The following is a 72,089-nucleotide window of genomic DNA, read 5'->3' as shown; positions in this document are numbered from 1 at the left end:
CTCTATTTACGAGAGGACGAAATACATCCGTGTCACAGCCACACCCTCACAAGACAGAACAGGGTGCAGATACCTGGAATGTTTCACTCACAACACTTAAAGGTGTCTTGTAGCGTAAATGCAAGATGAATCAGGCCACCAAAGTACTATATGAAATAAATAATGTTTATTTTCATTCCTAGACCTAATGTATCTCATTAACATTTCTTCGTCACCAAATCCATAGGCAGCACACCCGTTAATGGTTTTGTCACATAACGTGTAATACCATACACGAGCAAGACATTGAAAGCAACATGTCATTAGATTTCCTTTGTTGCAGAAGCTTACTGATTTTTAGTGCACTGAATTTGTTACCAAGTATCTTAGTGATCGAATAAAAATGTATTCACAGACAAAAAGTATTTAAGGAAATGTTATTTTGAGTAGACAACTGCAAGTATGTCGTTTCTTAGGGCTCGGTACCTCATTCGGTAAAAACGGAGCTCTTATTGGATCGCTTCGTTGTCTGTCCGTTCGTTTGTGTATCTGACCGATTGTTAAAAGACCTTTTCCTCAGGAGTGAGCAGATATATCAAGTTGAAACTGATGGTACATACTAAAGTCTACGGTACGTTGGTATTGTAAAATATTGAAGCTTCCAAGGTCAGTGCTATCGAAAGATACCGCCATTTATGTCTCATTTTGATACACAAACATACACTCATCAAAACCTATAGGATGCTTTATAACACTACTGTCCGCTACTGCTATACCATAACCTTAAAGTTGGAGGCAGTTCGTACAATGAAATTACTTTTATTCAAGCAATTATGGTATAGAGCAAGAGAGCAGTGTTATCCTCTGAGAGAAATTTCGTTATGCTGACCGAGTTGTACCTAAAGGAGGTGGCTTATCGGAAGTGAAAGTCAAAATTACGTAAATATTTAAACAGTAACAAACAATATTTTACCTATCTACACTGTTCAGAGAATAAGGAAAACAGTCGCCAGCCTAATTAGTCAAGAGAATGATTGACATTCTTGTTCAAGAAAATAGATATGAGTAACTTTAACGGACAAACACAACCTATACTTTATCACCTGAGAGTGCAATGAACTCTGTCACTAGCTGATGTTGACGTTATAGGAGAACAAGGCTATCTGCATTAAGGACAACAGAAAATGACATACACTTTTGCCTTCAAAGTTGGTCAAACTGAGTGGTTTCAATAATATCAGTATTATAGTGCACTTTAGAATCATAAATTCCACATAGGTTCAATATTACTTTTTCAAACATATTCCCATCTGACATGAAATATGGATATGGTTCACAGCAAAATTAATTATTGTCCATAGATTAAGTCCCTCAATACTAAACACCTTTCTACTTAGAATGAAAATTAAATGGAATTCACTAACAGATAACTTCTCACTGTAATTTGAATTAAGAAGTTACTATTTTCATAGATAGTGGCCTTTCTATTAATCGTTATCTACCATGAGCACAATAGACAATCTGTTGACCCTGTTACACCACTAATATGCATTTGTAATACACAAGAGGAAGCCAATATTGTACAGGATTTCACTTGAATAACAAGAGTAATTGAAACTTTCTATAATTAAGTAACTTTGTGCATTTTAACTACTTTCAATGGAGAGGGGCCCTTAATCTTGACCACTGTAGCAGAGCGAACTAAACGTACTTTCAATACACTAAAGAAACAAGCATGAACATGTAACTTTCAACAGTATCAGTTCTCAACTTTTACTGCATTGAAACACAAAATTGAGATATTTGTAAGATCCTTTCAACAAACAATATTAAATTTAGCACACTCTATTGCCTTATTAATTTTAATATGCTTTCAATAAAGGACACTCGGCAATCACTTTAGTTCAAATGGAGAGGAACCTGAGAGGTGTTATGATAAGGAAAAAATTAAGGTAGGTACATAAATTCAGTTATAAATTACCTTATATTTGAGAACACTAACACATCCAATGAGCTGATCCATCACTGTACATTACAATAGTTTTTCTGTTTTATTACAGTGATTGCGCAATGTGGTGGCGCGTGCATGTTGGTAGGTGGATTTGCAGGTAGAATTGCTGGACTCTTGTCATTTCTTGGTGGCGATGATAGATACCAATTTCAGAATAGTTCCAATTCTTTATCCATCCATCCGAGGCATTGGAAAGCGTCAGGAAAAGCCTCTCTCGGAACCAGCTCAATACACAACCTTTACATGAGCAGTTGATAGTTTGGTAGCTCGTCCCTGACTGACTCTGGGTTCCAAGTTTATATCCATGCCAACCACATTTTGCGCGCACTACACAGTTACGTTCCCGAGGGGAACCACACCACCTTTTACATACAAAATAACTCAGAACCCTAAGTGAAGATCAGCAGTTTACATAACAGCAACCAAACATATTAAATAAAACAGAACATTTGGACATATTGGTAGTTGTACACAAAATTATTTAAATAAAATTATTTAATTTTAAAGATAACCAAAGAGATTATATGACAAAGACAAAACATATAATTTGCTCATATTGTATATATTACGGAGATTAAACTTCCTACACTCTAAAAGACATCAACGTTTTTACAAAGAAAGGAGTATACGATTTTGTGTGTATCGATTCAATCAAACACAGTTACAGAAGCTCAACGATGTAACATTAAATAAGACAAAAGGAAAAATAAATCAGTAGAGCATTAGAGCTATGGTGTTACAACTTCCGGTTGACCTAGAAACGTGAGACTTGGTCATAAGCAAGGTTTCACTCTACAGCAAAAGAGAAAAATCCGAAAACTGTTAGTCTGTAATTACATCAGACACAAAAAATTTTTTTGTCCACTGTTATCCGACTGTCTGTCCTTCTCTTAAGACTCCTTTTTTCAGCAATGCATTGACATAAAAAGTTGAAATTCATGTCTCATGCTAGTGTCCATGGTCCCTTGACAGTGAATGAAAAAAAAAGCTTTTAAGTGAATGCAGTCAAAAGATACGGCCTTTTACGTCACATATTTTGATGCTTGTAAACTCACTCATCAAAACATATATGGTGCTTCCCGCTTACCTAGAATCATGAAATCTGGCAAGCACCAAGATTCCACAGTTGAAATAAAGGGTAAAATCCGAAAACTGTCCGTCCCTGTGTTGAGACGTCTTTCCCTTAGGAAAGGATAGACGTATCAAGTTGAAATTTATGTAACACACGAACGTCGGTGATCCCTCGGAGTTGTAATAAATATAAGCTTCTGTATCAATGTAATCCAAAGATACGGCCATTTATATCACATATTTTGGTATCTTGCCTGGATCGATATCAATAAGAGGCAAAATTCGTCGAAATCCGTGACTCCCTAGATAGATGAACAGTCTATATATATAATTAAAGAGCCGGCCAGTATGGCCGAGTGGTTCTAAGCGCTTCAGTCCGGAACCGCGCGACCGCTACGGTCAGAGGATCGAATCCTGCCTCGGGCATGGATGTGTGTGATGTCCTTAGGTTAGTTAGGTTTAAGTAGTTTTAAGTTCTAGGGGACTGATGACCTTAGATGTTAAGTCCCATAGTGCCCAGAGCCATTATAATTAACGTTTCACTGAGCCCTCGGTGCGAGAGTCCTGCTCGCACTTACCCTGATTTTCACTCCTAGTGTATGTTACAAGTGCAAAATATTCCGTTATATTTTGTAGCAATTCGATGTTTTGTGTTTTGTAGTAATCCGATGTTTCACGTTTTAGAAAGAGGGAACACCGCATTGTCATGAAAATAAATACTGTTGTTACGTTGAAACGTTATATCACCGGAATGATACAACTCGTCGCGTAGAACAATAAAATATTGCACGCTGGACTTTTTGCATATAAATTTTGGTTTGCAAACAGTGCACTGTTCCTAAACACACTTCAGATTTTTGTTTAATAATGAAATATTGGCACTAGTAGTTTCAGTTCTGCTACCTTTTGGGACGGCCTTTAGCCCGGGATTTATATTAGACAAATGCACTGCAGTATGCTACAAAACTTTGCAGCCTACTTGCCGATGTATATTCATTTCAATACAACGGTTTTCAGCATAATACTCCAAAGTTGGTAAGCAGAATGTTTCCTATGTAACAGTCAAATTACTTTTCTTCGATGTTTTTATTTTGCAAAAAGAGAGAAGAGAGTTGACGCTGAGGTTAGGACACTGGAGTCGATTTCGAGAGAAGAGGTGTTCAAATCCTCGTAGAGCCAGCTAGAAAGACTTAAAACAGCGAACAGAAGTGTCCCAGATTTTAGACATCGATTGTTACAACTTTTGCTGTGACATAAATGTATGCGGCGAAGAGGCATAGACATAATACAATGAAAAGCCGTGTCATTTCTCTTAGTTGTTTCAGACAGCCGAGGGAAAATCATGAATAAATGGTTACTCTTTCATTTTCTGATTTTATATATTTCACAGAAACGAAACATTGCTGGAAAAGCTAAATGTTTCTTGATGAAAACATTACGGCTTCTTTTTCGATTCCCCCCCCACTCTCTCTTTCACACTCGTCTCTACCTGAGCGAGATGGCACATTGGTTAAGGGATTGCGGTCGTATTGATTTTACAATTCCTGTTATTTTTGTAGTTTCTTTCACCTCTGCATGAGGTAATTTTCCCAAAGAGCCCACAGAGCTTCCCCTATCAAACTTAGAATTTGAATCGTAGTGCTCTGTCTGTAACAACCTCGATACCGACGAGACATTAACATCTTATTTCCGTTCCTCAATTCCACATGGTCTCCGCGTAGATGTTCGTTTTCCACAGTAATTCCTACCGAGCGAGGTGGCGCAGTGGTTAGACACTGGACTCGCATTCGGGAGGACGACGGTTCAATCCCGCGTCCGGCCATCCTGATTTAGGTTTTCCGTGATTTCCCTAACTCGCTCCAGGCAAATGCCGGGATGGTTCCTTTCAAAGGGCACGGCCGACATCCTTCCCCATCCTTCCCTAATCTGATGAGACCGATGACCTCGCTGCCTGGTCTCCTTCCCCCAACAAACCAACTAACCACAGTAATTCCTCATCATTACTGTGGTTCTGTCCTGAAGACATTACGTTCAAAGTATAAATATAAAGGTCTGTGGTTTACTCATTAATCAATTCTAGAATTTTTTTAATTGTCACTTTTTTCGCTTCTGGTAATGATTTGTAGACGTAACAAATTCCAAGTCGCACCGTGATTCGGAGTCCACATTAAATTGTAGATTCAATTTCAAATTTTTTAGATGTTTATTTATTTATTACAACTGGATGAGTAAGGCAGTTCAGGCGCTTCAGTCTGGAACCGCGCGATCGCTACTGTCGCAGGTTCGAATCCTGCCTCGGGCATGGATGTGTGTGATGTCGTTAGGGTAGTTAGGTTTAAGTAGTTCTAAGTTCTAGGGGACTGATGACCTCCGATGTTAAGTTCAATAGTGCTCAGAGCCATTTGAACCATAAGGCAGTTCAGAGGTAGAAGGAAGGTACATGTATGCCATCTCCAATAGGTACATGCCGAACAAAGCACTGTGATACTCAAGCGAACCTTTCATCTTCTTGCCATTGCCAGTTTTACCAAAACAAACTCTTCGAAGACGCAGTTTAGCGCTTTTCACCTTCCCCCAAAACAGGCAAACAGAAAGCTGACCGTCACTTCAACTAACAGCAACCTTGAACATACACATAAACGAATTTAACTGGGTGTCGTGAAGGACAGATCACTGACATAGAAATATTATTGTGAGAAGATCTACCAAAAGGTGGCCGCCAGGGATAACATCTTGGAAAAACTAGCTAATTGTAAATCGGGAACCAGACCAACTGTACGAAGAACAAATGTCCAATAACTTTTCTTTTTCACGGCGAAATATGCATGCCCTGTTGATTCAGATCTGTACATGCCAAAAATGACAGTACAAACTTAAATGACACGTAAAGGTTAACAACGTGAACCCACGACTCTTGGGAAAGGATGCAAAGCGGCCGGATTCTCAGACTCTAAATCCGAAGAAATGAACATGAGCTTATTGAAAAAATAAACACACTTTCGATGAGAACCACCTCGTATGCGGTGATTTACGCTGACCTGACAGACTCAAATCCCGCAAGAGATTCCTTAGTATTGAGCTAAATGAGCCCCCCAAAGTACTACCCTGTCTCACAAGAGATGCCCACCAGCAATATATCAAGCTATAAGATTTGGAGAACGCTGAATCGCATCAGAACGGATGTAGCGCCAATCTAAACAAATCTGGTTAAATGGGGGTTCAGTGACGAAGCAGGCAACACATGCGACTGCCGTGGAGTCCAGGATAGGGAATATGTTCTACAATGTTCCAACTGCCCCAAGAGATGTATTTTTGATGATCGAAGTTTTATCAAGAAAGAAGTGCTGGACGTGGCCCGATATTGGGCCGAGAGACTTTAAACTAAATTTTCCGGACACGAGGAAGTAAAGTTTGTGCTTACTTCATATTATTTCCAAGTTTTTAAACTCTCCGCCTTTTCCACGGCCTTTATACGGACGTTTTTGCAACAACATCTACTTGAAAGATCTGAGACTCTCCAGTCTGTAAATGTGGTCTATGTATTTCAGTTTGACAAGATACTAAACTCACCTTCGTGACTCGCTTTATCCCGCTTTGATGTCTCCTTTTTCCATTCACTAAGGTTATTATCTGATGTAATTTTCTTTCGAAAATGAAAGTAACACAAGCAAAAATTATAGAAATGATAGATGTGATGAACTGCACAGAATTTGCATTAGAACTTCTGCGTCACCTCCGAAACAGGCGAAATAAGCTCTCGACGTTTTAAGAAATGTATTTCGAGTCTTTTTGCCAAAGAATTTGTAATGAATAAGGTAGCCTAACCGTTTTATACACTATCGCTAGCGCCCTGCGTTTTCTGCGCAGTGTCATTGATATTGCTGTTATTGTAGTAAATAAGCGCACCAGTTACAAACATGACAGCTCTGGTAGACGGACCATCCCTTAAGATGGTGTAGTGTACTGTCACTTGCAGATAAACGGCAGCTTTCAAGGATGCGTCCAGTTACAAGAATTCGTCCAGTTGTACAGCTCACTACGTTTCTCCAACCTATTTCTTATAATTCTTAAAAGTCACATTGAATTTTCTAATTATCGTAATTGTATGTGTAAGTGTTGCTGCCAAACTGAAGAAAAGTAGGAAGACATCCAGCGTAGCGCCTATCTATCCTCGCTCAGAGGAGGATGGGGCAAGATGTCAGCAGTGGCCTCTTAAAGGGGACATACAGCATTTTCTTTAAGTCATGTACAGTCTTGAACAATAAAACTGACCGCCGGCCGGCCGCCACAGAGACTAAGTCCGAGTCATTCACTTAAGGTGGCCAATAAAACTGACCGCCCCTGACAACTCTAAGTCCGGCAATCTGCACAATCTGGCAACACTGTAAGATGCGGAAGTGTCAGGAGGAAGTGTTATCTACTTCCGAGACGTTGTTGGACGATGTGAGGCCGTGGTCTAGTGGCAAGCGTCGTGCATTCTAATCTTATAGTCGCCTGTTCGCGTCCAACTGTATTTTTTTTTTTTTTTTTACCACAGTCGGTCTAAAGTTATGAGTCTGACTGAACATCGAAGATAATTCGCTTAACATTCTACCCACCAGCAATAACAAGTATTCCAGAAACAATTCCGCAGGACAGCTCGTGGCTGAGCCGCGATCATAACAGCTTACGCTCGAGAGTTTCCTCGCGCTGCAGCGGCTACCGGCCACCGGCCAGACGCCACCCGCCGCCTGAAATCCGGCGCCGCCCAGGTGAACGCGTCGCGACGCTATCAGCGTGTGTCTCAACTGTCATTTTCGAATTTGAAGTTCTAGTTATTATCTGGCAGTTAAGGAATGGATTTTGCAAACTTGAAAATCATGAACTACAGTTAAGCATTGTAAAATTGAGTCGCAAGTGGAAATAGGTGTAACATCTGCAACACAACGTTTACTTTTGGTATAACAGAGGGGTGAATGCAGAGGAGGCAGCTAGAAAGATTTGAATTGTGTGTGGAGCGAGTGCTTTTGGGAAAAATACGCCAGAAAAAGATAATCTTGTTTCAACAAAGATCGTTCTGGCATGAATGATTTTCCACATTAAGGAAGTCTCGATTACTGATATATGTGATAGATTACCATTTTACCATCATGCGACATTTGCATTCAACAGGCAAAGTTCAGAAGTCTGGTGTAGGAGTACTGCATGCTCTAATTCGAAACAACAAAAATCAACGGAGTGACTATTATTGAACGTCATCAGGTCGCTCACTGAGCATTCGTATGCAGTACTGTTACTGGTGACGTGTTATGATGCCTTTATCGTTAACTTCCTAAGAAGAAATGAAAGGCTGAGCCCCTCCAAAAGACATAAACTCGAGGAAAGAGTAGTGTGAATATAATATTTTACATCTGATAGCTCCAAAAGTGTGTTTTGGGCTACCAATTCTGCCCCAAGGGCTGTGTGCAACACAGCTGGAATTTGTTGCCAACAACTGAGACACCTTTCGGTCGCAGCGTAAGAAACTCGAGCAACATCACATGTGCTACTGCATGATAACGCACTTCTTGATTTGAGAAACAAAACTATCCAGGAGATTGAAATTAAAGACGTCTCTTAGGCACTTGTATTGATAGAGAAGTCCTCTCTCAAGCATTTGTCCCTCTCGTCATATATTCGTAAAGTTTTACCTTTCCCGCTCTTGATCGATCAACCGTCAACGCAATTTATTTCTAGACGAAAATACTCTTAAAACTACTCTGGTATAATGATATCGTGGGAACCAGTAGGTTTCTACTGGCGTAGAATTTGTAAACAACTTTAGCATTGTCAGATCGTTTTAGATATCGCGAAAGAAAATTCTTTTGCTGATTAATTTCTCTTTGATGATTACTGTTGCGTTTAATAAACTAATGGAAAATCCAATTAAAATATTCACTGTACTAATACAAATTAAATTCGGCTTACTACAGAAACATCACGACGGCAGACTATATTAATAAAGCATTAAGTATCTGTAAGACGATTGAGCCTATTTTAACGCGAATTAGTAGACATTACCAACTTTTGACTTCGAAAAGATCTGTATTTACTTCATTTCCTGTATCATTCGCAATTATTATGAAAATGTGGCATTTCACAGATAAAATTATGTATTCACAACAACAAAAAATATGTCGTCATTATGAATTTGGCAGTACCGTAAGGTTTTCGCTCTGACACTAAGGGTTACTGAAAGTAGCAAGGCGCATTTTGCTCGAGCGTTGTCTTACGATTCCCTTATTGCGTTTGTATCTGCCTGCTTGTAGCTCTGCTGCAAAAGAATTAAAAATCTGGCTTTCGCGAGTCTCGAAAGGCGAACGAAAACAGCTTGCATCTGGTAGCCAAACATGTTTCTTGGGAACAGGCTACTTCCTAAAGTGGGAAGACATTCTTTTGTGGTTGAATTGTTGGCAAATGTCAGTCAGACGTGTGCCGTTGGTCTAAGCGTTTCGGTATGTTGAATTTGTACCAATGATTTTTCTACAGGTTTTTTCTGTCCCAAATAGAGAGTTGAAGTCTCCCATTAGTATTTTCACGTCATCTTGGTGAATTTTGCTCATAGTATTTTCGAGTGTATATCTTTTATAGGGGCTCTGAATGAGCATAGTCATAAGTCGATTGTTGATGGATGGCCGGCCGCGGTGGCCTCGCGGTTCTAGGCGCGCAGTCCGGAACCGTGCGGCTGCTACGGTCGCAGGTTCGAATCCTGCCTCGGGCATGGCTGTGTGTGATGTCCTTAGGTTAGTTGGGTTTAAGTAGTGCTAAGTTCTAGGGGACTGATGACCACAGCAGTTGAGTCCCATAGTGCTCAGAGCCATTTGAACCATTTTTTTTGTTGATGGATGCGATTTCTTTGACAGAGTTGATGATAGATCTGTGTTCGAGAAATGCAGTGCCGAAGATTGGTACGCCTTTCGCTACCTTTTGTTGTATTTTGCTCTTGAAGATGGCATGGTTTCCGTAATGCAAATTTTATTTGTCAATTAATTGTGGTTCTTGAAGAGCAATGACGAGAATTTTTTGGCGGACGATTTCTTTCGTGAGATTATTGAGGTTTCTTGTTTGCATCAATGTATCGATATTTAGTTTTTAAATGAATGTTTTCTGCTTGTAGAGAAATTTACCAGAGATCTTCGATATTCTCTGCCGTGCTAACCTGGACTCCCCAGAGTGCGAAAATCCAACTGCCGCCTATCGGTGGCCAGGTTGTGTACCACCTGGGGTAAAGTTACCTTTGCTTGCATAGTTCATGTTTTCTTGTGTTTCGTTGGTTTGGCCTGGGTGATACCAGGACCGGACAGGATAAGAGGGTGTTGAAGCCTTTGGAAGCAAATATTTTCAGCCAAGCTCATTGAGCCAACAGACGGTGACCAGAGTAGCGGTGATTTTCACTCAGATGTGTCTGGATTTTGGGTTCAACGGATTGAGTAGCCGTTCAGGATTGTGTTAGTATTTGGTTCACCCCAAGTATTTGATTTTCTCGGTACCACCCATATGGGGGAGGGTTTCCCCTATTGGCCACACGGGATTTTTATTATTATTATTATGTCATCAGCAAATCTGATATGGAGTATCTTCCCTCCACTGAAATAGATGTGTATTGTTCGATTCAATATTTCCATCAGATAAATATGGGTTATAATTACGTTACATTGCTGCTAGTCGACATATTTCTCACGTTTTCTTAGACAGTTGCTAGCTGTTACTCCATCATAGGAATTTATGTGCGCAGCATTGTTGCAATACAGACGTTCAAATTATCCGATTTCTGTAATTTCATTTCGATACAAGATCGTCCTAATGGGATTCAGCCAGTCAGTCTTAATGTGGATATCCGACTACGACTCCCATCGTATGATAGACTGGGTGAACCACATTCTTAATCGGACTGTTGAATTCAGATCACTTATCTATGACAGGGAATGAATTCTTAAACACTGTGGAAAATAATAATCCAATGTGCTTATTACAAATACGTTATTTAAATACAAATATATGAACTAACGAGATAACAGTTTATTTACAGGAGCAGAGACCCATCCATCATAGCAGGGCAGTGCGAGATTGGTTTCAGGGCCAAGAGAGAATAAAGCTGTTGCCGTTTGTTCCACGATCGCCGAACATCAACCAGATAGAGAATATGTGGGCAGAGGCAACAAGGTCATTGCCATGTGTCCCTACAAATGCAAGCGACCTTTGGACGAATATAGAAAACGTATGGTGGGAAGTAAACCATCACGCTACACTGTCGACGACTTAATGAAATCAATTCCCCTACGCCCTCGAGAAATGTTACGTAATGATCGTGGGTGGGTTGGTTACTAAAAGTATACTCGTCCACAAAGCCCATGTGGACAATAATCTGATAATCGGTCAAGCTTTGCTTTGTCGCAGCTCTTTAGCATACATCAAGTCCATTTACTTTCAGTCCCCTCCCTACAATTCTTGCAATGCAAGGTAATTGAAAAATCTCATCCACTCGATGCCAACTGAGGAACTGACTGGTGCATGTGTTGTTCAACACACAGTAGTTGTCACCCTCACTGGAATCAATGACTGTTTGCGCGCGCGCGCGCGCGCGTGTGTGTGTGTGTGTGTGTGTGTGTGTGTGTGTGTGTGTGTGTGTTTTCGTGTTAACGCACAATCTGAATCAATACTATTAACATTAGAGAGACAACCAACAATAAATATTGCATCAAATATGACTTAAGTATTTTAATGCGATGGGAAGTTACAAACTGAATTTTTACCCATCCCACGTCCTGCGTATTACGTTAAGTAAGATGTATTAACTCCATAGAATCGTTAGCAGAGACAGTGCGCTCTTGTTGTCGAGGCTCGCGACAAGCGCAGCGATTAGCAGTGCCCAATGCCGCCGCGATTTGTTTATGTTGGCTGACCGTGGACACTGCAGCAGACGCTTCGCCATAAACAGAAAGAAATCACCTTGGCTCTGATTGCAGTGATCGGATATCACTGCCTGCGTGTTCTTATAGTAACCAACGTGAGACTCTACTCACAGGTGCCATGGAGCAATTGCAACGGGTATCATGTCATTAGTCATCAGAATATTACCCAGTGATGAAATGTCCACTCTATTTGAATCCGAAGAAAATAGGAACCTTCTCACAAAGGAATGTGAAGTGATATCAAAATTTATCCAACATACAAAAATTAATTGCAGGGCTTTCATTTATGCAGTAATACCACACAAGGAAATATTATGTCTTGGAAGCGTATATTTCATTTTCTCTTCTCATATTAACGCCCTTGTTTTAATATGAAGTGAGAAAATAAACACGAAAAACTAAAGTTCCTGAGAAGCATATAAGTCATTTCCTCTTCTCACATCACAACTTTTGTTTTAGTATGAAGTAAAAAAATAAACAGTTTAGAGTTCTGAAGCATAATATGACACCAGATTATAATCGTAGGCGCTATCGGAAACGCCAAAAGCAGGGTGCTGTCCATTCTTTTGTCCAACAGTCTGTTTCCTTTCATGTATTACTCCCGCTAGGAGATTCTTATTTAAGGACTTGTGGGCATCACGTTCTTCAGCAGAACAAGCCTTATGTTTTTGTGCTAATTACGGTATGGAAAAAATGCAACAAAGAAGAGTTCCGCTAGAGCAGTGAGGATATTTGCACATGTGTGTATTCAGCAACGACTGCCAGCTGCCACAACACTTCACAGAATTCTTGCTGCAGGCAACACAACTGTGCGTGCACTACAGACTTCATTCAGTGAGACGTCTGGAGATGGATGAAAACGTCAAATTAACGTCGCTTTCCGAGTCGTATTCAATCCAGAATGAAGTGTTATTAAGGTAGTTGAGCGTTCTAGCAATTACCCTTTTATGATTCCAATATGAGTATTTCGATAGCCAAACGAACCCGTTAGTGTGAAACTATCGGGAACTGCATTAATATCAAACTGCAAGAACTTGAGACAATACGTGGACTCTTCTCTTCGCTTGGTGACCTATTGCCGCTATTTAGCATTCTCTCCTTCCTAGTCGTAATGCAAATGGAACTTCAGAGGCGCTTTCCGCTATTCGTGACAAACATCAGCAACCTGTAATCACTGAGAGTCACAACTGCGTGATTATGATGGTTCAGGTTGTCAGTAGTTGTTGTGGTGTTATGCTGTCAAACTGTTTACAGTAACATTAATGGTGGCGCAAATAATTTAGCGCGGACTATCTACTTAAGTAAAGATAGTGTTGTGGCGTCGTCGCTTATCTTTATTTGGCCTCAGCTTGAGTAATCCGATTTAACGAACATAGTACTCCAATCGCGGGCTGCTAATACAGTATGACTGCAGAGATTATTCTTGGAGATGATAGTATAGACAAATTGTTGAAATAATGACATATAACATGCGTCCAATTTTTATTGAACATACAGATAGCTGGGTTCAACGCATTTTCGTTTCGTATGTTGGTCCTTACAGGACCCAGTTGTCTACACTTCCTTGAAAATGAGCTTCCAGCGTAATTGGAAGAGGTTCATTTGGCTACTAGGATATTACATTAATTCTGCAATGAAATGCTTAACAAATCTTACCCTCAGCTATGCAGCTGGAATGACTCATTACACAGGTACTCCATTTTGCACTTGGTTAAGTGATCAGTTCGCTGCTATCCTACTTGAATTGTTCGTAAATACTCGTATACCTCATAAATGGTTCAAATGGCTCTGAGCACTATGGGACTTAACTTCTGAGGTTATCAGTCCGCTAGAACTTAGAACTACTTAAACCTAACTAACCTAAGGACCTCAGACACATCCATGTCCGAGACAGGATTCGAACCTGCGACCGTAGCGGTCGCGCGGTTCCCAACTGTAGCGCCTGGAACCGCTCGGCCAACCCGGCCTGCATACTTGTATACTGACCATTCGTTATTTGACTAAATATGAACTACAATCTGATTCGCATATATATGACATCGGCTAGCGTTGGCACAAAGGTATGACTAAGGGTTGGATGACGTTGAAGTCCTGTTACATTGATGGCAGGACAAATGTTCGCAAATCACCTCTATTGCCTCAAAAAACAATTGCATCTTAAATATCGAAGGACCGAGGCCCACACTGTCACAGCGCGTTGAAATACAGCGACGACGGCAGATGAAAATTTGTGACCGACTGGGCTTCGAACCCAGACCTCCTGCTTACTAGACAGACGTTCTGATCACTGGACTATTTTTTTTTTTAATGTTTGAGAAGACTTTCAGCACCAGGTAGGTGGAGGAAAAGAGGGCAGGGGTCGAAGATCGGAGGCCTGGCCACAATGCCTCTCCCATACCTGGCACTGTTCAGCTGCATTATTCCCATGTATTCCATGTTTGCACACGTATATTCTTGTAAATTGTAGAACAAAACTGATGTAGTAATTTAGGTAAAATAAATTACAGATTACCGCCTCCAATGGCGTGCGTTCCTTGTAGAACATAACTTATAACAATGGAAAGGGTGACGGAAAAATACATAACAAACATTCATGCAGAAATGTATTCACATTTTAATTTGTTATGCACTGGATGCATATGAGGTCTGTAAGGAAGCCATATATTTTTCAACAAATAAAAGAAATTTCGGAGCCGGTGGGGTTTTGCCAAATTAGAACAGTTCTGATTTTAGATCCGACGTAAAAGAATATTCCAGGAATAAAAAAAGTGAAAGAACTGTATTCCTCTTCTAATGAATAAAACTGCCCACCTCTTTGTAGCCCACATAAAGCAATAGAGATAAAATTTAAAACCATTCCTTATATTTGTTATTCTTCTTCAGCTTAAAATGTTCTACTGCAATATAGAACATGTACTCTACTAAGTTTTGTTTGTTATGACGTAAAACTCAAACTGTCCCAGAAGCCACGAATAACTGTTATTCTTTGCGGACGGGTAACATTTCCAGTCGGGTTGTAAAGCTTCAGTTATCGGTATTTGACTTTCTGCGTTTCTATTGACAGTGCTAACTTCTTCGTAGTCCAGTTCCAAACATTCTGATTCTATTTTCACATGAGAAGATGTGCGCTACAGTTCTACAAGCCGTCATTTGTCGCCGCATGGAGATGGTCTCAATTTGATTTTACATAATCGTTCCGCTGTGGGTATGGTTTCGTTTACAAAGTCGCACCATACGGCACTTACTCTAGTTGGTATAATTTTATTGTTGATATTTTTCCAGACGTTCCTCCAGTTTTTTGTAGGTTAAGTTACCGGAATTGGTTTGTGAAGACGATGTCTGGTAATATAATCATAAACGGTTCTAGTGTTGATTTGTGCTGGTGGAAGTCTTATACAGCTCCAAACGCCATAGTACTTTCGGACGTAATCTAGGCTGGCGTGCTACATTAACAGGAGCGTTCCTATCCCCAGGATCTAACGAGAGGAACAGAAGTTTCGTGATGCCTGTCTTAGTGGCGTGTATTAGTTTAAAAGCACGTCTTTAATTCAAAGTCCTCCGTTTTGCCTCTGCAAAGTCGCCGTGTCGAAGGATACTTTGATGATATTTTGTTTCCACACATACCAAGAGGCTACAGCTTATATTTTTATGTGCAGTGACCTGCAGTATCGGTAAGACTGCTCCAACGCAATATATTTTTCTAAGTATGTATGTATTTATAATCTGAACTTTGTGCAGTCGGTCTAACGATCGCATGTCATGGTCCTTCAACAAGGTCCTGATGAGATTAAGTTTCCACTCCCAATTGTTCGTGGTCATGCGCTTGGGATTCGCCCTTAACTACAATCCGAGTTGGAGTCTCTCTTCGGTTACATCTAACCAGTGCGCACCTATTGCACTATTGTAAGAACCGAGATGCTGTATTTTGGTATTAAAATTTTGTAAATCCGGGTTCGAATCTGGTCAGCCACAAATTTTCATCTGTCGCTGTTGTTCTATTTTAATGCCCATGACAGCCTGGACATCTGTCCTTCAATCTTTAATTGATTAAGAAGTCTGTCTATTTCGATTCGTAATGCATGTTCTTTCGGAAATGTCCTAACAACACGCACACACACACATTTATATCATTTCGGAAAACGTTTGGCAACTCAGTGATAGTGCCAGACTGGAGATGCATCAACCTACTCATTTCACTAGATATAGTTGTAATTTTCTGAACAATTCCTGTTTAATAAGTGACAGCGACAGTGTCTCTCATCGTTTACTTTGTCGGAAACCTGCTTCTTTCTTCCCTAGGCTATACTTTAGCAATGAGTGATTGCTAACATTCTTGATACCTCCCTGGACGTGCTACTGCAACTGTAGCCAAAGATTCAAATCCCACTGGAAAAGTATGTTTCAAGTCAAATGGTTTTGCTCCTCCCCTACTGTCATTGAAAACGATCACAACGAAATTAAGTATAGGTATTCTATGAAACCCTTGAGTTCATACTGCGGTGCTGTGAAGATGAAAAAGTAGTTTTCACAATTATCAGATGACAGATGGAATTTGTCAGATTCCACTAATTATGATTGCATCATTGGTTCACAGGCGCTTTTCTGCCGCTTATTGTAACTGTTATTCGTATGTTAGAGCTGGAAGAATAGAAACATCAAATTTTCGCCATATGGAATGTTCGAATTCACCTTAAGTCTTCACGTTTCGAGCGAAGGCAGAATATCCGTCACGAAAGCTAACAATGCCTGTCTTCTGGTGGATGTGCCAATGACAGTGATCTCAATAACAATATTGTACAGCAAAGAGGAATTGCCAACTCAACCACTGGAGAAGCTCCAAAATTGTTAATCGCGTCTGGTGAATACGCTTTCAAGGTTTCGATCCGATTAAGACAGTAAAACACAAATAATTGTCGCAGTTATTAATATATGACATTTAGTTTGCATTCAGTGCATCGATGTATTACAAGTAATTGCACTCTAGCCTCTAAACCTAGTTACAGAAATGCGAATAAGACTCATGGGCATATAATGAGGATCTTGCAGCCCTTGCCACCCGCAACTTTGAGATGAAGCTATAGTCACTTCCGAGGCCACTCACAGAACACATCAGCTGGTATCCTTCCTGGTACTATAACTGAAACTTGGCAACAGCGCAGAATATGTTTGGTAACTCTGTGACCGACAAGTTACTTCCTTGATGGCACAGAACTATCCTGCTGAATTCACTTGATATTATCGCCGGCACAGTAGCTCAGCGTGTTCGGTCAGAGAGCCAGTTGGCCTCTGTAATAAAAAAACTGAGTGGACGGATCAACAAACGAAGTTGAACGGATGTCACTGTGACGTCCGCAGCGACCAACCACAACGATCGACAACGAAAAAAAAAAAAAAAAAAGTTAACGTGCTTGCCTGTCAGGTGCACGCTGCCTTTGTTCGCCTTTCGAGACTCGCTGAATGCAAGATTTTTAATTCTTTTGTAGCAGAACTACAAGCAGGCAGATACAAATTCAATGAGGGAATAGTAAGACAACGCTCTAGCAAAATTCGTTTTGCTACTTTTAGTAACCCTTAGTGTCAAAGCGAAAAACCTTACGGTACTGCCAAATTCATAATGCCACTTTTATTTTCTGCCGACATACTTTTTTGTTGTTGTGAATACATAATTTTATCTATGAACTGCCACATTTTCATAATACTTACGAAGCAAATCATGTGAGGTAACACTTCACCAACTTGTCGGGAAGGTGGAAAAAGCACTGCCCTTTCTGGATGCTCTCTGTATCTTCCTGGATGTCGAGGGGGTTCTAGTAATAAGACCTTCGAGTAAATGGTTAGAGATGAAGAACCTAGTGGTGAATGAACTCAAAGATGAGCTGAATGCGAGAGACTACTCTTGAAAAGAATAAGTAGATGATTTATTCACAGTAAGACTTAGAAAATTTGATAGTATTGTTAAACCTATGTGCACTGAACATTGTGAAAAAATATTTAAAGACAAGCCGCACGAAAATTGGTGTAGTATTATTTATGGCGAAGCATGTCCAGCACATATACTGAAAAATTATATTTCTCGATGAAACTTTAAGGAGGGCTGTAGTGTATCTAGAGGTAGCCCTGGATGGAAAACTATTATGAACACCTCATATAAAGAATATATTCCACTGCGAAAGATAATCTTACAAGCACTAGAAGCTGCTGTAGGGTAAACGGGGTTCTAAACCCAGTACGCACTGGATATACACCTCTGTAAAAATACCAATGATAATTTATTGTCTTATAATATGAACAAAGTCGAACAGGAGGTGGCTGCTAGGGAGTCTCGCAAAGTGCAGAGACTGGCCTTCTTTCACAAACAGACGGAATTAGCAGGACATCCACTCTTGGGATGGATATTAGGCTAGACATGCCCGCCTTACATCTGTGGCTTAAAATGGAGGCCGCAGCAGGGACATAAGGCTAAAAATTGTAAATAACTGGATATAGTTAGAATATACGGAATCCCAAATCAGTATGGCGATGGCTGGGGAAATGTCGACTAACTATACAATAACTTCTAGCTGTTTCAATAAACCTTGCCATGTAACAGTTGGCAGCAGGGAGCAGTGGAAGAACGAACCACTACACCGTTCAGGAGACATAATATAGTGGTATACTGACAGGTCGAAAACAGATGAAACCACCGGGTCTGGTGTGCTGCCTAGAATCTCTTTAGAGAAGATGGCCACAGTATTACATAATATCTTCTATCAGCATGTGCACGGAGGAGAATTAGAGTAGACCCTACAAAAATCGTAGCATCTACTTTTATTCAGACAGCCAAGCAGCTCTGAAATCTCAATCAGCCCCTGCGACCGAAGGTCGTTACAGAATGCCATGAAGCATGTTCTATCGGACATGTCCGAAAGAACAGACACCACCCATATATCCATATACAGAGTGTTTCAGGAGGAATATTAGACATTTTAGCAGGTGGTAGTACAGACGAATTGCATAAAAAATTCCATATAAATGCGTCCACTTTTAATTGTGTACAGAGATACAGCTGTTAGTACGTAACCCTAACAAACTCAAATCAAAGACAACGAGGACATTCAAAGTTGATTTTCAAAAATTCCCCCACCAACTTCAATGCACATTTGACTTCTCTTGATAACACCACGTGTAGGTCGTCTTTGCGTTCTTTTATGAGCTCTGCACTATTCATAATCCCAACGATCAAATCGGTTCTTGGGTTTACTTTTTCTTTGTAGACTTCGCCTTTAACCCTCCCCGCAGGCAAAAATCGAAAGAGATAAGGTCCGGGGACCTTGAAGACCAAGAAAAGTTCCCATATCCAATGATCCATCTTCCAGGAAATGTTAGGTTTGGATAATGTGTCACCTGGCGACTAGAATGTGCAGGAGCCCTGTCATCCTGGAGGAACATCCTAGTAGCCAAATGAACCTCTTCCAATTACGCTGGAAGCTCATTTTCAAGGAAGTGTAGACAACTGGGTCCTGTAAGGACCAACATACGAAACGAAAATGCGTTGAACCCAGCTATCTGTATGTTCAATAAAAATTGGACGCATGTTATATGTCATTATTTCAACAATTTGTCTATACTATCATCTCCAAGAATATTTACTATTCCTCCTGAAACATCCTGTACAATTATTTGGGTCTCCACGGGTCATCAAAAGTTTTCAGTGCTAGACGCACGAAATCGTCCGACCTTCGCGGGAATACAGTGTGGACGCAAGTCAGTGGAACAATGGCCGTGGGGTACCGCGCATGTGGTATGCGGCAAAAATGGGAATTCGCGTCTGACGAGGAGCGTGTGTAGATAGGTGCTGCAGAGAGGTTGACTGCTGTGTCATTATAGTATCCACCGTCGAAGGTTCGAATCCGGCATGGGTGTGTGTGTTGTCCATAGCGTAAGTTAGTTTAAGTTAGATTAAGTAATGTGTAAGCTTAGGGACCGATGACCTAAGCAGCTTGGTCTCATAAGTTCTTACCACAAATTTACAAAATTTTAATACCACAATACTGCATCTCGGTTCTCACAATAGTGCAATAGATGCGCACTGGTTAGATGTAACTGAAGAGAGTCTCCAACTCCGACTGTGGTTAAGGGCGAATCCCAAGCGCATGGCCACTAACAACTGGAAGCGGAATGTCATCCGAACCTTGTTGAAGGACCATGACAAGACCGGATCTTCGGCCCCTGCCCTCTTTGCCTCCGCCTACCTGGTGCTGATAGTCTTCTCAAACATTAAAAAAAAATACTCCAGTGATCAGAACGTCTGTCTAGTAAGCAGGAGGTCTGGGTTCGAAGCCCAGTCGGTCACAAATTTTCATCTGCCGTCGTTGCTGTATTTCAACGCGCTGTGACAGTGTGGGCCTCGGTCCTTCGATATTTAAGATGCAATTGTTTTTTGAGGCAATAGAGGTGATTTGCGAACATTTGTCCTGCCATCAATGTAACAGGACTTCAACGTCATCCAACCCTTAGTCATACCTTTGTGCCAACGCTAGCCGATGTCACATATATGCGAATCAGATTGTAGTTCATATTTAGTCAAATAACGAATGGTCAGTATACAAGTATGCAGGCCGGGTTGGCCGAGCGGTTCCAGGCGCTACAGTCGGGAACCACGCGACCGCTACGGTCGCAGGTTCGAATCCTGTCTCGGACATGGATGTGTCTGAGGTCCTTAGGTTAGTTAGGTTTAAGTAGTTCTAAGTTCTAGCGGACTGATAACCTCAGAAGTTAAGTCCCATAGTGCTCAGAGCCATTTGAACCATTTATGAGGTATACGAGTATTTACGAACAATTCAAATAGGATAGCAGCGAACTGATCACTTAACCAAGTGCAAAATGGTGTACCTGTGTAATGAGTCATTCCAGCTGCATAGCTGAGGGTAAGATTTGTTGAGCATTTCATTGCAGAATTAATGTAATATCCGCACGATAATCTCTGCAGTCATACTGTATTAGCAGCCCGCGATTGGAGTACTATGTTCGTTAAATCGGATTACTCAAGCTGAGGCCATTTGCATTACGACTAGGACGGAGAGAATGCTAAATAGCAGTAATAGGTCACCAAGCGAAGAGAAGAGTCCACGTATTGTCTCAAGTTCTTGCAGTTTGATATTAATGCAGTTCCCGATAGTTTCACACTAACGGGTTCTTTTGGCTATCGAAATACTCATATTGGAATCATAAAAGTGTAATTGCTAGAACGCTCAACTACCTTAATAACACTTCATTCTGGATTGAATACGACTCGGAAAGCGACGTTAATTTGACGTTTTCATCCATCTCCAGACGTCTCACTGAATGAAGTCTGTAGTGCACGCACAGTTGTGTTGCCTGCAGCAAGGATTCTGTGAAGTGTTGTGGCAGCTGGCAGTCGTTGCTGACTACACAAATGTGCAAATATCCTCACTGCTCTAGTGGAACTCTTCTTTGTTGCATTTTTTCCATACCGTTATTAGCACAACAACATATGGCTTGTTCTGCTGAAGAACGTGATGCCCACAAGTCCTTAAATAAGAATCTCCTAGCGGGAGTAATACATGAAAGGAAATAGACTGTTGGACAAAAGAATGGACAGCTCCCTGCTTTTAGCGTTTCCGATAGCGCCTACGATTATAATCTGGTGTCATATTATGCTTCAGAACTCTAAACTGTTTATTTTTTTACTTCATACTAAAACAAAAGTTGTGATATGAGAAGAGGAAATGACGTATATGCTTCTCAGGAACTTTAGTTTTTCGTGTTTATTTTCTCACTTCATATTAAAACAAGGGCGTTAATATGTGAAGAGAAAATGAAATATACGCTTCCAAGACATAATATTTCCTTGTGTGCTATTACTGCATAAATGAAAGCCCTGCAATTAATTTTTGTATGTTGGATAAATTTTGATATCACTTCACATTCCTTTGTGAGAAGGTTCCTATTTTCTTGGGATTCAAATAGAGTGGACATTTCATCACTGGGTAATATTCTGATGACTAATGACATGATACCCGTTGCAATTGCTCCATGGCACCTGTGAGTAGAGTCTCACGTTGGTTACTATAAGAACACGCAGGCAGTGATATCCGATCACTGCAGTCAGAGCCAAGGTGATTTCTTTCTGTTTATGGCGAAGCGTCTGCTGCAGTGTCCACGGTCAGCCAACATAAACAAATCGCGGCGGCATTGGGCACTGCTAATCGCTGCGCTTGTCGCGAGCCTCGACAACAAGAGCGCACTGTCTCTGCTAACGATTCTATGGAGTTAATACATCTTACTTAACGTAATACGCAGGACGTGGGATGGGTAAAAATTCAGTTTGTAACTTCCCATCGCATTAAAATACTTAAGTCATATTTGATGCAATATTTATTGTTGGTTGTCTCTCTAATGTTAATAGTATTGATTCAGATTGTGCGTTAACACGAAAACACACACACACACACACACACACACACACACACGCAAACAGTCATTGATTCCAGTGAGGGTGACAACTACTGTGTGTTGAACAACACATGCACCAGTCAGTTCCTCAGTTGGCATCGAGTGGATGAGATTTTTCAATTACCTTGCATTGCAAGAATTGTAGGGAGGGGACTGAAAGTAAATGGACTTGTTGTATGCTAAAGAGCTGCGACAAAGCAAAGCTTGACCGATTATCAGGTAATTGTCCACATGGGCTTTGTGGACGAGTATACTTTTAGTATCCAACCCACCCACGATCATTACGTAACATTTCTCGAGGGCGTAGGGGAATTGATTTCATTAAGTCGTCGACAGTGTAGCGTGATGGTTTACTTCCCACCATACGTTTTCTATATTCGTCCAAAGGTCGCTTGCATTTGTAGGGACACATGGCAATGGCCTTGTTACCTCTGCCCACATATTCTCTATCTGGTTGATGTTCGGCGATCGTGGACAAACGGCAACAGCTTTATTCTCTCTTGGCCCTGAAACCAATCTCGCACTGCCCTGCTATGATGGATGGGTCTCTGCTCCTGTAAATAAACTGTTATCTCGTTAGTTCATATATTTGTATTTAAATAACGTATTTGTAATAAGCACATTGGATTATTATTTTCCACAGTGTTTAAGAATTCATTCCCTGTCATAGATAAGTGATCTGAATTCAACAGTCCGATTAAGAATGTGGTTCACCCAGTCTATCATACGATGAGAGTCGTAGTCGGATATCCACATTAAGACTGACTGGCTGAATCCCATTAGGACGATCTTGTATCGAAATGAAATTACAGAAATCGGATAATTTGAACGTCTGTATTGCAACAATGCTGCGCACATAAATTCCTATGATGGAGTAACAGCTAGCAATTGTCTAAGAAAACGTGAGAAATATGTCGACTAGCAGCAATGTAACGTAATTATAACCCATATTTATCTGATGGAAATATTGAATCGAACAATACACATCTATTTCAGTGGAGGGAAGATACTCCATATCAGATTTGCTGATGACATAATAATAATAATAAAAATCCCGTGTGGCCAATAGGGGAAACCCTCCCCCATATGGGTGGTACCGAGAAAATCAAATACTTGGGGTGAACCAAATACTAACACAATCCTGAACGGCTACTCAATCCGTTGAACCCAAAATCCAGACACATCTGAGTGAAAATCACCGCTACTCTGGTCACCGTCTGTTGGCTCAATGAGCTTGGCTGAAAATATTTGCTTCCAAAGGCTTCAACACCCTCTGGTCCTGTCCGGTCCTGGTATCACCCAGGCCAAACCAATGAAACACAAGAAAACATGAACTATGCAAGCAAAGGTAACTTTACCCCAGGTGGTACACAACCTGGCCACCGATAGGCGGCAGTTGGATTTTCGCACTCTGGGGAGTCCAGGTTAGCACGGCAGAGAATATCGAAGATCTCTGGTAAATTTCTCTACAAGCAGAAAACATTCATTTAAAAACTAAATATCGATACATTGATGCAAACAAGAAACCTCAATAATCTCACGAAAGAAATCGTCCGCCAAAAAATTCTCGTCCTTGCTCTTCAAGAACCACGATTAATTGACAATTAAAATTTGCATTACGGAAACCATGCCATCTTCAAGAGCAAAATACAACAAAAGGTAGCGAAAGACGTACCAATCTTCGGCACTGCATTTCTCGAACACAGATCTATCATCAACTCTGTCAAAGAAATCGCATCCATCAACAAAAAAAATGGTTCAAATGGCTCTGAGCACTATGGGACTCAACTGCTGTGGTCATCAGTCCCCTAGAACTTAGCACTACTTAAACCCAACTAACCTAAGGACATCACACACAGCCATGCCCGAGGCAGGATTCGAACCTGCGACCGTAGCAGCCGCACGGTTCCGGACTGCGCGCCTAGAACCGCGAGGCCACCGCGGCCGGCCATCCATCAACAATCGACTTATGACTATGCTCATTCAGAGGCCCTATAAAAGATATACACTCGAAAATACTATGAGCAAAATTCACCAAGATGACGTGAAAATACTAATGAGAGACTTCAACTCTCTATTTGGGACAGAAAAAACCTGTAGAAAAATCATTGGTACAAATTCAACACACCGAAACGCTTAGACCAACGGCACACGTCTGACTGACATTTGCCAACAATTCAACCACAAAAGAATGTCTTCCCACTTTAGGAAGTAGCCTGTTCCCAAGAAACATGTTTGGCTACCAGATGCAAGCTGTTTTCGTTCGCCTTTCGAGACTCGCTGAAAGCCAGATTTTTAATTCTTTTGCAGCAGAGCTACAAGCAGGCAGATACAAACGCAATAAAGGAATCGTAAGACAACGCTCGAGCAAAATGCGCCTTGCTACTTTCAGTAACCTTTAGTGTCAGAGCGAAAACCTTACGGTACTGCCAAATTCATAATGATGACATATTTTTTGTTGTTGTGAATACATAATTTTATCTGTGAAATGCCACATTTTCATAATAATTGCGAATGATACAGGAAATGAAGTAAATACAGATCTTTTCGAAGTCAAAAGTCGGTAATGTCCTACTAATTCGTGTTAAAATAGGCTCAATCGTCTTACAGATACTTAATGCTTTATTAATATAGTCTGCCGTCGTGATGTTTCTGTAGTAAGCTGAATTTAATTTGTATTAGTACAGTGAATATTTTAATTGGATTTTCCATTAGTTTATTAAACGCAACAGTAATCATCAAAGAGAAATTAATCAGCAAAAGAATTTTCTTTCGCGATATCTAAAACGATCTGACAATGCTAAAGTTGTTTACAAATTCTACGCCAGTAGAAACCTACTGGTTCCCACGATATCATTATACCAGAGTAGTTTTAAGAGTATTTTCGTCTAGAAATAAATTGCGTTGACGGTTGATCGATCAAGAGCGGGAAAGGTAAAACTTTACGAATATATGACGAGAGGGACAAATGCTTGAGAGAGGACTTCTCTATCAATACAAGTGCCTAAGAGACGTCTTTAATTTCAATCTCCTGGATAGTTTTGTTTCTCAAATCAAGAAGTGCGTTATCATGCAGTAGCACATGTGATGTTGCTCGAGTTTCTTACGCTGCGACCGAAAGGTGTCTCAGTTGTTGGCAACAAATTCCAGCTGTGTTGCACACAGCCCTTGGGGCAGAATTGGTAGCCCAAAACACACTTTTGGAGCTATCAGATGTAAAATATTATGTTCACACTACTCTTTCCTCGAGTTTATGTCTTTTGGAGGGGCTCAGCCTTTCATTTCTTCTTAGGAAGTTAACGATAAAGGCATCATAACACGTCACCAGTAACAGTACTGCATACGAATGCTCAGTGAGCGACCTGATGACGTTCAATAATAGTCACTCCGTTGATTTTTGTTGTTTCGAATTAGAGCATGCAGTACTCCTACACCAGACTTCTGAACTTTGCCTGTTGAATGCAAATGTCGCATGATGGTAAAATGGTAATCTATCACATATATCAGTAGTCGAGACTTCCTTAATGTGGAAAATCATTCATGCCAGAACGATCTTCGTTGAAACAAGATTATCTTTTTCTGGCGTATTTTTCCCAAAAGCACTCGCCGGCCGCGGTGGTCTAGCGGTTCTAGGCGCGCAGTCCGGAACCGCGCGACTGCTACGGTCGCAGGTTCGAATCCTGCCTCGGGCATGGATGTGTGTGATGTCCTTAGGTTAGTTAGGTTTAAGTAGTTCTAAGTTCTAGGGGACTGATGACCACAGCTGTTAAGTCCCATAGTGCTCAGAACCATTTTTAACCAAAAGCACTCGCTCCACACACAATTCAAATCTTTCTAGCTGCCTCCTCTGCATTCACCCCTCTGTTATACCAAAAGTAAACGTTGTGTTGCAGATGTTACACCTATTTCCACTTGCGACTCAATTTTACAATGCTTAACTGTAGTTCATGATTTTCAAGTTTGCAAAATCCATTCCTTAACTGCCAGATAATAACTAGAACTTCAAATTCGAAAATGACAGTTGAGACACACGCTGATAGCGTCGCGACGCGTTCACCTGGGCGGCGCCGGATTTCAGGCGGCGGGTGGCGTCTGGCCGGTGGCCGGTAGCCGCTGCAGCGCGAGGAAACTCTCGAGCGTAAGCTGTTATGACCGCGGCTCAGCCACGAGCTGTCCTGCGGAATTGTTTCTGGAATACTTGTTATTGCTGGTGGGTAGAATGTTAAGCGAATTATCTTCGATGTTCAGTCAGACTCATAACTTTAGACCGACTGTAGTAAAAAAAAAAAATACAGTTGGACGCGAACAGGCGACTATAAGATTGGAATGCACGACGCTTGCCACTAGACCACGGGCTCACATCGTCCAACAACGTCTCGGAAGTAGATAACACTTCCTCCTGACACTTCCGCATCTTACAGTGTTGCCAGATTGTGCAGATTGCCGGACTTAGAGTTGTCAGGGGCGGTCAGTTTTATTGGCCACCTTAAGTGAATGACTCGGACTTAGTCTCTGTGGCGGCCGGCCGGCGGTCAGTTTTATTGTCTAAGACTGTACAAAAACACATAGTACCCACACTGCGATCATGGGACGTATAATTGATTCTATTGTAACAGTTGAGCCGCCTAGTGTAAGCCTAATTGAAGAATGTCGAGGGTTTCAATCTAGTGATACATTAGTCTCCTCAAACGAACTTCTCGACTCTTTCGTTGTTGCGTATCTCCATATGCTCACCAATGAATTGCAGCAGCAAAACTTTCCTTTTTAACAAGGAAATAAATGAACTCACGCTGTCCAATGGAAATATAGATCTCAGACACCTTGTAAATATAACCTGTGATCACATGATACGATAATGTAGTATAAGTATTGTTGTTGGAACTATAGTTAGAACAAAAGATTGCTCACAACTTTCAGTGTGGTTCATGTATAAATGGGCTCTGGTTAAATTTGAAACTATAATAATTGCAGTAGAAAACAAGGACTTTATTCATAATATATAATGTTTTCCGGAAATTTTTAGAGACCATCGTTCATTTTCTGTACTCCGTGTGACAAAAGAGTTGGCATAAGTTGTTGAAAAATTCAAGCCTATAGAAAACCGGATTTTTCATTTAGACAGCGGTACGATTATTCATATCCGTGAGAATAAATTATTCCAGCTTTTTGGTTTTTTCTGCAATCTGAAGGCTCTTTGGGGCCTTCCTTGTTTTATATATTTTGCAATTTGCACCTTTTATAGAGAAAATTAGTCTGAACATATGAATGCATCCCCGAAACAATTTTTAAACATTATTCCAACCCGGCCTATGAACAGCCACAGTTCGAATCTGCATACTTTTTATCTGTATGGAACTTTATCTTGTCTATCGCACAAACATGTCACTCATGTGAAAACCGATGCGAATATTAATAGTTTTTCTAATGTCTGCTAGTTTCTACCGATACTGTCCATGTGTGTGTATGCTAGCGTATATTACACTATTTGTAATTTGTCTGCATTCGACAGCTGAATTTGTCTGACTGATCTGTTTGTCACTGTGATCTGATCATACAGCTACACACACACACACACACACACACACACACACACACATACACACACAGAGCTGGCTATTAGACAAGGATGTGTGACAGATCCGGATCGAATCTGCACGCTAAGTTAACTACTCTTGGTCTGGTGAACCGGCCAGCTCGACAGTGGTTTTTAGGCCGTTTCTCACGGTCGTTTAGAATGATACCAGGCTCATCCCCATTCCACGACTCGGAAAGTGCAGCATACAGACATGACAAAGACACGTGGCGCGCACGGGTAATGACGACTCCGTTGACAAAAAAATGGCTTTGAGCACTATGGGACTTAACTTCTGAGGTCATCAGTCCCCTAGAATTTAGAACTACTTAAACCTAACTAACCTAAGGACATCACACACATCCATGCCCGAGGCAGGATTCGAACCTGCGACTGTAGCGGTCGCGCGGTTCCAGACTGTAGCGCCTAGAACCGCTCGGCCATCCCGGTGGCTACTCCGATGGCAGGAAGCGCACACAGGCACAAAGATGAAATAAATAATCATGAAAAATAAATAAAAGCGTACCTGGTGTCCATAGAACAATTGCTAAGAAGGTATGTTTATCAGTATCAGCTTTCTGATATTGTTTTAATCAGCAGTAACTTTCTATGTTGCCATTCTGACTGATGGTGTCATCTCATTTTGGTTTCTGTTTATCTGAAATCAGTGGCTGTCGTAAGTGCTATGCGGAGATCCAGAAATTACGGAAATGACTGAATTTTCTCATTTTGGAAGGAATGAGGGGCGATCTGATTAACTGTTAAAAAACCATTCAGTAGCCAAGACAGCATCAAATATTTTTTTTTATTTAAGTCAACCGGATTCAACAGACTACGCTGTTGTCTTCACGTCTTAAAATCTATTGTTGTAATACATGTGAGGTCAGTCTAAAATGGGTATGTTTTACAACAAAGGATTTTATGCCCTAAAGATGACAGCATAATCTGTTGAAACCGGTTGGCTTATATATATATATATATATATATATATATATATATATATATATATATATATATATAATGTGATCTTGGCTGTTGAATGATTTTTAACAATTACGGAAATGTTTTTCGTCGTGTTACGCTACAAATACTAGGTTTTACATCAACATCGTTCTACATCTACATTTCGAAGCCATCTTACGGTGTCTGATGGATGGTACCTCTGACACCTCTATAATTTTGTTCCTTTTCTGATTTATTCGCGAATGGTGCATGTAAAGAACGAATGTCACTAACCCACCACATCGCACCCCGGCAAGAAAAGGGACAAAAGTCAAGAAAAGGGCAATTTTTAGTTTTTGTCGCTGAAAAATATGTTTCGAGTGCCCCAAGATGCACGAAAAATGTCACATCTCTACGTCGCAATTTATTCACTTCAAGGCAGTTGTGTCAATGTTGTTTTATGGTACTTCATGACTCGCTACGGCAAGCACAGCGTCGCTTCAGCGTTACTACTGGCAAATGTGCATCGGTCATTCAAGAAGAGCAACACATTCAGAGTTGTGATACATTTCATGTATGGGGTATGTTGAATGTTATTTTTAATACCATTGATTATTACAATATCTGTGTTTATACAGTGACTCTACGCTAATGAGCTATGATTTGATGTACAAAGAAGCAATGGATTTGACGTTCAGGGAAAAGAGAAACAATAATGGACTAAAGGAAGTAGAGGCAGCAGACGGTAAAATGGTGAATGAACCCCAAGAAACAATGAGAAAATGTCTATACGCCGCAGACAGCCGACCAAGTGAAGAAGACCTTGGGTTAGAAGAAGAAGGTAAATTTGAGATGATGACAAAGGAAATGCAATACTAACTAGTGAGATTGAAGAATCTGTGAAGGAGATGAAAAATGGAAAGGCAATGGGAATTGATGAGATTCCTGCGGAACTGTTAAAGTTACTGGAGTAAGAAGGGAAAAGGGGTTTGATTGAATTGTGTAATCAAATATACATGACATGAAAATGGCCAAAGGGCTTTACAGAAAGTATCTTAATACCTATGGTAAAGAAAAAGAACAGCAAAAAGTGTGAGGAACATAGAACAGTGAGCCTGGTATCGCATGCAGCCAAAGTCTTGCTGCGGACGCTCAGCAGAAGGCTATATGGAAAGCTGAACTGCGTAATAGGAGATGAACAATTTGGTTTCAGGCGAGGAGTGGGAACTAGAGATGCAATTGGGCTACTGAGAGTGATAGGGGAGAGGTACATGGAGAAGAAAAGGAAGGTGTATGTTGTGTTCATTTATCTTGAGAAGGCTTTTGACTGTGTCAGATGGGACAAACTGATGGAAATCCTAGGAAAACATGGAGTTGACTAGAGGAATAGACGGCTAATAAGAAATTTATATTTGAACCAGAGAGCAAGCGTAAGAATAGGAGGTGTGATAAGGGAAGAAATTGAACTGGGAACAGGGGTAAGACAAGGTTGTTGTTTATCACCAACACTGTTCAATATATATCTGGAGGAAATTATTAGTAAAAATTTTGATGGAAGGAGAGGAGTTGGTATAGGGAGTGTATGAGATTTGCAGACAACATGGTTGTGATGGCAGAGATTGCAAGAGAGATGGAACAAATGTTAGATGGTGAAAACACAAAATTAGAAGAATATGGAATGAAGATTAACAAGAAGAAAACGAAAATCATGGTAAATGGAATAAAGCGGAGAAAATGCCCGTATCAAAATAGGGGGAGAGGAAATAGAGCAAGTGAATAACTTCAGTTACTTGGGAAGTGTAATAATGGATGATATGTATTGCTCAACAGAAATTAGGAAAGGACTTGCAATGGCAAAAGAAGGATTCAAGAGGAAACAGAAATTACTTTGTGGATCACTAAACAAAGATCTGAGGCAAAGACTTGCCAAATGTTACATCTGGAGCGTTGCACTATATGGTGCGGAGACCTGGACATTGAAGAAGGAAGATGAAAGAAGATTGGAGGCACTAGAGATGTGGATAAGGAGAAGAATGGAAAAAGTGAAATGGGAAGATCGAGTAAGGAATGACGAAGTATTAATAAGAATTGCAGAAGAAAGAAACATGCTGAAAGTCATCAGAAAGAGAAAACGGAACCGGACTGGACATTGTTCGAGGAGCGACTGTTTATTGAAGGAAAGAAAGAAGGAATGGTGGAGCGAAAAAATGGAAGAGGAAAAATAAGATATTAAATGCTGGACAATATCAAAGAAGGCAAATATTGAGAAACGAAAAGAATGGCTATGGACAGACAAAAATGGAAGAGGCTTAACCCATGACAAGACAGAATACCATACTACTACTACTGCTACTACGCTAAATTAAAATGTACTTCGGACAGGCATGCATGCATGCATGACTTTTTTGACTATTACAGCTGTTGTAAATATTACGGAATTTCGTGAGTTACGACGTACAATAAAAATGGAAATTTCTGCGGTAAAGAAAGTTCCTATCGATCCCTTTTCCCGGCAGAAAGTATTTCTACATTACGTAAGCCCACTTATGATCCTCTTCTGTCGCAAACTTTATTCCTTAAATTGTACCTAATTGATGCGCTCATTAAACTGTTTTAATTTTCATAAATTACACTTTTACATTACGTATTTTTCTAGTGTAACTACTTGTTTTTCATTTTTCATTTTTTATTTTAACTTAAGTACTAATTTTGCCTAATGGAGGTTCGAATGTCGTATTGTATTACAGTTAGTATAAAAGTACATTATGTGAGGTGGAAAAGTGGCAAAAGTATTACATGAGGACTTGTAACAAAAAAATGAAAACTTTTTAGAAAATCAAGAAAAGTGACACAATTTAAAGAATTAATTAATAATTACCTGGTAACAGGTCCATTGCATGAGTACAGAACTGCATGTCCACATTACTGTTGTATAGATTTTAACGATTTTTACTGCCAAAATTATTTGTTTGAAATTTAAAGCATTCTTACACTGTTCCAGTATAAGTTTTATAGTATTCTTAACGTCGATTTTTCTCAAATATTGCATTTTTGAATCGTGTCACTTGGTCACGTGGCGGGATGCGGTATGACCTCTAATTTCTCTAGTTTTCTCGGCGTACTCATTTCGCGAGAAGTAAGTCGCGGTCGTTTCACTAGAAGGATGTGCGAGGAATTTATGTTTTGTTCGACTCTTTGTAGCTCGTAAGCTCTGGGAAATTTAGCAGTGAACTTCTGCAAGATGCACAACGCCTTGGTGCGTGTGATACCGGAATTTGTTGACCATTTTACTAAACGAATCCACTGCGGAACACGCTGCTCCTCGATGGTTCTTCTCTCTCTCTTCTATTAATCTACCCCGGTATGAGACCCATACTGACGAGCAGTTATCAGGTATCAGTCTGTCGAGTGTTTTGTACGGCACTACTTTTACAGGTGAATTAAATATTCCTCAGATTCTTAAAATGAATTTCAGCCAGGGATCTCTTTTTTCTACAACTAGATTCTTGTACGCATTACACTTTAGAACGTTCCAGACGGTTACTCCTGGGTGTTTCACGGTTGTTAGTGTTTCAGTAGCGTAATCGAACCGTTATGGGTATTTCTGCGTGTTTGTGAGCAATACATTACATTCATTTACACTTAGGGTTAACTTCTAGTCGGCACAAATTGTTGATGTTCTGTAGTCTTCCCGCAGTTCGCTACATTCTACTGGTGCTGTAACCTTGCTAAGGACAGCAGTATCGTCCACCAACAGTTAACACGGAGCGTCCGACGCTACCCACTAGAATATTTATAAATACTGCGACACTTCAATGCTCCAGAAATCACTCCATAGGCAGCAGACTAATCTTTCATACTTATATACCGTCAAATAAAAATCATCACCGCCCAACCCATCCACATGTACCAGTTTTTGGGGAATTTAGTATTATTATCGAGAAAGCTGAGTTGTTAATAAAAATATCTGCAAGGAAAAATATTTGAGGTACGCGGGCGACTTTCCTGATATTACCGATGCATACGACAGCTTTGATTTATGACCGTTGAGAGAGCCCATGTATGCGGATAACAGCAGTGTGTAATGAATTCGATAGACACGTCACGCACCGCGTCACATTGGTCACCCGTTGCTGTTACTCAACTGTGTTTGGAAATTCTCCCGTGCTGACGTAGCATTGCGTCGGGGAACGAACGTGGGTGTGGCATTACGGAAACAATTGTGCAATAAACACGACAATCACTTATGAAACCAGCGACGGATCAATTCATGTTAGCATTCTTATGGAAACAGAATCAATACGCCAATACATTGCATAGTGAAACTTACATCGGTATTAAACAAGAAAGATGACAAAGAAACAATGTTGTGAAAAGCACAGAGTAATGAAATTGAACGTTACACTGCTGAATAAGCTTGTCCCGAAATTGCTTCATTCGGTGCAGAGTTTTTGCTAACCAAATTATACAGGGGCAGTGAACCGAGGCTACTTACCTCGTAAGGAGCAGTGTAATTAATTTTATAGTGTCACATTTAAACACTTTTCGAAGTTCATGCAAAAATTGTGCTACAAAAAACGGCGTGGGAGATTTTATATTCTTCAAGTTTTCCAGATTCTTCATTTTACAAAGACATGTTGAAATTGAAAATGTGATGCTTTAAACTACGTCTGTTCAATGAACGTCTGTATTGCATATAGTTGTTAACAGCTAAATCCTAAATCTGAGGATATGTTTTCTAGTTTGCTTTAGTTAGAAGTTCCGTCGGGCATAAGGAGACATGCTCAAATTTTTTCTTTGATTTTACTTAGGTTCGTTTCTTTAGAAACGCTGTAGTTGGTGGCCAGTGCGTTATTATCGAGAAACAAAATTAATTAATCGCACATATTCCTCTATTCAGTATTCGAAAATAAAGGACTTATCGGATCACTGTGGTGTTTGGTCGGTGGTTCAATATTTACTCTCGAATAGTGTGTCACATCGCGAATATAGTGTTTTCATTTTTCTGACTATGATGGTTTAAACCACAGTCGAAGCGTCCATTTTAAGGACAGTGCCTTGCTTTTGAGTAATTGTTTAAGGGGTTGTGAATAAAGAAAGTCGCCACATTAGTTTTTCAGTTTTCACCTCAGAAAACACAGACAGATTTATAAATACTGACAGGCATCAAGGAGTGTATCAATGATTAAAAAAATGTCTAAAACTTAAAGAAACTGAGCTATTTAAGAAAGAAGAACGGTACACTAATTTTTCAAAACTTTAAAAAAAGATCTGAAAAGACTGTTAGACGTCAAGGACTGTAAAAACGAATAAGAGTTTCTAATAATCACTTCCCCTTCAAAAAAGTTACGAGGGAAGTGGATTTTAAACTAGCAGTTTGCAAAAATTATCTGTTGAATGTATTAACATGTTAATACCAATAGATCGTCTAACATGACTGGTCCATATCGTTTCACAATTGTGTGTCAGTTCAACTACATTTATTTCTTATATGAAAGTGAACATTACAAACTCTTAGGAGGTAGTTGAAGATTCTCACATAACAAGCGGATTCCGGCACAATCCTTGTCTCTTGTCTGGTTGTGGAAGAAATATTACCTCAAGACATGAGTAAACGTCTTTGCTGGGCCGCAGGGTCCACTCGGGATAGTCCGCTTGCCGATTCCTGAAATGGCGTCTTCCTGCCACCAATTCGTATCCTAAGCCGTAGGAGCGCTAGGGGTGACTTATGCTCTCAAGTGGCTACTTCAGCTCTGACAAATCCGTTTTCAGCATGGATGTCAGCAAGAACACCGCCTTTTGGTTTCTCTTGCACCCTGAGAAAATTCGTACAATGTGGCTGTCTATCCACTACAGTGAATTTCCCCTCCTACTAGACACTGTATGTTCTATGTTCACCAATAGTAGAAGATCGTTCAGATTCCATACCGAAGTGGTAATAGCTAATTGCTTATTTGTGTGTCACGTCAGAGAAAGTTTAGCTGCGTTCCATTAAGGCACATTCACGTCACCACATTGGCAACAAGCATGTTGTTACCCCTCCAAATAGAGTTTGGGCTTTGTGTTCTGCTCATATCGAAGTACAGAGAATTTCATAAGCATTAGCTTCATGATTTTGTCCTGCGCTGACTGTGGAGTGTGAAAATACAAGTATCGCTTCTGTAAAACTGCAGGTAGCATGAGGTGCTAGTTATAATTCAGAGTTCCTTACACGCTCATTTAATTTGTTCATTATTGAAAACTTGAATGTGAAGTTATTAACGTTATTTCTCTTGTTAATTAGAAAATACGAGAGACCAGACGAGGAAATCTTACTGTTTCTTCTTTCAGTCTTCCTAACGATTTCAATTAAAGTCCCATATAATTAGCTTCAGTCTTTCATGTTAGTTTTCTGTGCTTTTGTTTTTAAGAATAACCTTGCAGTAGGATTTGACGTTGATATTTGAAATTCAATTACACTTCCATTCATGAAGCCAGTTTCCTACAACTTCCCCCACGGATTGGTGAGCCTTATTAACAAATATAACCAGGCGTTCTCTAAATTGATGTTTTCAGTGTGGTGGTTTTTGGATTGTACGCAGTGACAAATAATGAGCGCAATGACACATAATATGCAAATGTGGTGACGAGTGGTTAGCGTTCGCACGTTTTGTTCCAGAGTTCAAAATCAGTCACTAATGATAAATTAGTTTCAGTAGTTACCTGCTTTCTTTAGCTACAGAATATGGAATGGGGCAGTATGTTTCCATTTATGCCCCTTGTTGGTTCAGCTAAGCGAGTGCTAAGCTTCGTGGAATGGGGATTCTTCATTTCTGCTGACTTTGTCTATCAAGCATATGAAGACGCGAGAGGGATCTCACCTAGCATGATTGTTTTTTTTAACATATTTATCACATGACATTCATTCTAACGTTAGGGCTAAAGCACAGAGCGCATATGAAAAAGTAGTTAAATATTATACGAGCAATACATTAAGCAAATAACATTTCATTGACGCGTAGGACACGGCAAATGTAGGACGTTTCACATAAGTAAGTGGACCACGAGCGGTAATATAAAGATGACATTGTTAACCTCTTATGTAGTTATGTACATAATAGGTTAACAATGTCATCTTTATATTACCGCTCGTGGTCCACTTACTTATGTGAAACGTCCTACATTTGCCTTGTCCTACGCGTCAACGAAATGTTATTTGCTTAATGTATTGCTCGTATAATATTTAACTACATATTCGCTATTGGGAGGACCAATAGGCAAGGACAAAATCGCCTGCCGAGGTGGCGCAGCTAATTTTCATCTTTGTCCTTGCCCAATCAGAGTTTATCCTCTGTTTCTTATGACATCATCGTTGACGAGGCGTCTATCCCTAATCTTAATTCCTTCCTTAAACCATTTTCTGCCTTAACATTTTCGCCAAGCCTGCTATTTTAGCAGCAAGATACATAGAAGTGCTTCTGTAGTACCTGGGAAGTGTAGAAGAGAGGTACTGCCAAATTGGAAAGTACCAGAGCTCAAAGCGGTAAAAGAAAGCACTGATGCTCAAATCGCTATAGCCACTCAGAGCTGGCTAAAACCAGAGAAAAGTTCAGTCGAAATTCTTTGCGAAAAATATAACAGTGTTCTGAAAGGATATGCTAAACACAGTTGGCGGTGGCGTGTTTGCTGCTGTTAGAAGTAGTTTACATTGTCGCGAAATTGAAATAGGTAGTTCCTGTGAGTTAGTATAGGTAGAGGTCATTCTTGGCAACCGGAATAAAATAATAACTGGACCCTTTTACCGCCCCCCAATTCAGATAATACAACTGCTGAAAGGTTCAAAGAAAACTTGAGTTTAATTTCAAACATGTACCCGACTGATACAGTTGTTGGTGGTGACTTTAATTTACCCTCGTTATGTCGGCAAAAAGACTTATTTAAATACGGAGGTACGCACAAAAGTCATCCGAAATTGTGCTAATGCATTTTCTGAAAATTATTTCGAGCAGTTAGTTCACGAAGCCACGCGAATAGTAAAGGGTTGTGAAAACATGCTTGATCTCTTAGCAACTAACAAGCATCAAAACGGATACAGGGATTAGTGGACTAAGGGTTGTCGTAACGAGATTGAATACTGTAACTGCCAAATCCTCCAAAAATAAACGAATAATATATCTGCACACTACGTTGCAGAGTGAAAATCTCATTCTGAAAAATACATCTATTCAAAAAAGCAGATAAAAATTCACTTGACGCCTTCCTGAGAGACAATCTCCAAATTAACAATGTAAGTGTAGACCATGTGTGGCCTGAATTCAAAGAGATAGTATCGACAGCAATTGAGAGATTTATACCAAATAAATTAACAAACGACGGAGCTGATCGTCCTTGGTATACAAAACGGGTCACAACATTGTTGCATAACACAAAGAATAACACATACCAAATTTAAACGGACGCAAAACGGACTTCAATGCCAGATGCTTATAAGAGTCTCCACAACGAAACTTTGTCTCGAAACTTGGCAGAAAATCCAAAGGGATTCTGGTCGTATGTGAAGTAGGCTATCGGAAAGACACAATCAATGCCTTCTCTGCGCTATGGCAATGGAAATACTATCGAGTTACTAAACACAGTCTTCCGAAATTCCTTCACCTAAGGAAGACGAAGTAAATATTCCGAAATTCCTTCACCTAAGAAGACGAAGTAAATATTCCAGAATTCGAATCAAGAACGGCTGCCAACATGAGTAACGTAGAAGTAGGCATGCTCGGAGTAGTGAAGCAACTTAAATCACTTAACTAAAGCAAGTCTTCCGGCCCAGACTGTATACCAGTTAGATCTCTTTCAGAGTACAATAGCTCCGTACTTGACAATCATATACAACCGTTCACTCGACGAATGATCTGTACCCAAAGACTGGAAAGTTGCACAGGTCACACCAATACTCAAGAAAGGTAGTAGGAGTAATTCACTAAATTACAGGTCCGTATCATTAACGTCGATATGGATCAGGATTTTGGAGCATATATTTTGTTCGAACCTTATGAATTACCACGAAGGGAACGGTCTATTGGCACATAGTCAACGCGGATTTAGAAAACATCGTCCTTTTGAAACACAGCTAGCTCTTTACTCACTAGATGTGTTGAGTACTATTGACAAGTTATTTCAAATTGATTCCGTATTTCTGGATTTCCAGAAGGCTTTTGACACTGTGCCACACAAGTCCCTTGTAGCGAAATTGCGTGGTTATGGAATATCGTCTCAGTTATGTGACTGGATTCGTGATTTGCTGTCAGAGAGGTCACAGTTCGTAGTTACTGACGGAAAGTCATCGAGTAAAACAGATGTGATTTCTGGCGTTCCGTTAGGTAGTGTTATATGCCTTTTGATAAACAATTTGGGAGACAATCTGAGCAGCCGTCTTAGGTTGTTTGCAGATGATGCTGTTTTTTATCGATCGGTAAAGTCGTTAGAAGATTAAAACAAATTGCAAAACGATGTAGAAAAGATACCTGTATGGTACGAAAATTGGCAATTGACGCTAAATAACGATAAGTGCGAGGTCATTCACATGAGTGGTAAAAGGAATTCGTTAAATTTCGGATACACGATAAAACAGTGAGATCTAAAGACCGTAAACTCAACTAAATACCTAGGAATTACAATTACGAACAACTTAAATTGGAAGGAACACATAAAAATGTTGTGGGGAAGGCTAACCAAAGACTGTGTTTTATTGGAACGACACTTAGAAAATGTAACAGATCTACTAAAGAGACTCCCTACACTACGCTTTGCCCGTCCTCTTTTAGAATACTGCTGCGCGATGTGGAATCCTTACCAAATAGGATTGACGGAGTATATCGAGAAAGTTCAAAGAAGAGCAGCACGTTTTGTATTATTGAGAGAGTGTCACTAAAATGAAACAGGATTTGGGATGGGCATCAATAAAACAAAGGCGTTTTTCGTTGCGGCAGAAACTTCTCACGAATTTTCAGTCACTAGTGCGAAAATATTTTGTTGACGCCGTCCTACATAGGGAGAGACGATCATCATAATAAAGTAAGGGAAAACAAAGCTCTCGCGGAAAGATACAGGTGTTCGTTTTTCTGCGCACTGTAAGATATCGGAATGATAGAGAATTATAGTGAAGGTGGTTCGGTGAACCCCCTGCCAGGCTCTTAAATGTGATTTTCAGAGTATCCATGTAGATGTAGATGTAGCTGTAGATGTGATTACCACTTTAAGACAGACGATGAGACAAGATCAAAGCAATAGCTTTACATATAGAGCTCCAAAAACAGAGATTATATGAAAGTATAAAAGAGCGTATGTCAACTATGAATATTATTTCCGAGTCTCTTTCATTGTAACACTCCACCCCACTACGAGTGAACTTAAAAGCTCAAGCACTAAGAGGAAGACCCGGCCGTCATTATCTACCACGGGAAATATCAACAATACGGTAGCATCCTGTAAAGTTCCAGACCCCTGGACTTCCAGATGCACCCGGATCACTGTTTGTTTCCGCTGTGTCAGTCTGAAGAAATACGCTTGTCGCACACACGAGAGAAGCTGATAGCTGTTTACTTACATATCTACTGAACGTGATAAACGTGTTTGGCGCTGGAACAGCAAGTTACACGGCGTCATTGCGGAATAACCCACTGCTCGAGATGGGTAACAACAGCCTAAATCAGACTCCAATCTGTGAGAAATACTACTGATCGTATGCTACGTTGGTACCAAACAGATATCAGCGTATTGACTTGGTTCGCAGATGTGGAAAATTCTTTAATCCGTATAAAATTACATATGGTTTCCGTACATTGAGAAATTCAGCCTTCCTGTTACGCTATTCGGTGCCGCCTCATGTTGCATCGTCGTCAGTTATACCGCGCTGGTTTCTATTGGTTAAAAATACTTCGAGTCATTTACATTGATATGTTGGATAACAGTCGAAAGTGTGATGCAATGCCGATCGGTAGTTTGTAGATTCTTTATGGTGTCGGTATCTGTTCACTTGCGTGTACTATTTGCAAGGTATCCCAAGTGAGGAAAGCGAAACAGTAGCGAAATGGAAAGAATACTTTCACGTAAGTTTACGGAGGTGGTAAGAAGAAAACATCTGAACTGTGATGGTGTAAACGCCTGAGCTTGTTCATTAAATTTTTTTATGTACGTTGTTGCTGCTGTGGCTGCTTTAACATTAGAGAAAGGGTTGGTACTTTTAATCTCATCATGACCCGGCCATACACCAGAAGAACATTACTGCAATAGCCACTGACGTATACGTTAACTTGCTATTAATTTCAAAGATAGCATGATATTTGCTTTTCTTGAATGATGATAAATCGCTTTAGTAAACTAAAAATAGACATAGTATCACAGGTTTAGCGATTTATTCACTGCACATGTCATTCTGCTTCGCGCGAATGAAATATATGTAAACAGTAGTGTAGTTTCAGCTTACATTTTATTTTGAACGTTATCGAAATCTGGATCATCATAAGACAATTTTTGGTTCAATCTTGAAACTTGTTTTATCACCAATGCTAGCAGACATATGGATCACACAATCTGTTCTATTTAACAACCTGAATCAAATTAGTATTTGAGATGACAATTTTAAGGAGGACAAAGTTCAATTATTTGTCACATCTGGATAGAGAAAAACGATCGGAAAGTTATCATTATGTTTGTGACAAGGTTGTTGGATAAGTGCACCTCTCTTCACAGTAAAACAGTAAGAAAGTATTGTCATTGTAGCTTTGGTTCACTCGTCAAAAACACATTGTCTGAAAAGGAATATTACAGGATATTACACATAAAATAAGCAACACAAGCTACAAGGAGTTTTGTACTGTGTATAAGCCTTATACGTAGGACATAATTTAGTTTTCGCTGTCACTTTTATTTTGCAGACCACTTGTACCGATTTATTGTTCCTAGAACTTAAACGCTATAACTATGAACTATACGGAATCATTTATGTTGCTTTATGTACACATTAACTGAGCTGCAACGATATATCTAGCATAAGGAGTCTGTGTTCGGAAAGAAGAATTATTAAACAATAGGACCCCGTATATTGTTCCGGATGACGAACGTTCAGCAGAAACGAAAGGAAGTTTGGGTGTGCTTAAAGGAAGCGCGATAAGACTCCTACCATGATAGAAATGTATAAACGATACATTAAAGATTTACAGTCGGTATAGTTAATGGCAGTTCTCTTTAAATGTAGATAAATTGAAGATAGTGGCCGTAAGAAAGAGATGCTATAGGAGAATGTTGTTTGAGTGGATGAATCTTGTTGCACGCTGTTTCCAAATTCTGTTTCGCTTACATCTCAAAAGTGAAACACGGCAGGGTTTCTGTAATATGTTTGGTCTATCATATCGTGGTATTTTATGGGCCCCAAGGTTAATCAGCAAGGTCGCGTTTCTGCCAACAACTACATGAGTATTTTAGCTGTGTTTGTCCCTCAATTGCGATTCCGCGTTCCACGAGTACAGGGCTGCTGTTCACAGAGCTCGTAGCGTCCAGACGTAGTTTTGTGAGCACGAGGATGAATCGTACATCTCCCCAGGCCACCACACTCACCAGATATCAATATTATCTAGCGTTTGTCGTCTACGTTGCGGAAAAAAGCCTGTGATCTCTAACAACCTCCATCACTGCTCTCTGAACTTGCCACAGTTTTGCAGGAAAAATGGCACACTGTTCGCTTGAAAACCATTGAGGACTTGTATTTATCCATTTTGGAAGCTTTTTTGAATGACAACTACGAATGTCCGATGCCAGCGTCATATATATCGCGCAGGGATTAGGAGAATAACGAATATAGGTATATAAATACACTACTGGCCATTACAATTGCTACACAACGAAGATGACGTGCTACAGACGCGAAATTTAACCCACAGGAAGAAGATGCTGTGATATGTAAATGATTAGCTTTTCAAAGCATTCACACAAGGCTGGCGCCGGTGGCGACACCTACAACGTGCTGACACGAGGAAAGTTTCCAACCGATTTCTCATACACAAACAGCAGTTGACCGGCGTTGCCTGCTGAAACGTTGTTGTCATGCCTCGTGTAAGGAGGAGAAATGCGTACCATCACGTTTTCGACTTTGATAAAGGTCGAATTGTAGCCTATCGCGATTGCGGTTTATCGTATCGCGACATTGGTGCTCGCTTTGATCGAGATCCAATGACTTAAGTGAATATGGAATCGGTGGGATCAGGAGGGTAATACGGAACGCCGTGCTGGAACCCAACGGCCTCGTATCACTAGCAATCGAGATGACAGGCATCTTATCCGCATGGCTGTAATGGATCGTGCAGCCTCGTCTCGATCCCTGAGTCAACAGATGGGGACGTTTGCATGACAACAACCATCTGCACGAACAGTTCGACGACGTTTGCAGTAGCATGGACTATCAGCTCGGAGACCATGGCTACGGTTATCCTTGACGCTGAATCACAGACAGGAGCGCCTGCGATGGTGTACTCAATTACGAACCTGGTTGCACGAATGGCAAAACATGTTTTTTTTTCTCGGATGAATCCAGGTTCTGTTTACAGCATCATGATGGTCGCATCCGTGTTGGCGACATCGCGGAGAACACGCATTGGAAGCGTGTATTCGTCGTCGCCATACTGGCGTATCACTCGGCGTGATGGTGTGGGGTGCCATTGGTTACACGTCTCGGTCACTTCTTGTTCGCATTGACGGCACTTTGAACAGTGGACGTTACATTTCATATGTGTTATGACCCGTGGCTCTGCCCTTCATTCGATCCCTGCGAAACCCTACATTTCAGCAGGCTAATGCACGACCGCATGTTGCAGGTCCTGTACGGGCCTTTCTGGATACAGAAAATGTTCGACTGCTGCCCTGACCAGCAAATTCTCCAGATCTCTCACCAACTGAAAACGTCTGGTCAATGGTGGTCGAGCAACTGGCTCGTCACAATACGCCAGTCAGTACTCTTGATGAACTGTGGTATCGTGTTGAAGCTACATGGGCAGCTGTACCTGTACACGCCATCCAAGCTCTGTTTGACTCGATGTACAGCCGTATCTGGGCCGTTATTACGGCCAGAGGTGGTTGTTCTGGCTACTGACTTCTCAGGATCTATGCACCCAAATTGCGTGAAAATGTAATCACATGTCAATTCTAGTATAATATATTTGTCCAATGAATACCCGTTTATCATTTGCATTTCTTCTTGGTGTAGCAATTTTATGGCCAGTAGTGTAGTTTTCAGGATACTGAATTCCATCCGGATCGTCTTTTAGAACAGTGGTTCGCAGTAAGGGGTTAACGTCCCCCTAACAAGCAAGACAAAATTTTCGGAGAGGTAGAAACAAAAGGGTTTGTTTATTTTTCGGTTACAGAAGTAAATTATTTTGAAGGGATCGTTACGATGATCACTATTTCGTAAGACTGTAATACTGGTTTGCGTACAACGATGAGGCAAGACGTTATGACCATCTGTCTAATAGCGTGTTGGTCCCCTTTTCAAAAACAGTACATCAGTGATTCTGCCAGGCATGGATTCTAAAAGTTCTCGATAGCTTTCCAGAAGGACGTGACACCAGAAGTCTAGTCACACGTCACTGAATTTCCGAAAATTACGGGACGGTGGTTTGTGGGCTCACAGTTCGCGCCCGATATATGTTACAGTGTGTACAGATCATGAACATTTGCTGCTCCTAAGATCAAAGTAGTTTTCTGTAATGCCCCTCAATCCACTGTAGCAGGATTATGACATTTCAACACTGCTGGAAGATGTCATCGCCGTAGGGGGAGACTTCAAGCGTGAAGTGATGCATGTGGTCCTCAATAATGTTCATGTAGTTCACTGCTGTCATGAGGTCTTCGAGCATAGGGCCCATAGAAACCCAGCTCAGTGTACCCACAGCATAATTCTGCTCTCACCAGCCTTCATCTATGGTGCAGCCATTCACTTGGATGACTGCTTGTAAAGACTCAACCATCGACCTGATGTAACAAGAAATCCGATTCATTCGACAGGCGACACGTTTTTAGTGATGCACGGTGAAAGTCAGTGAAGATGTGCACACGGCAATCATAACTGACGATGTCGTTGTCGTTGGGTCAACAAAGGAACACGATGGGGTCGTGTGATGTGGAACTCCATTTCAACCATGATCTTTTAACCGTGCTCCGAAACACTTGCGCCTGCACCAGCATTGTACTCTGCCGTGAGATCTGCCACAGATCGCTGCTCATCCCTGGACTACAATTGAAGGAACCTTCGACCTCTACGTTTTGTCATGAGCCGTGGACGCCCAGTACCATACGGCCTACGCATTATTCCGTCATCCTTCACCCACTGTCCATAGGTGCTCACGATAATAGTAAACAAACAGCCGACCAGCTTAGGCATTTCAGGGATTCTCGTTTCCAGCCGCGGCGGCACAATAATGTGCCCTTTGTCAAAACCGCTCATATCAGTGGATCTCCGCGTTTACGGTCTTTATCTTTTCTGTAATAACTGCCCATTCGTCTCTCTCCCGCTTAAGTCGTGCTTCGGTAGCTGAGATGCTAGAGCGCTTGCCCGCGAAAGGCAAAGGTCCCGAGTTCGAGTCTCGGTCGGGCACACAGTTTTAATCTGCCAGGAAGTTTCATATCAGCGCACACTCCGCTGCAGAGTGAAAATCTCATTCTGGAAACATCTCCCAGGCTGTGGCTAAGCCATGTCTCCGCAGTATCCTTTCTTTTAGGAGTGCTAGTTCTGCAAGGTTCGCAGGAGAGCTTCTGTAAAGTTTGGAAGGTAGGAGACGAGATACTGCCAGAAGTAAAGCTGTGAGTACCGGGCGTGAGTCGTGCGTCGGTAGCTCAGAAGGTAGAGCACTTGCCCGCGAAAGGCAAAGGTCCGGAGTTCGAGTCTCGGTCGGGCACACAGTTTTAATCTGCCAGGAAGTTTCATATCAGCGCACACTCCGCTGCAGAGTGAAAATCTCATTCTGGAAACGACTAGGAAGCTTTCAGCCTCGCAGTGGTAATGTTTTCGCTCATCAGTGTAAATTGCCAATAATTACGTTTTCTGAAAATACTAGCATGAATGCGTGACAGAATATGGTGCAGGTTATAGCTTGTGAAACTGAAGTATGACCAACGTCTTCACTTAGTCCACCCACTACGCACATACTTGTTACTTTGTACCATGATAGTAAAACTGAGACGTATACGTCGCGTATGGTTAAATATCTCATGAAAAAGCCTTCTCAATGCCGTATGTAGTTCCCGCAAGGGACCAGAAATTAATTCATAATTCATTTTGGGACAGATAAACGAACTAACTGGCAGCACAACAAAGTCGTAACAAAGCAACCACATTGCTGTAATGCCTATTCAGTATTATTACTATTAGTGGCAATGGGCTAGTAGAAATCCTTGGGTAACAGAAGAAATATTGAATTTAATTGATGAAAGGAGAAAATATAAAAATGCACTACGTGAAACAGGCAAAAAGGAATACAAACGTCTCAAAAATGAGATCGACAGGAAGTGCAAAATGGCTAAGCAGGAATGGCTAGAGGACAAATGTAAGGATGTAGAGGCCTATCTCACTAGGGGTAAGATAGATACCACCTACAGGAAAATTAAAGAGACCTTTGGAGATAAGAGAACGACTTGTATGAATATCAAGAGTTCAGATGGAAACCCAGTTCTAAGCAAAGAAGGGCAAGCAGAAAGGTGGAAGGAGTATATAGAGGGTCTATACAAGGGCGATGTACTTGAGGACAATATTATGGAAATGGAAAAGGATGTAGATGAAGATGAAATTGGAGATATGATACTGCGTGAAGAGTTTGACAGAGCACTGAAAGACCTGAGTCGAAACAAGGCCCCCGGAGTAGACAATATTCCATTGGAACTACTGACGGCCGTGGGAGAGCCAGTCCTGACAAAACTCTACCATCTGGTGAGCAAGATGTATGAAACAGGCGAAATACCCTCAGACTTCAAGAAGAATATAATAATTCCAATCCCAAAGAAAGCAGGTGTTGACAGATGTGAAAATTACCGAACTATCAGCTTAATAAGTCACAGCTGCAAAATACTAACACGAATTCTTTACAGACGAATGGAAAAACTAGTAGAAGCCAACCTCGGGGAAGATCAGTTTGGATTCCGTAGAAACACTGGAACACGTGAGGCAATACTGACCTTACGACTTATCTTAGAAGAAAGATTAAGGAAAGGCAAACCTACGTTTCTAGCATTTGTAGACTTAGAGAAAGCTTTTGACAATGTTGACTGGAATACTCTCTTTCAAATTCTAAAGGTGGCAGGGGTAAAAAACAGGGAGCGAAAGGCTATTTACAATTTGTACAGAAACCAGATGGCAGTTATAAGAGTCGAGGGACATGAAAGGGAAGCAGTGGTTGGGAAGGGAGTAAGACAGGGTTGTAGCCTGTCCCCGATGTTGTTCAATCTGTATATTGAGCAAGCAGTAAAGGAAACAAAAGAAAAATTCGGAGTAGGTATTAAAATTCATGGAGAAGAAATAAAAACTTTGAGGTTCGCCGATGACATTGTAATTCTGTCAGAGACAGCAAAGGACTTGGAAGAGCAGTTGAATGGAATGGACAGTGTCTTGAAAGGAGGATATAAGATGAACATCAACAAAAGCAAAACAAGGATAATGGAATGTAGTCTAATTAAGTCGGGTGATGCTGAGGGAATTAGATTAGGAAATGAGGCACTTAAAGTAGTAAAGGAGTTTTGCTATTTGGGGAGCAAAATAACTGATGATGGTCGAAGTAGAGAGGATATAAAATGTAGGCTGGCAATGGCAAGGAAAGCGTTTCTGAAGAAGAGAAATTTGTTAACATCCAGTATTGATTTAAGTGTCAGGAAGTCATTTCTGAAAGTATTCGTATGGAGTGTAGCCATGTATGGAAGTGAAATATGGACGATAAATAGTTTGGACAAGAAGAGAATAGAAGCTTTCGAAATGTGGTGCTACAGAAGAATGCTGAAAATTAGATGGGTAGATCACATAACTAATGAGGAAGTATTGAATAGGATTGGGGAGAAGAGAAGTTTGTGGCACAACTTGACCAGAAGAAGGGATCGGTTGGTAGGACATGTTCTGAGGCATCAAGGGATCACCAATTTAGTATTGGAGGGCAGCGTGGAGGGTAAAAATCGTAGGGGGAGACCAAAAGATGAATACACTAAGCAGATTCAGAAGGATGTAGGTTGCAGTAGGTATTGGGAGATGAAAAAGCTTGCACAGGATAGAGTAGCATGGAGAGCTGCATCAAACCAGTCTCAGGACTGAAGACCACAACAACAACAACAGTGGCAATGGTCAATAAACGTCTGAAGATGGCCTTGTAAGCTGAAAACGGTTAACATAGCACAAGTAATACTGGGGAACAAAAGCAAACTAGTGCTTTTTATTTATTACAATGTTGTTCTACGAAGAACCGGCGGAAGACTCAGTTAACATAACAATAATAATTATTATTGTTATTTTTACCACGATTAGCGGCGAAGATCAGACAAAAAGTGTTAGCAACTTGAAGTCTTCCGATTTCTGCCAGTTCAGAAATAAGAAGTGTAGAAATCAAGTGATTTAGAAACAGTAAGTATAGTGCAGACATTTTAAGTTAGTTGATTTTAAGTGGAGTGTGTGGTTGAAGCAAGTGTCACTAGGGAGTCGTGCAGAGGAAGCATGTTTTTTAACACGTGTCCACCCTCAGTATGAACAGCTACTTTCTTTTCTGAGAAGGAGTTGTAGGTGGCACTGGTGATGCGCTGAGAATTACTCCATAATTCTAACCGAGCGGGGTCGCGCAGCGGTTACCAAGCTAGACTAGCATCGGCTGGACGACGGTTCGAATCCGCATCCGACCATCCTGATTTAGATTTTCCGTCAGGTCCCTATATCGTTCCAGGCAAATACCGATACGGCTCCCTTGGAACTTAATGACCTATTTCTTTTTCCCATCCTTCATAACTCCGAGTTTGTGCTCCGTCTCTAATGATCTCGTTATCGACGGGACGTTAAACCTTAATCATCCTTTCCTTCATCATTCTGTTAAAAAAGGGCTTTGCAAATAAGCAGTACCAGTCGTTTCATTCACTCATTAGTTAGTGATTTGATGAAACAGCTACAAAAACTAAATGTAATTTTTCTTTCGTCATTTTAAAAATAAAACCACACAAAAAATTCTTTTCGTTCTATGGTTTAATTAAGGGCAAACGTTAGTGATGGTGAAGACGGAGGGGGAGGGTACAATCTAATATCTGACTGCACTCACGGCTAATGGTTTCAAAAAGGTTGGGAATCACTGTTTTGGAGGCTCTAAATAATCAAGCTGACGATCTCATTGCAAATTCAGACGCCCCCTGCCCCTAACTCCCCCCCCCCCCCCCTTTCCCCACCTTCTGCATGGGTCATAAGACCGTGGGAAACACCAGGCATGTTCACTTGCTGGTCGGTTCATTAACTGGTGGTTGGCGGTATCTTGTGACCCATACAGATAAGGGATGTTGGTTTGTTTCTGCGATCGCAAGCTCGATTAGTATGTGAGATAATAAAATATCAAAAAATAGCACATCCGCATGGGTAAGAGAATAAATTAAGCAGAAATCAAATTAACTTGATCGTTAGAAGTGAGTGGCTTATGAAGAGTCAAGCTTCTACTGGAATTTTAAATTAAAAAGGAAACCGACTGCTTTCTCAGGCGAATAAATGTGTACACATCAAGTCCTCGAAATTGTTACTAATGATGACTAGGCATTGTTTTATGGTCCCACGATTCCTGCCGTAAAAGATATTTACACTGTTTTGTGTGTATGAATGTTTTGTGTGTGGTATAAAATAATTTAAATGTAACGTGTGTTAGACTTACCGCAGTGCTCTGTTATCTGCACTAGATAATGCCATTACAATCTTCCCTCAACGAGAATAATGCTTTCACCCCTGATTGGAACGTAAATATTGCACTAGGCAATTTCCGAGCAACTAGCTATCCACAGACAGCACAAATACTGTTGTTAGAGGATTATTGTAACAAGTTTTCAGAAATGAGAGCGGTGTCGCGCTGCTGCAGCCGTTTCGCACCAGAATCTGATGGGTGTACGAGAAAAAATGTGTTTTTCTAACTAATGAGATCTGCTGGTGCAGTATCGCATACATGTGAATCGCAAAACGAAGAGGAGGAAAGGCAGAATTTGACGTTAGAGTAGAATCATTAATTTATTTTGAAAGGTTTACAGAAGAAAATAGATTATACTTTTGTTGACTGGATGCACGGGAAACTGCAGAACACTTAGATTTGATTACACTTCTTCCCAGGCTCGGCTCAGATTTATAACCACTGCACGATCTTGTTCGATGCAGTTGGAAGAGGTGAGCCATGTCGTTCATCTAGCCTGTGAACAGTTAATCCAGTAATTTATTAGTAAATGTGCAATTTAGTGTGGAATAAAACAACTGTTCACTTGGGAATGTTTCATAAACACAAAATATTGGTACAGGTTCAGGTTAGTTAAGTACTGGAACTGACACCAGTAAAAACCAGATGTCAAACGCTAACGAATTTACCTTTTTTTACCTCTGTTTTACGCTGATAAACTTGAAATTTGGGCGTTAACGTATCAAACGATACACATCCCTCAATTCCTTGGAAATAGTTTAGAATTTTAAAGTCACACAATCTTTGGTTACTAGTTACTTAGATAAGATTTTTTTAAATTCATAAAAATAAGAACCTGTTAAAAAAAAAGGATAGTGGGAATATCGAAGTCGAATTTGGAGCACCAATAGAACAATCTTGCTACCTCTTATCACAATTTGTCACCACCAACCATCTGGAATCCACTGTTTGGTGAAGGCTTCGTCCAGATGATGATGTATTACAGCCGTCAGCTACACACATCCACATTGTTCCGTCATGTTTTTTAATGTTATCAATTAAACTTCCGCTACGCAGTCGCCTCGGTCTTATTTCTTGGATTCAAGCAATCTCAGTCGATCTACCGTCCATTCGTCTGGCTATAAGTACTAGCGATCTATATTACATTTCCAATACAGTCATAAGTAAGTTTTCCTCTGCAGTTTGCTCCTTGCTCAATTTGTTTGCTTTCCTGTACCTCCTAGTTCAGTCATGACATACCTCTCGATTACTCCCCGCGGATACCTCTGTTTTGAGTGGATTTTGCAATAAAAGACCATGTTTCACTGCTGTAAGCCAATATTAGCAGTACTCATTGATAGAAAATTCTCTATTTTAGACATACAAATGTCGTTTACCGATAGTAATTTAGTTTTTTTATGCAGTGTATACTGTCGATGTCTTCAACTACTCTAATATAAGAACCCAACTAATTCTAGGACTTAACTATTCATTTTTAATAATTTTCTTTGGTGTCTTAATTTTGTAACGTTTTTGTCTTAAAATAATTGGATTTACGACCACTTCTGTCGTTCATTGTTGACATTTATCTGCTTTAGGTGTAAATGAAGGTGTTTTGGGTAAGAATATTTACCATTAAAACTTATTATTTCTTATTTCAGTACATGTTACTTTTGTACCAATTTTTCTTCAAGAAAAAAATCGTCAACAGGCAATTTTCCTGAATACCGCGAATGGCTATACAGGGTGGTCCATTGATAGTGACCGGGCTAAATATCTCACTAAATAAGCATCAAACGAAAAAGCTACAAAGAACGAAACTCGTCTAGCTTGAAGGGGGAAACCAGATGGCGCTATGGTTGGCCCGCTAGATGGCGCTGCCATAGGTCAAGCGGATATCAACTGCGTGTTTTTAAATAGGAACCCCAATTTTTATTACATATTCGTGTAGTACGTAAAGAAATTTGAATGTTTTAGTTGGATCACTTTTTTCACTTTGTGATAGATGGCGCTGTAATAGTCACAAACGTATGGCCCGCACGTCACCGGATCTGACGTCCCCGGATTTCTTTCTGTGGGGAAAGTTGAACGATATTTGCTACCGTGATCCACCGACAACGCCTGACAACATGCGTCAGCGCATTGACAATGCATGTGCGAACATTACGGAAGGCGAACTACTCGCTGTTGAGAGGAATGTCGTTACACGTATTGCCAAACGCATTGAGGATGACGGACATAATTTTGAGCATTTATTGCATTAATGTGTTATTTACAGCTAATCACGCTGTAACAGCATGCGTTCTCAGAAATGATAAGTTCACAAAGGTACATGTATCACATTGGAACAACCGAAATAAAATGTTCAAACGTACCTACGTTCTGTATTTTAATTTAGAAAACCTACTTGTTACCAACTGTTCGTCTAAAATTGTAAGCCATATGTTTGTGACTATTACAGCGAAAAAAGTGGTCCAATTAAAACATTCATATTTCTTTACGTACTGCACGAATATGTAATAAAAAATGGGGGTTCCTATTTTTTTTAAAAATGCAGTTGATATCCGTTTTACCTATGACAGCGCCATCTAGCGGGCCAATCATAGCGCCATCTGGTCTCCCCCTTCAAGCTAGAAAAGTTTCGTTATTTGTAGTTTTTTGTTTGACGCTTATTTCTTGAGACATTTGGCCCGGTCACGATCAATGGACCACCCTGTGTAAACCTCATCTGGCATTTCTTCCAAAAAGACATTAGTTTCGTTTTGTAACTACTGTTGTTGCTGATTCATCTCTTAAGCTCCACAAACGATGAAATAATTGTTCTAGTCCTTATTCAATGTTCTCCCTGTTGTTAGTTTCTGCGCCATATGCCATCTTTACGAAGAAACGTGATGCCTATCCAAGTTATGTGTCTGTTTAGTATTCCCGCGACTCGTAAATTTTCCTGCCATTTTCCTTCGTTTCAATAGATGCTGTGTTGTTTTTGAGTTTCCTTATCTTCGTCTGTCTTTTTCTATACCTTCAACATATTATTCCATACGCAAAAATATCTTTGTTAAATGACTGCCTGTTTCATCTGCGCTGGTATAATCTTCACTTTCAAAGATTCTGAAGTTGCTGACTAGTATAATTTGGTATAATACGCATCATAAAATAAATTATTATATTCTACATATTTGATTTATTATATTGTATTCTACATGATTAGCTTGTATATCTCGTTTGAGTAACTTAAGCTCTGCATCTTACTGCCCTACAATAACTTGAAATGCTGATGCGGTTAATATCCGTTACACATATTTATGTGATGGGACCGGTCTGGCGGTTTAATGGAAAGAAATATCTGCTGAAGCGAAGATCGCAAAATTTTATGTATTTCACGATTTCAGTTTTCAAAAGAAGCTGTCATCATCTGATCTACAAATGTTGAACGTAATAAATTTTATAAAGCTGTAGAAGAGCAAATTTCACTTCAGCGAGCACATTTGGCTCTGTGGGAACCCATCAGCATTGCATATCTGGAAAGATAAAACACACACACACACACACACACACACACACACACACACACAGACACACACACGCACACACACACACACACACACACACACACACCTACACACGTTGTAAACACTAGCACCACCATCAACGAAATGTGACCGACTTCAGAAGCTATTGATAGTGAAAACTGTAACCGTTGGGTGAGGTCCCATTAATTCTGCCCCTCTATTTTTTGACAAGGGAGAGAGAACAAAATTTCACCAGAATCTAACCAAAACTTCCATCTCTGTTTGTAAGATTACTTTCTAATTTTACTTCCACTGCCTCCTTAATAACACTGTCCCCTTAGCTGGAAGTGCATGCCAGAATCTCCGTGTTGTTATATTCCATAGGATTATCGGTGCCAGGACAATGTTCTGCAATAGCATATTTGTTCGGCTGTTGTAAGTGCGAGAGATGCTTATGCTCAGTATGCCGTACTCCATAGTCCTGGCAGTCTGACAATATATGACATGCCACAACTGCAAGGAATACGATAAACACGCTCTTTACGCAAACCAGGATCATCATTTACGAAACCCAGAAATACCCTAGTTAGATGGTGGTCGAAAAACACATTTCACATCATATTTCCAAAGAATACGACCAATCCCACTGGAAATTCCCCACGCACAAAGCTGGAACGCCGTAGACTTTGGCGCCACCTCGGTATTATGATCACTCGCCCGGTGCACGGTTGGTCGATAGCGCAACGCGCGTCTGACCTGTCTTTCACTATATCCGTTCTGACGAAAGGTGACCTCAAGATGGGTTAATCCAGCTGGCAAGCTCTCGTGGTCTGAGATGTCATGGGTATAATGAACCAGAGTACGAAGTATCCATTTACACTGAGTCAGTTGGTGACAACTGTCAGCCTGTAGGTCCAAGTCAGTGTGAGCGGCCTTCTTATATACAGCATGTCCCAACGTACCAGCAATCTTTCTCCCGACTAACACATCAAGGAAGGGAAGGCAGCCATCCTTTTCTAACCTCACAGTGAAACGAAAATTCGAGTGGGTTGAATTTAGGTGCTATAAAGCGTCTTCCAAATTCTCACTACAATGAGGCCAAACAACAGAAGTGTCAGTCAGTTACCTGAAAAATACGTGGTTTCGAAGCCGCCGACTCCGTGGCACATTCCTCGAAGTCTTTCCTAAAGAAAATGTTAATAACAGGTGACAACTGGCTTCTCATCGCAACTACATCTGTTTTCTCACAGTTACGGTTATTGAATAAAAAGTAAATGGAAGACAACTCATGTCGAAATAGGTTCATTAATTCGGCACCAAACCTAAACTCAGTCAACCGTAACGAATCTGACAGAGGAACAAGAGTGAAGAGAGAGATCAAGTCAAAACTTACAAAAGTATCAGTCATTCAAACGCATCAATGTAAATAATCCGCCTGGTTCTTAATGTGATGCTCATACCAACCTACTACAGGACTCAAAAAAGTAGTGAGGTGTTTTGTTACACAATGCGTCGGAGCACCAATGTTACTCACAATCGGACGAAGGAGAATACCCTCCTTGTGGACTTTAGGAGGACATATAACCCAGAGGGAACAGCACAGTAAGAATTGAGACTCTTGATAGTCTCCCACCACAAGAAATTTTTCTTCCGGAGGGTGTTAGTCTTTCTCTCAACATTTTTTGTGGGGTCAGACCGATCCTGCGATACACTGAATTAGATGCGAAACATTGTATCTTTTGAACGTAATTCACCCAGTCCAAAACTACTGTAGCGTTGCCCTTGTTCGCGAGTAAAATAACAATATCCGGATCAACTCTAAGTGAACGTAAAACAACCATCTCAGCCGCTGTGATACTACTCTTGAGTGGACGTGCCCCAGTCAACACACGACATGCCTCCCTCCTAGCCTCCCCTGCAACATCAGGAGGTACTTTAAAAATAGCCAGTTCAACAGAACTAATAAAATAAACCACATGCAAACGCCTGGAAGTCGGTGCAAAATTTAAACCTTTCCCTAGCACAGATAAAGCTGCGTCGTAAAAAGCTTTCTCCGTGAGATTTACCATAGAACGTCAAGAAACAGCATTAGACTCCGAGCCAAGGAAACTTTCAAACATGGCCAAATTCCAGGAAATTACAGATTGAAAATCCCAGTCAGACTGTGACCATGTAGAACCGTCCGGCCAGTTCCAAGAAAAAATAGAAATTTTTGAAGTGCTCAGTAAATGGAACCGAAACAATTCTTTGAAAACAAAATCTAACTGTCGACGAGTGTAATGGGTCCTTCCACGAACAAGAGCTAGGCCAGAGCGTTGCTTGATGCGATTTGTGGCAGAAGGATTAACATGATGCACGTTTCGGAAAAGTTGGAACAATATCTTGGCCACCCCAACAAAAACGACAATGCACACTGCAGTCTTACTCTGCTGCTACGGAGTTCATCCAACCTACGCAAGCAACGATACCTTTCCTCCCCGTCGAGGTTTAGAGCGGGGCTTTTGCTCAAATCGTGATGGAATTCTTCTCTTTCCCTTATCAAAAAACAAAGGGACAGAGTTAATGCTGCCTCACCCGTTGGTTACTAATTTTCACTGGCGATGGCTTCTGACGCCGTGTTTGCAATGTGTGTGTGTGTGTGTGTGTGTGTGTGTGTGTGTGTGTGTGCGCGTGCGTGTATGTGTGTGTGTGTGTGCATGTACTATCTTTCCGTAAATGCTCTGGAAACATAAGTTTTCGGTTTCTTCGCACAACGCTTACTCGCTGCAGTTTTGCCTTGAAAATGAGGGGGTATGTGCCTGTCGAGTTATCAAACGACGTCACCCGGCTGCTTTCCCGTAAGTTATTTGATCATCCGTCACATATTTCACAATGACGTTGTTGTTTGATAAATGTGGTGTGTACAATTTGTAATTCCATTCAGTATCTGATAATTTTATTTTGTACTTCTTTTCTATCGGGATGTATTACCCGCAAGGCGTCTAAGGTATGAAATCTGTCGTTTCTAGCGTCAGATCCGACGACCTGAACTGATGAATCCTTCCTTAGTTCTACTTTTGCATTAAAACCCTGTATTATAATCTTGTAGTGAGATTTACTGCCATTTTTCAGTTTCCCTAACTCATTGTTGAGGTTTCCTCCCTCCTCGTCAGGAAGTTAACGCTATGAATGATTTCCATGGACTATCTTTTGGCTCTGAGCACTATGGGACTTAACATCGGAGGTCATCAGTCCGCTAGAACTTAGAACTACTTAAACCTAACCAACCTAAGAACAGCACACACATCCATGCCCGAGGCAGGATTCGAACCTGCGACCGTAGCGGTCGCGCGGTTCTAGACTAAAGTGCCTCGAACCGCTCGGCCACCGTGGCCGGCGGACTATCTTTTATTTATTAAAAATATTTCCATTGTGTTTGAGATTCCAGCAATATCTGCAATCTTGTTTCAAATTTATCTGTTTACGGTAAAATCTACACATGAATATTTTCCTTCGTTCCTCAGTAAGAAAATAGTGTCCTGATTTTTAGTTCTTCGGTCTTGTGTTTTTCATCGCAACCCTCTAACAATACTATTTTCAGTATGTTACTTTTTAATTTCTTTTCGAAGTAACCTACCCTCACATCGCAACGTTTTGAAATCTGTAGTTACTAAATTACAAGTAGCAGGAGAAACTGGCAGATTAAGCTCAAAGTTATTGTTTGCGTAGCGAAGCAACGTACTCTCTCAGAAGTAGCAGATAGCGCTCTGTGGCCTGAAGCTATTACCTGAATACCCATAGTTCTCTGTACTCAATAACGTCTCACCTGTGTATGAATACAGATGTCCTAGGAATCTGACGGTAGAGACTTCGACAGTTCTATTATTCACTAGGTTCCCAGTGCCGGGAATGTCTGGTGGATGATGTGAACAGAGCTAAACCTCGACAGACCTATGTTCACAGCAGCGTCAGTCCAGTTCACAAATCAATATAGTCACTTAAGAGTCGGTCTCAGACATGTGTAGAGGATTGCGGTTCTTAACTCACCACATTGTCTGCAGACCAAACCGTTGAGCAACCCATCCATATTTCACTATAGTCGACATATTTGTCTTGAGAAATTCAGCAACTGTTTCGATAATTAAGAAAATTCTCATTTATTGTTAGGTCTCATGTGCACGTTTTTAATTAGATTACATCTTTCGATCACTCTGGATCATCTCCAGATCCAAGTACCTGCTTCAGCAACTCGTCTTTCGCCTTGTCTACTCAGACCCACGTACCAGGATACAGTACTCTGTGTTTCAGAGTAGACCAGACGGGTTGCTAAAGCAACTACTTAGATCTGAAGATGATCCAGAGTGATCGAATGATCGAAACATGTGATCTAATTAAAAATGTGTAGCCGCCCATATTTGTTACCCACAAAGTAATTAGTCAAGATGATTACCTTACCGGTGCTAACAGCTTGACGGCGTGAACGTCTGTACTTTGACATCTAGCCACATCGATAATACATAATGAAGAGTCTTCCTCCCATTGATTAGTAAATTCACCTTCTGCAGCAGTTAATATTTACGATCAGAGTTAACTCTTCGTCCAGTGATTCAATAGTAAGTAATTTCTCGGATACTGTAATCACATCAGAGATGTTTCCTAGGTATTGATACTAATACTTCTTCTGTCTTTCACACAGCACTCACCTTCTGACTAAAATTTTTTTTTTTTTTAAGTAAGAGAGATTAAATAAAGACATGTAAAACTAAGAGATACTGATGCTCTGTTAGGCCCCCATGCCGCATCTACAAACTAGAAATCACAAATATATTTTACTCAAGATATATACACTGATGAGCCAAAACATTACGGCCACATCCTTAGTAACGTGTTGTACACTTTCGGAAAGCAATACAACAGGGTTTCTGCGTAACATAGGTTCGACAAGTCCATGGTGGTTCTGTTGATTCTGGACGTATGGTGGAGCCCGATGGCGTCTCAGATGTATTCCACTGGGTTCAGATTAGACAAATTTGGTGTCCAAGAAATCTAAGGGAATTCACTATCGTGCTCAAGCCACCGTAAACGATTGTGGCCTTGTGACGCGGTTAGTTATCCTGCTGCAAGATACCATCAAGCATGAAGTGATACAGGTTGTCTGCAATCATTTTCACGTGATCTACGGCTGCCTGGTGCCTTTGCTTATTACCACAAGCCTCATAGAAGCCAAGAATGAATGTCCTCCCATGGAGTGAAGAGAAACACTGGCGCGAGTAGAAACAAAACTTCTAAAAAGGTGCTACGGTATCCTGTCGTGCGAATATCATTCAAATATTTGTTTGTGTAGGTTGGCACGGACCAATCTAAGTCTGAAATTATGAATTTCAAAGCCGACGGCACTGTCTGTTGATGTTTCGTTTACTTTGTGACGAACATAGGAAGTGGTGCTCAATTTTCTGCGTAATATATTACGAAATGTTAGTAATTCGAGTTGCCTCTGGCATTGGCCAGAGAGAACGTAACAGTGCGTAGGATCTTAAAGCAGGAAATATGAATCTCTGTCACAGTCTGACATGACTCCCTGGTTACTGAAAAATACTATAAATGTTATAACCCAATTTTAACCACCCACTTTGCTTATGTTCTTGGCAGCTCACAGTTATCATTGATGAAAAAATACATGTGAGTTACATTTAAAGCAATAAATGATAGTTTTGTTAAATGTTACATGTGCGTGCTGCCTTCTCATTACGTTCCTTCACATTTCGAAAAGCCCACTAAGGAATCGCATTCGGGAGGACGACGGTTCAATCCCGTCTCCGGCCATCCTGATTTAGGTTTTCCATGATTTCCCTAAATCGTTTCAGGCAAATGCCGGGATGGTTCCTTTGAAAGGGTACGGTCGATTTCCTTCCCCATCCTTCCCTAACCCGAGCTTGCGCTCCGTCTCTAATGACCTCGTTGTCGACGGGACGTTAAACACCACTAACCTAACATAACCCACTAAGGAAAGTACAAGAGTTTGAGTATTACCTAATTGCAAGGACTTTTAAACAAATCACAGTGTGCTGTGTATTGTCTTATCCGTAACGGCAGTTGCTTGATGCGATATGTACATTCAGATTAATCACGGTAGAAAGATGAACCCGCAGCCTTGTTATTCATTTCAGAGACCTTATTTTTCTGCAAGAATTTACGAAAGAATTATTTCTGCTGTAGCGGTCGCGCGGTTCCAGACTGTAGCGCCTAGCGCCTAGAAGCGCTCGGCCATCCCGGCCGGCACCAGATAGGGCAGACGATGATAACGTTAGTAATTTGTAAAGCGTTACGTTGTACAGGACAGGTTGTGAGCTACAGATGTATTTGAGGCTTAGAGCATGAGAGCTTACCTCGAAGTTTATCTATAATTACCGATATAAATTGTCTTGTTTTAATTTCAGTAATTTGAAATTCCGCTTCATTAGCAAAAGTTAAGTCTAAAAGTATGCTTTAGTCTGACTTATATTTCAGCTGATTGAAAGCGTAGAATTATGTTTTCAGAGTTTGTGGGCTGAATAGAAACAGTAATCAATCGTGTTTCTTCAAAGAAGACCTAGAATTTGACGGAAGTATTGGCATTGTTTTCAACACAGGAGATTAGGCTCTGATTAAAGCACGTGGAAAACAAAGAAGTCATTTAGGCGGTATTCATGTAAAATATTTTATTCAGAAGGGAAAGATTAAGTTGGTGTTTGTTTTTTGAAAAAAAAAATGAGACTGATTAAACATGTTTACTTTAATAGGTCAGTAGTCACTTCTTAGTCAATAAGGCGTTGTTGGAAAGCTCTCCATTACTTCTGAGGAGGTACTTACGATTTGTAGATTCAGAGACATGTACATTTTTAAAGATGATGTTTGTGACTTAATGTATTAAGAAACAAATGAAGTTCATCAGTTTAATGCTACAATGAGGTAATTAGATATATAGTACCGTTTATTTGGAAAACAGAATTAAAAAATCACAACCCATGCAATATTCTTAGTTTTGTACTGAATAAAACTTTCTGAACCACACAAATTTTTTCTTATTCTTTCAGAGCCAAAACAAATTTTGATTTGTCCCTATTCACCCGAAGGCCCAATAAACAGAAACAACAAAATTTAATACTCTGTTTCTATTCACCCACTCCTGCAAGGTGAATAGAAACATCAAGTTTTTATTTTTATATGTTATAATATAATGAGGCAGGTCTCAAAGTTAATTGTAAATTTAAAGATAGGAGCAAGACTCATAACCCCATATAATTTTGATTTTATTTATCTGTTTAAAATTATCATTTTTTTTTCTTTTGACGTTGAAAACTTTTTCTATTCACCCACTTTACGGTAATCGTGCCTCACAGGCCAGCGTCTGTGGCGCGTTTCTTATTCAAGCAGCCGTTTGCCTGGATGCCAGCGTATACTTTGTGTAAAAAGAAACCTAGTTAACACGGCCGGAAGCTCGAGAAAATGTAATCAGGTATCTTCGATGCTACAAGTAATAACGTTGACGTAACCTCCGTGTACTTTTTGAGTCTTAACTCGGTGATTTAGTTGATATGCACCGGATGTCGCTTTTCCATGTAGCAATTAATATACAAACATTTTTCTTATATGCAAATTTCCTCTGTTTTCTATAAACGAGTTATCGACGAATGTTGTGGAGTACTGATACAGAAAAATTTCTGTTTGTTTTGAGAAGATCACGAGTTCTTTCTACAGAAGGAGATTGCCTGAAACAGATTATTGGTCAGTGCCGTAGTGAAAGGAGTACTATAATATTCGTGTAAGTTACCGAGCTGTTATTCTCCCAAGTTTTAGATATGCTGCTTTAAGTTTTTTTAAAATGGGAATACGAGACACATCACAATATTACGATTCCCTAGGAAAAAACTAAACTACATTGAACTGATCTGAGACATATTACAGCTTATCTAAGTTCAGAATGGCTGCAATAAACAAACCAAGGTTTATTGATTAACTATTGGCGCTGTTTAATAAATGCTGTTGTTCGTTAAAAGCCTGAAGTTGTCTAAATACGAAGGGCGAAAAACCTTCACGGTGTGAACGTACCGCTGACTTCATTGCATTAAGTGGGTTACTCGAAGAGATTACCATTTCCCATATATATGTGTACAAACGCACACTATCAAAAAATAACGAAAGATCGGAAACTAAATTCCAAAATTCGTTCACAGCACCCGTACCCGAATATTCCATATAGATGAGGATTCCCAAACATTTCCTCTGATGGGACACTTTGAGAATCTAGAATCTTGGTTTATTTTGAAGGCTAATAAAATCTGTAAAAAATGAGAAAAACTTGTTTTTTTTCCCCAGTGATTAATTCAATTTTAAATCATAATTAATAACACAGAAATCATAATAGAATTAAAAAATAATATGGTCAAAACGTCGAAAAAATTGCTATGTTACTAACAGTTTTTTGCGGAGCGCTTATTCACTTCCCGCGGAACACAGTTTGGGAAACCGTATCTGTATCGCACTGACTTTCGGTGACATAAAAAATAAGTGATAAGCCAGTTTTAATTACGTATAATATGAAGAAAATGATACCAGGCTGACGCAACGTTTGCTATACATTACCGCGGTAACCGTGTGAGTGTTTCTTTGTACCACACAGAAAAACTGATGCAACTCTCCTCTCCTTTATGCGATCGGCACGAAATTCAGTGCCTATTTTCCCAGTAACCATTAAAAGTTAGATCGAGTTTGTTAAAATTAATTGTTACTGTGCTGTATAAGCAAACGTCAGCATCAGTTATTCCAAAAGTCACTAACAATTTCAACACGTAACGAATGGAAAGGTAGAAGTTTGGAGGCATTATGTTAACATACGGGAAGTAGAATTACGCTTCCTCCTACCCTCTCCGTTCGCCATTTAAGCGAGATAAGGTCAGTGTTGAGCACGATCCATGATGCTGTTGATTTTCGACTGTCATTCCACAGTCCAGGTACTCTTCAAAGAGCAAGGTGGCGCAGTGACCAATGAGTGGAAGGAGTGGGATGCAGATAACTGTCTAGTCATCCCAACTTACATTTTCCTAAGTCTATCAAGATGGTTTCCGGATTGTTTCCTATGGAAAGAACAAGCCGGATTTCAGAATTTGTGCCCTGTTTCAAATTACCTAGTAGTCGACGGGATGTTACACTCTAATGTTCCTTCTTTTCCCAACAGGATCACGCACAGCGATTTCAGACAAGCTTTTCATTCAAGTACTGACTGATTTATGGGGTTAATGGAGCCGAAAGCAGTAAAGGCATATTCGCGATTAACGGGGATTAAGGCTAACGACCTTCTTTCTCCATAATGATATTTTATTTCCGCCATATCAGATCGATATGAATGAAGGAAACACATCAACACAGAAGAGACTCCACTTAATGCTAATCAAAAATTACTTCTCTCACAAAGAAGGAGCTTTGCAAAATCCTAATAATGCGTTCTTGATTACTTTTCATACAGGTAGGATTTTCATAGTGCATCAACGATTGAACAGAGTTAAGAAATCTGTGTTAACTCAGATTAGTTCAGTCGTTAGTTTCATGAATTGAAAGTAACTGATAACGTTACTCAACTTGTGACAGAGTTACACCACATTCTGAATCTTCACGTCTGCAAGACAGTCTTTTGAAAGAAGTTACTACGAACAGCTATTTCTCTGGGGTGTGATGTGTATAAAATGTAGACAGAGTCAACATCTGATTACGTAAGTGGTTAAAAAAAATGGTTCAAATGACTCTGAGCACTATGGGATTTAACTTCTGAGGTCATCAGTCCCCTAGAACTTAGAACTACTTAAACCTAACTAACCTAAGGACATCACACACATCCATGCCCGAGGCAGGATTCGAACCTGCGACCGCAGCGGTCGCGCAGTTCCAGACTGAAGCCCCTAGAGCCGCTCGGCCACTGCGGCTGGCCGTAAGTGGTTCATGCGGTGTTAAAGCGGTAACGTACAACAGATCACGTAGTTGTTGATGACAGCTCATAATAGTACATAATCTTAAATGGCAACAAATAAAGTTCTTTTAGATTATTGATGATGAAAACAGTTAAAGAAAAGTAATCAAACACTAATCTGTTTTGAAATGTAGTTACTAACGATATACTGGTTATTCAATGGCTTTCATAAAATAAAGTTTAAATGATTGGTTGATATGGCTCTATCGTTTGACTGACAGGATAGTACAGAAGCACTATGCACAAACAGATACTCACTTATGTGTACAGTCTATAATTCTTTAAAAAGTGCATAATGATTTTTTGGTTGTGTTTTATGATTTGAGAAGGATGGTAATACTTGAGGGAAAAGTTGCAGTATGAGAAAGGAATCAGCGATTGAAATGAATCTTCATGGACATTTTTGTGTTCCCCATCCCTGGAAAAGAGATTAGTTGTCTTCATCAACACCACAGACAAAATGTTAAATTTTATTGACTAGTGTAACTTTTTTTTATCATTACGTGACCGACATAGCAACGTCAGACGAAACTGGTGGTCTAAATTGTTACTTGTGTTCTTTTTCTGAGCATCAGTAGTGCGAAAAACGAACTATTTCTTATCTGAACCCGTGTCACGTGTCACTGCTCGATGTTGCACGTGCCTTGCTCCACTCACGACTGTTTGGGTGGGTATCTCCTCCATGTCCTGTGCAAAGGCCGATGCGGCCACAGTCACGTGATCGCAAAGCAACACCACAGCGTCACGCCTCAGCACTGCCAACGACTCCTATTGAGGACATAGCAATGAGGCTGTTCAACTGTTTACAGCTTCAGATATTTGCGACCGCAATCAGTTGCTCGTAAAAATGTTATTTTAATATGAAATGTATCACTTATTCTTCCTGTTTGGAATTATTGTGTCTTGAGCCTTAATTAACTTGTAGCAGTTCTCTAATTTGAACTGGTTATGTCACAAAAAAAAGAGCTCAAAAGCTGGACCGCGATGTTGACAGCCTTGTTCTATTACACATTTAACAGAAGCAATGTACTGAAATAGATTACCATAATAAAATAGGTCTAGGCCCACAGATACAATATGCGCATAATTTCAACATGTGGCCACAGTACAATCAGTAAATAGTGTCATAATTTTTGAAGACATCATTTCCGCCGAGACTGTGATTTTACATTTCTGTAAACCACTACCAGCAAATTTATTCTATATGTCCATTTTAATACAAACAGTACTTTGTATACTACACGAAAGTGAAAGAAAAACAAAAAAACTGTTTATTCACCATTACGATTGAGAACACGAATGTGCCTAGTTTTGCAGGACTCAAGCTTACTTGTTTTCCGACTGTGAGGTAGTTGTTATTTTGTAATTTGACGTCTCACAATATTGTGTGATACATCGTCCAATTAAATATTCAGGTTTTTATAAAATCAATGAAAAAGCAGTCTAGACTGCGATGGTAGTTTATTAAAATGACCGGTTTCAGTCTATACGTGAGCCATTTTCAGCACCATCAGCTGAAGATAACCTAAGTATAGACCGAAACCAGTCATTTTAATAAAGTACCATCGCGATCTAGACTGTTTACTCACTAATTTTATGTAGATTACAAGATCCTTGCCTCCGAAAATATTACCGAAGTTTTTGAATTCTGGTTGTTACTTGAATGGGAAATGACACGTATTAATGGACTTATCCACTTGAAAACGGCAATACTGCCGCATTTGGTAGATTAAATAAAACCATACATTATTGCTGGAAGCAATGTTTTTCAAGCCATTTCATAAGACAGTGGAACCTAACCAAGAAACCTAAGTATCGTGTCTGCTACGGCTAATTTAAGGAAGTAACTGGTTTCTACTGAAAAATATTACAGTAGTTTAAATTGTACTGGTCTGGAAGTCAGCCTGTGATTATACTTCCAGACAGGAGACGAAAGGTGACAGGAAGTCTGGTTGTACAGATTGTTGCTAGTAATAAGAGCAGTCGATTTATTTTTGAATGCACTTTGTAGACAAATATGTAAACGTATGGACTTTATAGAACTAAGGAAATGTGTCATTTTATGCACCGGCACTAAACCGAAAACAAAAAAGAAAGAAAGATGCAGCACCCTGCCATGCGAAATTGGACAATAATAAAGAAAATTCACTAAGTAACACCAAACAATTTGTGAATCACACGATAGTAATACTGCAGACGAAAGTTTGTAAGTGTAGAAGCAGCTCAAACAACACAACTAAAATAAAGGAATGGACTATACAAATATTCTGCACATGTGGCAATGTAGAGACTTTAGCGATATAACTTAAGGAGAAAGAAACATCAGTGACACTCACTATATTTCAAGACTGAAGGAAGAGAAAATCAAGGGAGAAATGCTAAATATATTTCAACTGCGGAAAAAAAAGGAAGTGTGTGATTCACATACAGGCCACAGACAAATAATGGAATTGATTAAATGACGTGAATGCAGGAAAAAAAGGCAGCGGTAGTGACTGCGTCGGCGCAGGTATGATCAACATGAGTAATGATCGAGATGTACATACATGCTTATTGACGTTTCATCACAGTGCGTGAGATGTACGTCAATAAACTTGGGTTACGGGAGGGGAGTGGCTTGACAAGGAAAGGACCTTGGTTCCACTTGATGTATGTAAGATATCTGACATTGTGATCTTTAGCGCTAAAGATTCCAATTGTGAGGAAAATTTACAAAAATAAGACAATGATTGGTTACTTTAGCATTCATAAAATTTTTTTAAGACCTGTGACCCCCTAAGGAGCTGGGAAAGTTACTCACCATTTTGCAGTGATGATCGTTTGTGCCGCAGAAGATAAAGCTTGGAAAGTGCCTCATAATATGAGGCGTTACATATAATCCCCGCTGGCTAAGAGAGTAACGCTGGGAAAATGCCACCACGAGCTTAAAAATTTTCCACTGTGTCATTCACTCAGCTTGTGTTGGTGGTCCGATGGAGCGCACGTGATAGTATCCTGCTCGTCCACTTCCAATACGAGGAGCCTGAGTGTCAAGGTGAACCTCCACCGAATTGTAAGAAATGTTTTCCTCACTTTTTTTCACCGGCGTCATAGCCGTGACCCCCTCTATCAAGAGCTCCTTGCCAACCGAAATGCGTTTTACTTTATCGCTGCCCCTCGGCGCCGAGGTCCCGCGGCCTACGGCTAACCGCGTCGGGTACAAAGATTCCTCCGGGGATGACGCACTTTGGGCCCTATCTGGCGGCAACCGGTCTGCGCGCCAGCGAGCGGAGGGTCTCCGCCGGCTGTTGGAGGGGGCGCTATATATTCAGCGGCCCAGCGGGTCGTCGTCACGAACAGCTCAGCTCAGCTCTCCGTCGAACTTCCATGCCACTTTGGGCGGCCGCCGTACGCACGGTCCAGTGTCACCGAGGCATCCAGTGAGCACCACACACACAGCACAATGCTGATTGGGTCGGCATCCAGGTACATCGCGGGCCGCGGAGCCGTGCAGCGCATCTACTGGCGAACCAGCGACAGCCAGAAGGGCGCGAAGCTCGTAAAGTACGGCCGCGTGCTCACCGTCAGCCGCGCAGACGCCGACGCCGCCAGGGCCACGCCGCCGCGACGCCTCGCCGGAGACGTCCTCAGTCCGAACGCCGTCCACTTTCTCTAAGGTGAGTGCGCGCACCTCGTCCTTCATGGTTTTCATTACTTTTAGTATCTCCGTAGCTGATAGGGCATTTGTTTCCTAAATAGACATCGTATAGCTTTTTTTCGCACCTAGTTTCGGGATCGCACTTCCATTCTCCTGCAATCATGTCTGCCATCAGCCAAGCCATCAAGTTGGAATTCGGCAGTAACTACTGGTGATGCCGCATTCCAGACTGACTGCTTGGCTGATGGCTGCAATGACTGCACGAGGATGGGACTGCGACTCCAAAATTCGTCGCAAAGAAAGAAAAATAAATAGTTAAAATTAAACGAAGTACATCTATGGAGGTGCCAACAAGCTAGCCGCATTGCTAACATAGTTACCCGTCATGTCACTAAAGTTAAGTGCTGTAGGAATTGTTTAGTACTTGTATGGGGGACCGTCTGAGTCTGTCGAGCGCTGTTGGTGTGTACTCAGCCCTTGTGAGTCCAATTGAGTAGCGGAAGTAGTGGCTCCTGTCACGAAAACTGACAGCGACCAGGAGGTCAAGAGAACGGTATGCTAACCAAGTGCCCTTCCGTACTTACATCCAATAACGCCTATCGGCTGAGGATGGGTTGGTACCGTTGGATTTTCCGAGACCTGTTCCGAAGGAGTTCAGTTTCAGTTTTGTAGGTTTTGAACTATTTTCGAAAGAGATACAAAATTTTTACATAATCTCTGTCTTATTACCAAGTAACATTGCCATGTCACGTTTCGGAAGTATCACATCATATTTTACTTTGCAGTAAAAGACGAGTATTTTATAAAATAAATTAAACATATCATTTAGCTATGTGATGATTCAGTCATCCTGAAACAAAACCCGACATTTTTTAATTGTTAGTAAAAGAATGAGTAATACAGGGAATATCACGAATATACATAGCAAAGGACTTCAACAATAACCGTTTAGGAAACAGAAAAATACAGTTAAACAATCAAAGAGTTAATATTATTCATGATGCTTGGAGAACTCCGTGCGATGTATGATGATGAGAAAAACATTGTAACCACTCAGATTGAGTTATCTTTGGCGAATGAATATAGTGCGCAGAATGCTATCTGTGCGCTGTATTATTTTAAGGAAAAGGTTCTCTTTCTCTTAACAAGAAGTAAAATGTAATCTGCACAAGGAATGTAGCCCATCCACTGAGGGTGGATCTGAATCGAGACGAGCTACAGCTAAATGAACAATTTATTCCTTGAAGTTGTAATTGGATACGGTGTTTTCCTCACAATTATAAGATGCTGTCTTCATATGTTCTGTCTTGATCTTTCCATATTCTGGTCACTGGACCAGAAGGACGATAATCGAATAGTTTCTGAGACATTTAATGTTTCTAGCTACCTTTGTGTATGTGAAAAATGTTAAACTTCACGCAGATCAGTTCCATTGTTAAAATATTCCTTCTTTTTGCAACCTCAGAGGTAACATGAGCAGAGTCTGTTCATATTTCCCTGCGATAAATGGGCCAAGTATAGTAAAGATTTCACGCTGCACAAATAAATTCTGGCTGTCTCGTGACAAATTGGTTGGAAACAGATTTAATAACTGGCAGTGAAATATATCAATATAGACAGCGAAATAATAAATGCGAGAATCTTCGTGTTGCGCGACATTTTCTTCTACAAGGAACTAAAAGTTCTTATAGTTTTTATGTCACGTCGATGATTTCGTTGCATTTCAGAAATTTATGATGTGACAGAAATTGAAACTGAGTGCCGTCTCGAATCAGTTAATTGCTTTCTCTAGTGATCATGTATAGTTATGTGATGACACGCTTTCGGGAACCTAAAATAAATGAAAAACGTCCCCAGAATTGTTCGTTTTTGGTTAACAGCATTCTGTATGTTCCGCATTGTGGTACATTTGTCTACGTTCTGCGGTGCTGGGAACTGGATTAGGCAGGAAAGCAGCAAACAAAATGGTTCAAATGGCTCTGAGCACTATGCGACTTAACTTCTAAGGTCATCAGTCGCCTAGAACTTAGAACTAATTAAACCTAACTAACCTAAGGACATCATACACATCCATGCCCGAGGCAGGATTCGAACCTGCGACCGTTGCGGTCGCTCGGCTCCAGACTGTAGCGCCCAGAACCGCACGGCCACTCCGGCCGGCAGCAGCAAACAAAGCAAATATTCTGCTATCGAATTCGTTCTCTTGCAATGTAATGACCTCTGGCTATGCGTGGCTTCGTGTTAATATGACAAGACTCATCAAATCCGAAAGCAGGAGCATACTGCAAGCTAAATCAAAATGAAGGCAAGCACATTCAGTAAAATGAATGTCAATATTGGAGAACTAAGAGTAGAGAGATATACTGTATTAGCTTTCAGATCTTAGCATTACTGATACTTTCCGATGGGTCAATTAAAATAGAATTTTACCTCTTTGTCCAATCACAAATGTAGAGAAGAACTAAAAAATTGAAAGAAGTGTAATTAAAACATTGTTGGAAAGAGGTCAGAGGAAAGCATTACAGTAAAAAAAGCGACATTTTCCCACTGCCACTGCCGGGTTGCAATAATTTCGTATAGAATATATGATATTTGTTACGGTCAATATAAAGACGTTGTTAGTTCTAACTCTCCCTAACCTGCATCTGGTCTCGCAAAAACGTGTAGTTTGTTGGCTACAGAGACCGAGCGGAGAGCGTTTTGGCAATGTTGTGCCGCACCTGTTTTCTTATAACCACCTGCTGTATGTTGCAGGGGCTGGACGCAACCCGGGCTGCAGCACGCATCCGACTGCAGCACGGAGCAGGTACGGGGCCAAGACGTCGTGACTGCTCCGTAGCGGACTATGGACACCTCAGGACTGCCTCGTGAACACCTCACTCTCCACCAGTCTTTCAAGTTCAGAAGCAAACAGAGACTTCGCTTCATCGTTTTACCTCTTAGTATTTACAGAGCAGCTAACTCGCAGTTGCTTTCATTCACATTTCTCACGTAATGATCAAAATGTGGTATTTCCTGTTTTTATTTAATAGCGAGTTTCATTCATGGTTTGTTACTGCAAATCGATGAATTGCATCTCATTTTTGCATCATCTACCATACTTTTATTTATGAGCTGTGTTTGTGCATTTTTGTTGTTGTAATAAAACATTTTCGATTATACACTATTTCCAATTCTGTAAAAAAAAATTCCTTTCTGCACTGTGGAAATGTCTGAAAATCACTAGAAAGATGATGCATTTAGCTCAAAGACGCTTTCCTTTTCATTTCCCACGTAACGTTTAACAAATGAAATTTACTGCTTTCTGTGTTAAGTAGTTATTATGAGTAACAATGCATCACTTCAATTACGAAACAGAAGCATATGAGAGCTACAAGCTTACTCAAAAGTAAACAAAACACTTAGTGCGATGGACTCCACCGACTACGATACGTTGTAAGTATGTTAGATAGACGTTGGAAAAGGAAAAAAAAACGCTTAGATAGTGAGTGGTAAGACTAATCCACAACAATAACATTCCACACATTTCAAAATGCAAGAAAGTACCGGTAATCAAAATGACGTAAAATTTTATCACTATTTCTAAGGACTAGTTGTATTTCTATCCCATTCTTCACGTACTCGTATTTTAGATGCCAGACTTGTCGATAACAGAATAGTGAATATTATTTCTCTGTGCATTACTTCTCATTTCGTTAATCACTTCTTCTGCTCTCCGTTTGAATATTCTTACAGAATTATTGTCTAGGAGAGCGTTACTTCAAATATCCGAAATTCATTAGAAAAAATTCATTTTCCCAGGTACCAAATAATGCTACGTTTTTACTTGCTGCATATCACAAAGATCACAGCTTTCTTCCACTGACGATCCAAATCTTAATTATGTCACAGTGTCATGACCGATGAAATTTTCTAGGCGTCTCACTCTTGACCGATACGTAAAATATAGAATATCGGCGAATTAGTAAGATCTTGTTGAGGCATTCATTGGTAAATTACTTCCGAGGGAATTTATCGAGTAGGATATAATGGATATAAAATAATTATTGTGTGATAAGTAAATATCGTGCTCCATTGAGTAAAATTCCCTCATACCGGCAATGTCAGTTCATTCGATAGTGCTGGGAGCAGTAGATTCATAGAATTTTGGAAAGAATGTTACGCAGATTTTTCCTGCTAATGTTATGACGATAAGGATATTAAAAAGATAGATGTAACTTTTTAATTGTGAATTAATTTGTGTGACATTAACAGTGAAGTGTTTTTCGCACTTCTGCTCGTGGTAGACGAATAACTGCACAATTTATAGTTGTATCTTTGATTCGGACAGTGCGCGAGATATTCGTTCTTAAAACTGGAAATTATATCCCAATAATTTCAGATAATTCTGATGACTTCGCTGCAGACGCAGACTTAAACTCCACTCTTCTCTTTAACTTGAGATGAAACAGCATTTCTGTCTTTAGTTTCAAGGAAAGCAAAACAGTACCTATGCGAAAAAGAAAGAAACAGAGATAATAAATACTGAGATCTGAAGCTTTCCAATTTCTCGTTTGAATTTAATAGCATTTGATAAACTCTCTACCTGTTGTAAAAAATTTTACTTATGCGCTGAAAACAGTTTGAACGATATGGATGAATTAGCTACTTTATAATGAAGGCGCACGTAGCGTGTTAGAAAGCAGTCTTTTCAAGAATGTTTCAGATAGAAAATGTAACTTTTGATTTATGAAGCATTTCTCATGAAATGGTACACACACACTTCATTAGGTTAACACCAGAAATTGTGGGAAGTAATTCTAAAGCCCTCCATTCTCACAGCCGCCTCTCTCTCTCTCTCCTTCTCTCTCTAACTCTCTCTCTCTCTCTCTCTCTCTCTCTCTCTCTCTCTCTCTCTCAAACACACACACACACACACACACACACACACACACACACACACACAGTCTGGGATGTTTGTAGATGTTGTAGTCTTCGTTGTTAACACTTGTAATACATGGCAAAGTGAGCCAATTTTTGTGCTGTTCACCAGAGCCGATTATTACTTATCCCAGTAATACTGATACACTTGGAAATTCTCTGCAGAATAAAATAATTAATGCAGACAGATAATTGTCTCAGAGGGAACAGTCGTCATTAGTCGAAAATCGTGGTATGTGTATCAGTTCTTTGTGTAGAAATAATGTTCTTCAAATGTTTGTGCTACTTTAATTGCTGTGACGGAAAATGTTTTACCTGCCGCGTTATAGTAGTGTGTGAGAAAGATGATAGCAAGGAGATACTGTGGGTAGGATACCAGGTCGAAGCTGTCGCCAGAGTAAATGTTTACTGCTCCGACACAAACGGAAGCGGCGCTGCGTGTGAAAGTCCATGGCAGCCAGTCCCAAGTCCGTTGAGTTGACGGCGGCCTCTCCCACTCATACTCTCAGTGCAGCCTGCTTTTTCTTTTTTACAGTTTCCTCGTGTTTACGGTAGCAGTTAGCGTGAGTGCAATCTAGTATCACAAAGCTCTATTTTGATAAAAATTCATGCCTAAAATTGATGACGACACTCTACCAACCAGAAATCTTTACTTCTTCTTCTAGTTCTAGTTCAAGGAAGTTCTTTGTTGTCATGGGTCTCACAGGTAATCTAAAGTAGAATAAAGCAGCTACTCAGAAGCCGGCTTTCTCACCATTGTCATTAGGTAGTTGTCTGTATCGAATCATCTGGATGCTAAAAGGGTTATTTACCCAACTTGTTAATGGTGATTTCGGCTAACGGTATTTTTCTGACTTTCCAAGAGAACCAGGTTACTAGACTGAATATAATAAGAACGGTAAAGTCAATAATAAAGATGTAAAAAAGATTCTTAATACACTGAACAGGCTTATTTTAACACCTCCAGTTGTTTCGCACACAGATAAGACAAAATTTTTGCTACCACAAGAAAATTTTATTTTTTATTGTGTTTCATTAAGTGTCTATGGTTAACATTTTTTCTTTAATATTAATTCTGTGCTGCCTTCTGGGAACATATGCTGTCGTTGCGGACTGCAAGTTGGGTGGTAGCCCAATGATCTGTAACTATGGTCTTACATAGGTTTACATAATTTTTAATGTCTTC

The 72,089-nt window shown here is 40.4% G+C and overlaps 2 long non-coding RNA genes across 2 annotated transcripts; one reads left to right on the top strand and one right to left on the bottom strand.

Annotated features, from left to right (window-relative positions):
• Window positions 1–40,624: 40,624 nt before the first annotated feature.
• On the bottom strand, window positions 40,625–65,501 carry LOC124766607. The gene is made up of 3 exons (XR_007012945.1): window positions 65,147–65,501; window positions 49,237–49,375; window positions 40,625–40,743 (listed from the first exon to the last, which is right to left on the bottom strand). It is a non-coding gene; the product is annotated as an uncharacterized LOC124766607 (long non-coding RNA).
• LOC124765500 lies at window positions 64,788–69,144 on the top strand. The gene is made up of 2 exons (XR_007012914.1): window positions 64,788–66,002; window positions 68,738–69,144. It is a non-coding gene; the product is annotated as an uncharacterized LOC124765500 (long non-coding RNA).
• The last annotated feature ends 2,945 nt before the right edge of the window (window positions 69,145–72,089 follow it).

Source organism: Schistocerca piceifrons, chromosome 1 (genome assembly GCF_021461385.2).
Source record: "Schistocerca piceifrons isolate TAMUIC-IGC-003096 chromosome 1, iqSchPice1.1, whole genome shotgun sequence".
Taxonomy (NCBI): Eukaryota; Metazoa; Arthropoda; class Insecta; order Orthoptera; family Acrididae; genus Schistocerca; species Schistocerca piceifrons.
The sequence above is the reverse complement of the archived record's forward strand: the minus strand, read 5'-3'. Positions and strand labels throughout refer to the sequence as shown.